This window comes from Geotrypetes seraphini, chromosome 9 (assembly GCF_902459505.1).
Source record: "Geotrypetes seraphini chromosome 9, aGeoSer1.1, whole genome shotgun sequence".
Taxonomy (NCBI): Eukaryota; Metazoa; Chordata; class Amphibia; order Gymnophiona; family Dermophiidae; genus Geotrypetes; species Geotrypetes seraphini.
Genome location: NC_047092.1, coordinates 159,570,256 through 159,642,344, shown reverse-complemented (window position 1 = coordinate 159,642,344; position 72,089 = coordinate 159,570,256).

Here is a 72,089-nt window from a genome sequence, read left to right as displayed (position 1 = left end):
CAATTAATCACTAAGAAAATACAAAGCAGAAAGTGAACCTACTGCAAGCTAAAAAATATGCAGGTACTTCACTACAGAAAATTTAAAATCACAACTCCCAGTTTCCTGTGTCATTGCAGAATACTTAATTCAGGCTGTCTTATGTTCTTATACATCTATACATTAATTTATTTATTAGGCTTTAGTTACCGCCCTTTTAAAGGCATTCACTCAAGGTGGTTTACAGAAAGGATAAGAGACAATTACAGCAGTAAAAATATTCAAATAATGTTACAAGTTATGGCATAGGGAGAGGTGGCATTGGTGAACATTTGAGAGCTAACCTCGAAGCTAAGTAGCAAAGTAATAAGAATAAATTAGAAGAAAAAGACATTAAGTAAGGAAATGAAGGAAACTAAAATGAAATACAATGAAGAAATAGTTATGGAATTATGAAATTAAGAATAAGTATGAATCTAAATGAATTTTAGAGTGTTGAGTAAATAAAAAATAAAGTGGACTGAGGAAGACAAGAGATTGCTGGGCATTATTCATGGTCCAGTTGATATTCGAAGGTCCATACAAATGAAAAAATAAAGAATTTATATGTATATATATATATATATATATATATATATATATACACACATATATTATGAAGTATATGTTAGTACTAGACCAATAATCTCTTCACAGTGTATATGGGGTCGCAATATATAAACAGGCACCATATAGCTTTACAATATTAGAGATTTAAAAAGAGTACAGAGAATAGTTAGTGATTTAGAGAGAAGTGAATGACTACACTAACAATTGGTTAAGATTTATCAAGACATTACAATGGCAACACAAAGGGGTCCTTTTACTAAGGGGTCCTTTTACAAAGGCACGGAATACTGCGCGTTAAACCGCCTGCCATGCTAGTACCTAACGCCTCCATTGATGAGGCGTTAGGATTTTAGGCTGCCGCCGAGGTTAGCGCATGATGAAATGTCCAACGGCTAACCCCTGTAGCGCGCCTTGATAAAAGGAGCCCTAAGGCGCGCTAACCGATTTAGTGCATGCCAATTGATTTAGTGCATGCTAAATGCTAAGGCACCCATAGAATATTATGGATGCCTTAGCATTTAGCGCGCGCTAAATCGGTAAGCACGCCTTAGTAAAAGGACCCGATAGTGTACTAAAACATTTTAATAGACAGCATAGGGTATAAGCAAAGAAGGAGTATATAAATCTTTATTAAATTTTCAAACTACAATTATGCATGCAAATAATTCATGTACATATAATATTACAAGAAAAGCACAATAAACTTACAGATACTAATAAGCAATTATTTTCCCCCACCCTCCCACCTAGTAATCAAGAAAATAAATACCCACAAGAAACTACCTAAAAAAATCCCCGAATCAATTCCAATGCAAACCTCTCCCTCTCTCCCCCCCCCCCCCCCCCGGATGTGTATGTTTAAAGGTCAGTAAAATAAAGTTAGTTATCATTCCTTACAAAATTTAGCCAATGGCTCCCAAACATCCAGAAATTTCCTGTGACTTCCCTGCTGTATAGCCATCAAACGTTCCATTTTAAAAGTATAACAAAGAGATTCCCACCAGAAAGTGTAATTTAACCTAGAAGAGATAGAGTAACAGAGGTTTGAAAATAAGGGACTATAATTTGAAGAAAGTTGCACATGGGGTCAGACTGGTGCTAACGAACAGCCCAGCAACACCTTTTGGTGGTATCATTGTTTTGTCAGATTGCTACTGAGTCAATATGTTTCTCTGGGATTGATATTCAAAGTGATTTAAACTACCAGGAGAGGTTGACTGGCTGTTTAAATTGCTTGTCCGGGGCTAAACACAGATTTAGTAGCTGTTAACCAGTCAGTGCTGCCAGAGTTCTGTGGTAAGCACCTAAGCCCAAACCACTAATTTGTGCCAATTCTGACATAAACATATGTACATGTGAAGGACAATTTTATAATCTAGGTCAGTGCTTCCTCTAAATTGTGAGTCCTCCAGACTCATTCCTGTCAGTGGAAGGTGATGCTTCAATATCGAATTTTCAATCACTGGCGTCCTGCAGAATATGCCTGTCCCTTGTTATTGGAAATGTGATATTTAAACAGGTTGCTAGCCGTTTAAATCGCTTACCTGGGGGCTAAACACAGATATCTAGCAGAAGTTAGTCAGTCAGTGCCACTGGATTTCTGCGGTGAGCACCTAAACCCAAGCCACGAATTTGTGCCAACATCCAGCACTTAACCGCATCCTCATAAGGAAACCGCATAGATAAGACTGCATAAAAATCAGTCTTATCTTTATGTGGTTCACCTTATGCAGTTAAGTGCTGAATATTGCACTTACAGCTAGATTCCATAATCGGCACCTCACTCGGCAGGAGCCTTGAAACGCGGCACCTACCGTGTGTCAATCGAAGTTAGAGGTGCCATTTGTAGAACATAGGTAAGTGCAGGAAGTGTCTGTCACTGAACAAAGCTTGAACTATCTTATTTGTTTATTTATTTTATAATTTATATACCACTTATAGCCTAAGTGGTTTACATTCAGGTACTCAAGCATTTGTCCCTGTCTGTCCTGGTGGGCTCACACTTTACCTAATGTGCCTGGGGCAATGGGGGATTAAGTGACTTGCAACTCCTATAACTTTCCCACTAGGACCGGCAGAGGCAAAAACACATTTACAACACCAATGAACATTCTACCTACAAGCTAAGTAGTTTTGACTTTTTTGACACCATTTTGAAACATTTACTGTGTTTGCTGTAGGTAGGAGGGGGTCAAGAGCCGGTGAAGATCTGTTCCCTTTCTAGTGCAGTAACTGATATTATTACGCACGGGGTTCTGAGGCTCTCCCCTTATTCATTACTATAAAAATTGATGTGCATGAAACTTTCAATGAAATTGTGGCTTAAGTAAATCATTTTTTGAACACAAGTGGGAAAGTTATAGGAGTTGGATTTGATTTTCTTTCTCATTCCTGTATAGAAGATTTTTTGGTGATACAGGATTAAGTGACTTGCCCAGGGTCACAAAGAGTAGCCTGGGATTTTAACCCACAACCGCAGGGTGCTGAGGCTGTAGCTCTAACCACCGTGCCACACACTCCTCATATTCCGGTAACAAGCTCAGAGGCCTTTTGCAAATTATTTAAAACTATTTATCACATTAAAGAAAATATTCCTAGGTACTGCATACTTAATAGTTCATTTCCATTTCCATTCACTGCTTCTTTTGGCATGGAAGACAGGAGTGTCGCGTGTGATCAGAAGCCAGCTGTCACTGGATACCAGCTGATAGCTGTCTGCATGCTGATAGCAGGCTTTCAAAGCCGGCATCCTGCCTCTTCATATCAGTTCTTCTCTTCTAGTGAGCTAAAACAAATGAGTTATGTCTTTGTGTGATTTTATGCAACTCCAGATTAGCTGTATCTAAAGTATAGTTCAGAGGAATCCATAAAGATAATGGTAGGGTTTGGGGGTAGCATAGTATTGATGGCCTGTGAAAACGGCAGCAGTTATTATCAATGTGATCTTTGGTAATTATAATTTCTCTGTGAAATCGGGATCTCATATTACTTCTTTATAAGAGACACTCAATAGAGGTCGGGTTCTCAGAACATTGATGTAAATGTGTTTCTTTTCTTATTTCTTTATTTATACATTTTAAACTTTTGACAATAACATCCATCAAAAATAGGAAACAATACAGTGAACTGAAAATTATATATACAATGAGAGCTAATGTTCTCAACATAATTTTCCAGGAAATTAACTAAATAGTTCAGAGTATAAATGAGTCCACAATTATTGGAGAAGGAACTGAAAAATAAACTGAGTAAAGTCCTTCAAGAAACAATTTTTAAGGAAATAAAGATGAGGCCTGATACCCCCGATCTATTTCCTTTGAGCGGTTCTACTTGGATACCCTTGACCTTTAACCTTGCTTGACCTTTAACAGAAATAAATTTAGATAGCTACTGCGGCTCATAAAAAACATATCTATTTTCTCTATAAATCATTTCACATTTACAGGGATAACGTAGTGTGAAAGTTGCTCCCTACTGTAGGACCTGTGGTCTCATAAGTAGAAATTGTTTTCATCTTTTCTGGATAGATCTAGATACATATGGATATATCTGTACTTTATAAGTCATTAAAGAAACTTCTTTATATCTAAAAAAAACCCCCCAATTTCATCAACTATTCCCTGTCTGAGTCGATAGGAAGGGAGACTAACAATGTTGCGGGAGCCTGAGATTTAGCTTCCGACCTCTCAAGGAAATTGGTCAAGTTCAAACTATCAGCAGAAAGATTCTGCTGGTTCGGACTCAGTGATTTTACTTTAGTGGGTAAGTAATACATTTTTGACATAGGTGGATAGGCTGACTCAGGTACCTTCAAAACCTCATTCATGTACCTTTTAAACATTCTCATTGGTGTAATCGTCAAAACCTTGGCTCTCCTCGAATCCTAACTCCACCAGATCCACTCAAAAATTCAAGCTATCCTTCCCCTCTTTAAAAGGCATATCCCATACAGGAAAACTTGGAACATCCCTCTTCTTCAGGATCACCAAGCTGTGGAACAGCTTTACTGCCCATCTTCGGAGTTCGACCTCCCTCCAATGCTTCAGAAAACATTTGAAAACTTGTCTTTTCTCCAAAATGTAACTACTCCCTCCCTCTCCATTATACTAAGTCCCTCTTTCCTTCCTTTTTACCAAGCCCTTCTTCTTTCCATTGGAGTTCCTTTCTTTATTAATTCCTGTAAACCGTGTCGAGCTCCACTTCTGTGGAGATGATGCGGTATATAAACTTAAGGTTTAGTTTAGTTTAGTTTAGGAAAATTTATAACCCTAAGATTACATTTTCTAGTAGCATTTTCTAAAATTTCACATTTAAAGTGCAAATTCCCACTATCTCTAACCCAGACAGAGGCTTGTGATTCCAAAGCTTTTAGTCTGGTTTCATAGTCCAAAGACTTTTTTTCCAGGCTTGATATTCTATTCTTTATTACCGCTTGTTCTGAAAATACAGCTGTGCACCAGTTAGAAAGTTGCTGCATTTGACTACCCATAAGAACATAAGAACATAAGCAATGCCTCTGCTGGGTCAGACCTGAGGTCCATTTTGCCCAGCAGTCCGCTCACGTGGCAGCCCAACAGGTCCAGGACCTGAGCAGTAATCCTCTATTTATACCCTTCTATTCCCTTTTCCAGCAGGAAAATGTCCAATCCTCTCTTATATCCCAGTACTGTATTCTGCCCTATAACGTCCTCCGGAAGCGCATTCCAAGTGTCCACCACACGTTGGGTAAAGAAGAACTTCCTGGCATTTGTATTGAATCTGTCCCCTTTCAACTTTTCCGAATGCCCTCTTGTTCTTTTATTTTTTGAAAGTTTGAAGAATCTGTCCCTCTCTACTCTCTCTATGCCCCTCATGATCTTATAAGTCTCTATCATATCCCCTCTAAGTCTCCTCTTCTCCAGGGAAAAGAGACCCAGTTTCTCCAATCTCTCAGCGTATGAAAGGTTTTCTATCCCTTTTATCAGACGTGTCGCTCTTCTCTGAACTCTCTCGAGTAACGCCATATCCTTCTTAAGGTATGGTGACCAAAACTGGACGCAGTATTCCAGGTGTGGGCGCACCATCGCTCGATACAGCGGCAGGATAACTTCTTTTGTCCTGGTTGTAATACCCTTCTTGATTATACCTAGCATTCTATGCGCTCAGCGGCCGCTGCGCACTGTGCCGTCGGCTTCATTGACCTGTCCACCATTACCCCCAAGTCCCTCTCTTGGGTACTCTCATTCAATAACATCCCTCCCATCGTATAGTTGTACCTCGGGTTTCTGCTTCCCACATGCAATACTTTACATTTCTCAACGTTGAACTTCATTTGCCATTTTGTCGCCCATTCCCCTAGTTTATTCAAGTCCCTTTGCAATTCCTCACAGTCCTCTTTAGTCCGAGCTCCCCTAAATAGTTTGGTGTCATCTGCAAATTTTATTATCTCACACTTCGTCCCTGTTTCTAGATCATTTATGAATATATTAAATAACAGCGGCCCGAGCACCGAGCCCTGCGGAACACCACTCGTGACCCTCCTCCAGTCAGAGTAGTGGCCCTTCAACCCTACCCTTTGTTTCCTACCTGCCAACCAGTTTCTGATCCATCTATGTACGTCTCCGTCCACCCCATGGTTCTTCAGTTTCCGGAGTAATCGTTCATAAGGCACCTTGTCAAAGGCTTTTTGGAAATCAAGGTATATGATGTCTATGGGGTCACCTCTGTCCATCTGTTTGTTAATTCCTTCGAAGAAGTGTAGTAAGTTGGTTAGGCACGATCTCCCCCTGCAGAAACCATGTTGGCTGGTTATGAGAAGTTTGTTTCTTTCCAAGTGATCATCGATGTTTTCTTTTATCAGTGCTTCCGCCATTTTTCCGGGAACCGAGGTCAGACTCACCGGTCTGTAGTTTCCCGGGTCACCTCTTGATCCCTTTTTGAAGATGGGCGTGATGTTGGCTGTCTTCCAATCCTCCGGGATCACGCTTGTTTTCAGGGATAGGTTGCATATTTGCTGCAGTAGTTCTGCTATCTCCTCCTTTAGTTCCTTCAGAACCCTTGGATGGATTCCGTCCGGACCTGGAGATTTGTCAATTTTTAGTTTATCTATCTGCCTGTGCACATCTTCAAGGCTCACTTCCATGAATGTTAATTTTTCTGCTTGATTTCCATTGAAGAATTGCTCAGGTTCCGGTATGTTGGTTGTGTCTTCGTTCGTAAATACAGACGAAAAGAATAAGGAACTACCCAAAGAAGACTGTAAATTAGATATCGCCTCCCATATGGTCTCCAAATTAAAGGCCTTAGGTCTCTGCAGGGGAGTTAGTTCCATGCTGGGTTCCCCTGTAAAACCAGTCAGTACCTGTAGCTGCTGCTGCAAAGGAAATCTGAATAGAGTCCACCTCCTCCTCTTGATTTGCATTCAGCTCCTCCACCAACAATGCTGACATATCCTCCTGATGTCGCTCAGACTCGGATCCCTGAGGCTGGTGGTGCAACATGGGAACGTCTCAGGCCTACCCAGCCTCCAATGCTGGTTCCATGGCCACAGGACGCAACGGTGGTCTCCGCTCCTCCGGAGACAAGGTGGCGCCCTCACTGGAGTGTTCACACGCCTCAGTCTGCATGCCTCCTCCCGCCGAGGATACATCCGGGTTCTGCATTCAGGTGGAATGCTGCATGAAAGTGTCCAACGGTCCAGTAAACGATGTAGGTTCCTCTGGTAAAAACCTGGGCTTTAGATTTGCGTTTCACCATATATATGGCACAAAAAAAGAAGCAGTTCCCGGTGATAGCATCTCTGTGCCTGGTTCAAGCCACCATCTTAATTTAGCTCCTCCTACACTCGATGTAAATGTGTTTCTATCCAAATGTGTCCTTTCAGTTTTATAATTTACCCATTGGCCATTACTAAACATTAAAGTAAACCAGAGCACTCTCTACTCTGAGCACCGTCATATCTAGGTGAACATATATATTTTTTGAGGAATTCGTGAAGTATCAAGAAATACCAAAAGAGAGAATTGCAGGTTGGGGGAAGGTAATCGTTTATGAAAGCAATGTCATTAAAAATGCACATTCCTTCCACTGTTCCCTCTAACCTGAATGGGATTCTTTCACCTACAATCCTGCCAGTGGGAGGTGCTGTTTCACTATCATATTTTCAATAGTGAAGGACAGGCAAGCTCTACAGGACTCCAGGGAACCAGCCTGTCCTGAGCAATTGGAAACACAGAATTGAAGTCCTCCCCCCCATTGGAACAATGCATTTGGAGGACTCCCACTCAGCTTAAAGGGAACAGTGACTCCTTCCCAATTTTACACATATGCATGAACCATTGTCTTTATAGCAGGGTTTTTCTGCCATAATGTTTTGCGTTTTTTCATAGAAACATATGGCTGCATTAAAAGGACACACATATCTTATAAGTTTTCTGTCTCTGTCTGAGCTGGGGGGGCTCAAACACAGACACAGTTTGTATTTATTCTGCTGATGTTCTGAGACAGGGCCATTTAATCTTGTTAATGAAGTTAGCTGTTTGAGACAATGGAGGTTCGACCCCCCCACTGCCATGTACCGGTTGAGAGAGATAAGGGAAGCTTTAGCACCTTTTGTTTTAGCACATATCCTGTTCACTCACCCACCCCCCTTTTCTTGTGTTGATTACTTCTTTGAAGCCTATGTATCCTGTCACCAGATATGGTTTGTACTTACGTCATCTGCTAATATCACTGACCCATGTTCAAAAAAAGTATAAAAGCTGGATGTAAACTAATAAAAGATTAGGCAATCTCTTTAGGACACTGTCTGCGTATCCTTTCTTTCTGAGGGGAATGCCTCCGGATATCTGTACCCAGGCGACAGGGTGTGGGCAGGGCGGTTTCGGGACCAAGAAACGGACTCCGTTCGCTTCAGTTGGGGGCTCGTCCGGGATGGGCTAGACAGTTACCATTGTACTTTGAGTAAGTATGGCCATTCCTCAAAAGTTTTTATTTCTGATTTAAGCTGAATACAACTTGCTACGTGATTTGTTTCCCTTCAGGTATTTGGAACAGTTAATGACAACGATAGCAGACAGGTCCCTTTTTTTTTTTTTTTGCATATTTTTGTATTTCTTTACATGACAGGTTGTTTATAACTCAGTTGACCTAAATAGACAAATTAACTATTTTGTAGATTCACCATTTTCATCATTTTTCCATCATCATTTTTTATTATTATCCTTTCATTTTTTCCCCCATTTAATGTCACACATTTCACATCAGATGCATGATGGGTGCTTCTATGTTTCTAAAAATTCTTTTATGGTTATAATATGATTTTGGCTATTTCACGCCACACAAGTAACATTTGTTCAGGTCATATTTTCCAATTCGAAATTAGTAAGATTGTATTTTTTATGTAACTGTATGTTCATGTTCATAGGTTCACTGTTATCTGACTGTTTTTCATTGTGTTCAAAGGTCAGTATATGGTTACCATATTTTTTAATGTTTTTATCATTGTCATTTTTTGATATGTACGTTTAATGATTTTATTGGATTGTTTCCAGACATATTCTTAATTTGTCTTTTTTTTTTTGCTTTTCTTCTCTTTTGACTTTTTTGGTTCAGGCTTTCCTATATTTCCTCATGACCTCTGAAGAAGGCCAGAGACTGCCGAAGCACAGCCCGTGTAGGGTTTGTTGACTGCAAACGCAGTAAAATTATTGCCTTTTAAGTGTTGGAATATGCATGGCTTTTAATATATTGTGAAACCATTATATGTTCAAGACATTATTAAACTTTACCAATTTTAACTCTTGGAAGTCCAGGATCTGGTTCCACATCTTCTCTTTTGCATGAACATTTGTGCATACATAAACCCTTGCATATGACCACACTATCAAGGAAGAGTACACTTTCATAAGAGAGCAACCTTTTTGCAGAGTGCACACTATGGACCAGATTCACTAGATGGCACCCAAATTTGGGTGTCAGAAAAAGTTGGTGCCATGAGCTAGTCTATAAAGAGCATCCCAGGTGGAGTTCCCTTCATAGAGTAGCACCTAGCTCCAATTCCTGCACCCACATTTGGGTGCCAGGACTTATGCTTGCTGAAACCAGCTGCAATTCCTGGTGCCCAATTTGGTGTGCATCTGGAGTATTCTGTGACACTGCATGCAAATTTCCAGAATGCTCCTAGTCCTAACCCACCCATGTCCCTCTGATTCTATAAACAGCATCTAATCTATTGTTGACACATGCTTAGTGCTGCATTCCTCAGAGCCTACATTTTAGGCACTGTTTATAGAATCTGACCCTTAATCATTACAAGAGCAATATTACGAGTGCACCCTCTTTGCAAATATGAGGAGTTTCTATATATGGTGCTCAAATTATGTGCCCAAATATGGGCACGGTCCTGAGATGCAACTGGGACATGAGCCAATTAATAGTAAGTGGGCACTACTGGTGTCAATTGGCATGAATTTGGATTTGCTTGTGCATCATGCTACAGGTCATTGGTGAGGCCCCACTTGGAGTATTGTGTTCAGTTTTGGAGACCGTATCTAGCGAAGGATGTAAGAAGACTTGAAGCAGTCCAGAGGAGGGCGATGAAAATGATAGGAGGCTTGCGCCAGAAGACGTATGAGGAGAGACTGGAAGCCCTGAATATGTATACCCTAGAAGAAAGGAGGGACAGGGGAGATATGATTCAGACGTTCAAATACTTGAAGGGTATTAACGTAGAACAAAATCTTTTCCAGAGAAAGGAAAATGGTAAAACCAGAGGACATAATCTGAGGTTGAGGGGTGGTAGATTCAAAGGCAATGTTAGGAAATTCTACTTTACGGAGAGGGTGGTGGATGCCTGGAATGCGCTCCCAAGAGAGGTGGTGGACAGTAAAATTGTGACTGAGTTCAAAGAAGCGTGCGATGAACACAGAGGTTCTAAAATCAGAAAATAATATTAAAAATTGAACTAAGGCCAGTACTGGGCAGACTTGCACGGTCTGTATCTGTATATGGCCGTTTGTTGGAAGATGGGCTGGGGAGGGATTCAATGGCTGGGAGGGTGTAGATGGGTTGGAGTAGGATTTAATGGAGATTTCAGCAGTTGGAACCCAAGCACAGTACCAGGTAGAGCTTTGGATTCTTGCCCAGAAATAGCTAAGAAGAAAAAATTAAAAAATTAAAATTTAATCAGGTTGGGCAGACTGGATGGACATTTCGGGTCTTTATCTGCCGTCATCTACTATGTTACTATGTTACTATGCTACTCTATAAAACTGCATGCCCAAATCACAGGGTGCTCAACCCAAAGGGCCGGTGGAAGGGAAATGAATAGCCTGAAAAACTGACTGACAAGGGGGTACTCAAAGACCAACTTGGGAAACACTGCTCTAGATAGGGCTACAGTCCTTATGTTGTATCTGCCCTGACCTTATTGAATTGCAGTGGGATATAAGTATTAGAGCATAGTGTAACAAGCAAGTGAGTATTTGAAAATGTATCCCATATTTCCCAGATGGGTGCAATTCTGCTAGTAAAGCACCATACACATCTGTTTTGTCTACAGTTCTTAGTGGGTGTTCACAAGCAGTGGTGCATTAAAGTTTCCACTTCATGGATCTTCCTTTTTTACCAAGTAAGCTAAAGATAAAAGCATAAACAACCAGCTTTCTATATAAAGTATTCTATGTTTCATATAATTACCCTGTCAGGATATATTAGGCTATAACTGTGGCTTGCAATAGAAAATAAATGAAACGTACTAGTTATAGCCTGTATCTCTCTACAAGAGCTCACGGAATTAAATTTACCCTTATAAAACACTGCAACAAGCAACAAGAGAATATGTACCAAATGCAGGTATGGTATATAGGGCCTTCCAACAAAGCTGCCATACAGCAAATACATAACATTTATTTAACACATTGACAAAGTAGCATGTCTCTGAACCAGATTTATTAAAGGATTTATCCTGTTTTGTATTTGTTGGGAAAATGCTTAATATATCTGATCTTCTGTTGCCTAGGAAACCTGGCAATCAGAGATGGCTTGATCTTAATTTAATGGTCTGAAAATCACTTGCACTTTCTATACTGCAAACTATCCCCACAAAAGAAAAAAAAATCCAAACAACCAAACACAAAAATAAAAAATACAAGAAATAAACAGGATATTTAACTGTACAGATTTAATAGTTTTAGGTGGCAGAAAGGCATTTAAATGATGGTATGTGCTAGAGAATGACACAGGGAAAAATATGTCCCCGTCTCCACCCCGTCCCATCCCCGTGAGTTCGGTCCCCATCCTGGTCCCGTCCCCGCAAGCCATCTGATCCCATCCACACAAGCCTTGAATAGTTTTATACTGAACTTATTTTATTAAAGTATAAAAAGAAACAATATTCTGTACAATTGTCATTTTATAAATCAAAGTTCTGGCTGCTGAACTAGAGAAAGAGATCTTCAGCAGGTAAGGCTTTGTTTATAAATGTTTATAAACACAACTAATATACTACTTTATCCCCTCAGATCTGGTATCTGTCTCCCCAGTCCAGCATGTGCCTTTTTTTTCTTTATCCCCTCCTTCCATCCAGTTCCCTTCAGTGTCTGTTCCACTCTCTCCTACCCACTTCAGCATCTTCTCCCCACTCTCTCTTCCCCATTTCCCTTCAGCATCTTCTTCCCACTCTCTCTCATTTCCCTTCAGTGTCTGTTCCTCTCACTCCCCCAGCACCCTTCTCATGGTCTAGCAGCCCCCCTAGCTCCCTCCCGCTCACTGCGGTCCAAGCATCTACCTCCTTTCCCCTTACCTTTGCTGGCGATTTTTATTTTTCTCTCAACAAGCAGCTGTAGCCTTTTCTGAAGTCGCGTGCAGCTGCCGGAAGCTTCTCCTGTGATGCAACTTCCTGTTTCTGGTTGTGTCAGAGGAGAAATTTCAGGCAGCTGCATGCGACTTCAGAAAAGGCTCCAGCTGCTTGTTGAGAGAAAAAATAAAAATCACCAGCGAAGGTAAGGGAAAGGAAAGGAAGGAGGGAGATGCCCGGACTGCGGCGATTGGGAGGAAGGAGGGAGGGGGCTGATGGACTGTGCGGAGATCAAGTATTTTGCATGCATTCCCTCAATTAACTGTGGGGACAAAGCCATTCACCACTCCATGGGGCCTTGTCCCTGTACCTGCAGTGACCAGGTTTTTTTCATCCCCGTTTCGGTGGGTTAACAGTCACCATGTCATTCTGTAGTATGCCTTCAAAACTACCTTTGTATTGAGCCATATTCTTTTGTCAATACAAGCCAGACAACCAGCTCAGTTTCTATTTTCAAGACTCCATTTCAAACTGTCACCATAAATCACATATAGAGTCTTATTTAACTTATTTATCTTATTTGGCTTATAGACCTCAGTGGTACTGCCTGTATGCCACTATACTTTTAAGAACATACAGTATTCAGGCACCCATAGTCGTCATCGGCCTCAATAGTGCATACTTTAAATAGTTTATTTTAAATAATTAATTAAATAGAAATACTCCTCTTCATCTACGCGGGTGGGGGTTGGCACTCCGACATAGACCTATATTTTGCCCCAGAGGGCTTTATCAAGGAATTGCCCCTGCAGATACACAAATAGATATAAATCAGGTTGAATAACAACCCTACATATTCAAAACAAATAGTTGAAATATCTATATAACTCTCCCTAACAAATACCTTAAATCAAACGGCTCATGTTCCCCGCGTTTGTAGATTTAACCAGGAAACATGGCCGCGGCGTTCATACATTAAATAGCCAAACCCTTTTAGGACATGATGAGGTCATTCTTAGTGCTAGACACGCCCCCCCCCCCCTCACACTGATACAGCAAACAGAGAAATTCCCTTATATTAACGTCGTCCATTCAATTTCGGCATTTAAACCCATAGGTATAACAGAATTCAGCAAGTATATCCATCTTTGTTCCATATAATTTAGTCTCTCTTTTAGGTTCCCACCCTCCCACCCCACATGAACCTGATCGATGACCCACCATTTTAGATCTGCAATTTTATGTTTTTTTCTCTCTCCAGTGCTGTACCAGGGGAGCTTCCATGTTACCCATGTTGATTCAGGATTTGTGTTCAGTCAGACGACTATGGGTGCCTGAATACTGTATGTTCTAAAAGAATAGTGGCATACCAGCGGTACCACTGAAGTTGATAAGCCAAATAAGATTAATAAGTTAAGTAAGACTCTATATGTGATTTATGGATTCTGTAGTATGTGCATAAATGAATATCAATTGGCAGAAAAGTAAGCACCATGAGTGGATGGTTTGTACTCTGCAGGTGAGCATTCATACGGGCGGAGTTTGGGCAGAGCATACAGGTATTCATGTAAATGATAGAAAAATTATTTCTTTTACATGTGCATGTGTTAACATCTAGGAGTGGGCATTTATAGGAGCCTTAGGGGTGATGTAAGTGATCAGAGCTTAATTTACCCACCTAATTTCCTTTATAGAATAGGCTTTTAATAAACGCTACAAACAGCACCTAAAGTGGGTCTCCTGTTATAGAATTATCCTCGGAGAAACTGATTTACTAAGGCTTGCCCCCCCTCCCCTCCCCATTTTATGTTTATAGGAAAGTCCTTGACATGCTTAATTTGTAGACAGAAAAGAAGTGGAATTGTACAGCCTTGGAAGGGGTGGCAAGTGGGGCAGGGGTACGAACAACAGAAAGCCTAGGATAGGCAAGTGGGATTTCTAAGAGAAAGTAAGAGATAATGGTTACTGTGGATGGGCAGACTGGATGGACCATTTGGCCTTTATCTGCCATCATGTTTCTCGGGCAAATATCTTCCTCCCTGAATCCTGCCTCTCTGACTTTGCAGGGTTGCATTCCATTTGTTAAGGCGACTCAGCACTGAGCGGCAGAGCTCCTTGCATTCTGGGACATGTAGTCCATTCATTCTTGGGCTAGCAGCCCCTGCTGTATGGTGGCAGAATGGTAGCACTAGTGAGGAAGAATCCCTTACTCCTTTATACGGGGGTGAGCTTGCATTAGTGCTTACCGGAGCTTTGTAAAAGGACTCCAATGTGATGTATCACATGCATAATGCATGCAAAAGAGCTATATATTATGCAAAATATATAACACAGCTTGCATTAAATTTTACAACCTGTGTTATTTATAGAAAGCTTATAAATAAATAATTTAAAAAAAATATATATATATAAATAAATAATTTAAAAAAAAAAAAAAGAAAGCTAACACATCCTGAGGTATTAGCTGTCTGATTTTGCTGGGGATGAATGTTACTAACACAATCTGTAGGCGCTGGTGCTTAGTTATTTAAAACTGCCCAGGTACAGAAAATAGACTAGAAGGGGGGCGGGGGAGATCAAAGGAAGCAAGGACACAGAATGCAAGCGGAAAGTATGAGATTTATTGATATCACACACATGGCTTATTACAGCCTCTGATGCCTCATATTTTTGTATACTGCAGTTTCGACATTGGGAACCCAACAACTCATCCATGTGCATCATATAGAACTACTGAAACAGCGGTTTGACTGCATATGTTCAACTTTATAGTGCAGCAACAGGGACGGTATATGTTAACCTCCCTTGAACACCTCCTATTTCAATATAGTGTATCAAGTGTATTCTCCAGGCCCTCAGAGGTGCCACCAATCAGTTCAATAAACTTTCATAACTGTTGGATTTATGCCCCCAATCGTCATTGGGTCCCTGGTACGATGAAAAGTGCAATGCTTTTTTTATATATATTTTTGTATATTTTCAGTAAATAAGTTAAATAAATAATAAAGTTTACTTAACTTGGGTGGTTAGCCAAGAGGGACAGAGTCGCCAACATGTTTCACCCTGTTAAGGTTTCCTCAGGGCACAATCCCTCAAAACTATATACTCATCACGACGTGGCCACCTGAAATGTGATCTCTATTTAACTTATTTACTGAAAATATACAAAAATATATATAAAAAAAGCATTGCACTTTTCATCGTACCAGGGACCCAAAGACGATTAGGGGCATAAATCCAACAATTATGAAAGTTTATTGAACTGATTGGTGGGACCTCTGAGGGCCTGGAGAATACACTTGATACACTATATTGAAATAGGAGGTGTTCAAGGGAGGGTAACATATACCGTCCCTGTTGCTGCACTACAATACGGATCCTTCTATAGAGATTACATCTGAAGCCTTAATATACTATGTTCAATTTTATAGCAAGTCAATCCCTATGTGGTGTATTTCGAGAAACAGCATCACCCAGGACTAGAGTATACGATACAACCAAACCTATATATGCATCACATATTCAAAAGTATGAAAGGAAAAAAGCCTCAGAGAACTTGTCAGGGTCTTAAAACAACATCCTTAAGCCTGGATTCTACAAGAGCCGTCGAAAGTTAGATGGCAGTAGGTGCCCTACTGCTGCTTAACTTAATTGGTTTAATTGCCTTTAATCGACTTTAAGAAGCAATTCAATAGTCATTAAAAAAAAAAAAAAAGACGGTGCCTCCACAAACTGTGACTTTGGAGGTGCCTACTGGTGCCTAAGGGTAAAAATAGATGTGGATAATGCTGGAAGTACCCTTAGGCGTTGGTAGGTGCCTCCGTAGTCACGATTCTCATCACAGATGGGCACCAGAAATGTAGGCCTTGAAAACCCTGGCCTACATCTGTGACAGGGCTGCGATTCTCTAAATGACACAGTTCTGTGATTGGCATGCGATCGGTGTCGCTTTTCTGGGTGGCTGCTGATCCTGGTGCCACTTATAGAATCCGGGCCTTAGTTCTTATTTGTCAACATCAAAAAGCTTCCTTTCTTTTATTTGTTGTTATTTATTGTGCACTCAGAATCTGTGAAAATGACGCATAGGGGCCTTTTTTATAAAACAGTGGTAAAAAGTGACCTTAGCACACCCTTAAGTGGGTCTTTCCCCATGTTTACTGCCGGGGTAAAATGGCTGAATTTCATGTTTTGCTAAGTTTGCCTTTACTGAATGGCCATTAAAACGGATAAACATGTGAGCTCTTACTGCCACCCATTATGTAGGTGTTAAGAGTTATGATTCCAAAAAAAATGCCAGCTTTGGGGTTTCTCTGCCAGCGTTTACTTTCTTCAAAATGTGAAAGATGTTAGCAACCTACTCCTGCTATATTGAGAAAGTTCAGAAATCTTGTAAGAGAAAGGATTTATTTTTCTGGTTTTCCGTTAGGAACCTGAGCCTCAGTGGGAATTTGCCCACCCACAAATTTTCAGCCAAGTCCAGAGGAAATGTCTAATGTCTATAGGGTAAAGAATATCGAGTTTTAAGTGCTATAAAAACATCTAGAGGACCCTTTACTAACATGTGCTAAGTAAGCAGTTGGTACATGAATTAGCATAACAGCGTCTGCTAAATCACACACTAACACAAGCACTGTTATGGGGCAGGAAATGATGTGTTAGGGGCAGAAAATGGACATAGACTGCATGTTGCAGTTACTGTGCGGTTAACTTTCTGCATGTTTTCATTGGTTAGGAGGCAGTGAATCCATTCATTCCGTACGTAAATTTATCATGCCGCAAAGTAGTTTCCCATGAGGTAACTCTGTAGAAAATGAGAATGCCTCCAACAACTACTGCACACACACACTCACCGTATGGTAATCTAAGGAAATACTTTTTTATAGAAAGGGTGGTAGATGCGTGGAACAGCCTCATGGTAGAGGTGGTAGAGACAGAGACTCCTGGGATAGTCATGTGGGATCTCTTAGACAGAGGAAGAGATAATGGTTACTGTGGGTGGGCAGACTGGATGGGCCATTTGGCCTTTATCTGCCATCATGTTTCTATGATCATATATTTGTTCTATGATCATATGCTAAGCATGCACTAATCAGTTAGCACGTTATCAATTCCTTTCTTTCTTTCTCGCTCTCTCTCTCCCCCTGTCTGTCTTACCTTACTTTTACCTCCCCCCTGTCCAGTAGCACCCCTTCCCTGCTGCCCCTGTCCAGCAGTAGCCCTTCTCCCTTACCTGCTCACTGCCTCGGGGCTTTTGCTAGGTCAGCCCACCTTGCATTATCGAAGTGGGCCTGCCTAGCAAATGCCCCGCGGCTGCTGCCGCTGCTGGTCCGGGGGTGCAAAAGAGAGGCGTCATCAGAAGTCAGCCGGTGTCGGAGATCTGGGCAGGAACGTTGCTGGGGAAACCGCCACATGCGTCGCAAACCGCCGAAGGCTCCTACTGTGGCGACACAGAGCCAAGGATCACGGCCGCACAGAGTTTCAACTGCACATGCATGCTAAGGGTTTTATTATAGCGGATTGCCCATTGCCTTGAATGTATGATTAGGCGATCAATCAAATGTTAAATAAACTTGGAACTTGGAACAGTGGAAGGAGCATGCATCTTTAATGACATCACTCTTGTAAACCTAGAAACATGATGGCAGATAATGACCAAATGGCCCATCCAGTCTGCACATCCGCAGTAACCATTATCTCCTCCTCTCCCTATTGGCTAAGGCTATTAAACATTTGCATCTCCTCTTCCTACAGGCTAAGGCTCTTTACAGCTGCATTGTGATGTCATAGAACTTTATGGTTATAGAAACATAGTAACATGATGGCAGATAAAGGCCAAATGGCCCATCCAGTCTGCACATCCGCAGTAACCATTATCTCCTCCTCTCCCTATTGGCTAAGGCTTTTAAACATTTGCATCTCCTCTTCCTATAGGCTAAGGCTCTTTACAGCTGCATTGTGATGTCATAGAAGTTTATGGTTATAGAAACATAGTAACATGATGGCAGATAAAGGCCAAATGGCCCATCCAGTCTGCACATCCGCAGTAACCATTATCTCCTCCTCTCCCTATTGGCTAAGGCTATTAAACATTTGCATCTCCTCTTCCTACAGGCTAAGGCTCTTTACAGCTGCATTGTGATGTCATAGAACTTTATGGTTATAGAAACATAGTTACAAATCCTTATATATAATACAAGCTGAATATCTTCCAATATATAGCCACACCAAATTGATATTCAAATAGTTATACTGTCGGAAATCAAGTATAGTGCACTTTTTACTTTATGCAAACGGTAAAAGACCTCAGTGTTTCTCAAAACTGAGAAACTAACTATGCCAGTAAAAATACTGTCATAGAGAAATACATCCTTGGTCTTATATTCTACCGTTTATTTTTCTAATTTTACTATACTTTTTACCTATTTATTATCATTTTTTTAAAGATTTTATAGATTTCATAGAAAAGTGAGCACTTATCTTGTTTTTTTCAACAGTGCAAAACCACCGCAGGAGTCATTCAAAAGTTCTAGTGCGGTTTCGTGAATAATTCCGCTTCAAACTGATTCACATAGAAATCCCAACAGGCCCTGTTTCGCCCTACGGCTGCATCAGGGGATTATCTAAAAAGAGGACAAAAAATATCCATTGGTTTACAGGAATATTTCATGCAAACCTAAAATGTAAGCATTACTTACTTTCAATGACGAGCCACTGCTTCAATGATTTTCTCTCAGCGAAATGGCGGCTCGGCGTATTACTGGGGTTATAAAGAGAACACCGGATAGCACCACACCAATCAACAACCAAGAAGCACGGAGACATCAATGTTCTGAGAAAGTGAGCTCTATTGAATGTCTCTTATAAAGAAGGAATTGGAGATCCTGATTTCACAGAGAAATTATAATTACCAAAGATCACATTGATAATTAACTGCTGAAGTTTCACAGGCCATCAATACTATCCTACCCCAAACTCTATCATTTTCCTTATTGATTCCTCTGAGCTATACTTTAGATAACACTATCTTATACAGTGAAACCTTGGTTTGCGAGCATAATTCATTCCAGAAGCATGCTTGTAATCCAAAGCACTCGTATATCAAAGTGAATTTCCCCATAGGAAATAATGGAAACTCAGACGATTCGTTCCATAACCCAAAAACTTTAATACAAAATACAGTACTATACGTACTTGTATTGCAAGATCTCGCTCATTTAGAACAGTCACTACATTCCTGCAGTGTCAGAGAGAGAAGAACCATCAGCTCAGTTGTGATGTGTGTATACTGTATGTACTTGTATTGCAAGACATTGCTTCTATATCAAGTTAAAATTTAATAAAATGTTTTGCTTGTCTTGCAAAACACTTGCATACCAATTACTTGCAATCCAGGGTTTTACTGTATTTCTAATCTGAAGTCACCCAAAATCGCTGAAAGACTTTTTCCTTTTTCTTATTTTTGAGCTTTTGATGCATACATGGTTCCAGTAGGGGATCTCTATTGTCAGTAACATGAAAACATTCAGCGACTCAACGCTGCATGTGTTTCGGTACTCAAGGGTACCTTCCTCAGGAGTCTTGAAATTTGTTGTTCAAAAACCAAACTCAGTAAAGCCCTCTGCAACAGTGAGCCAGAAAATGTCATTGCACTGTTTTATTGAGAGCAAGTCTAAATCTTCTTTATAAGAGAGGCACCATTTATTTTATTTTATTTTTTTCAAAATGTACCTTTAAAACATAATTGTTTGGTCTTTAAACACCAAATTTCAAGACTCCTAAGGAATGTACCCTTGAGTACCGAAACACATGCAGCGTCGAGTCACTGAATGTTTTCATGTTACTGACAATAAAGACCCTCTACTGGAACATCTTGACCCTCCCACTTTGTTTTGTTGATTTCAATGCTTCCGTGGGGATTTCCTGCCACTTCTAGCGGTGCTGAGTATATTGTGGAAGGGAAAACAAAGAAAAAATGCAGACAAGTGTACAAGGATGCAGGCTCTATTTATTATACCAAATAATTGAGTGCAGTTAAAATCACAACCTTCGAACAAACCAGAGGACCCGACACGGTCTGTGTTTCAGTTAACATGCCTTCATCAGGGGTCCCAGGTTCATAAGGTAGCAAATAGAACCGCTAATAAAAAATGAAAAAATAAGACATAAGCCTGTACGAATTGAAGGTGATCACAAAGCGACGGTCTCTGTATAAACTGCTACAGTTATATTACGAGCCCATTGGGACAGAGAGGGAAATGACTTAGGGCTCCTTTTACAAAGGTGCGCTAGGGGATTAACGCATGGAATAGCGTGCGCTAAATTGCCACGTGCGCTAGTCGCTACCGCCTCCTTTTGAGCAGGTGGTAGATTTTCAGCTAGCGCGCACTAATCCGGTGCGTGCGATAAAAAAGCTGGCGCACCTTCGTAGAAGGAGCCCTTAAAGTACCTGATTAGACTTTTAGCCCTTGTATAAGTCAAATTTTATATTGTTTTGAAAACTGCTTCGAAGCCAGTGTGGTGATTTAGTGGTATATAAACACTGCATTAATCCCCCCCCCCCCCTCTTTACAGAACCGTAGCGTGTTTTTTAGCGCCATACGTGGTGATAATAGCTCTGACACTCATAGAATTCCTTTGAGCATCGGCGCTGTTACTGCCGCAGCCGGCACTAAAAACCATGTTACAGTTTTGTAAAAGGGGGATAAATTAAATTAAATGATATTATATTTTTCAAGGTGTTCTGTTTCAAGATTGCAGCCCTGTTTTAAACAGACTAAACATTTCTATGAAATTTTGCTTTCACAAGTAGAATTGGTACAACATAGCACTAGCCTTGAGGCATTTCCTAAAGACGCTGATTAAATATAAATTGGATTTCCATCAATTGAAAGATCCTATTAGAAACTAATGGAGAAGAGGAACACCATCTCAAGGTTTGGCTATACATCTTTTGTTTCCATTATCAGAACGAAGATATGCTTCAAGCAATTTCTTTCTTGTCTTCCTTGCTGGTGATACATTTTCTTTCTATCAACAAAGTGCACACAAACTAACCTGGAGAAAAACACGTAAGAAGAAATGCTGCACAGCCTGGGGGGGAGGGGCATGGAGGGAAAAAGAGAGGCTGCAAGGGTTGGGGGTAGGAAGGGAGGGAAAGAGAGAGGCTGCTGCACAGAAACCTTTGGGATCACCCACTTTGGGCTCAAGTCTGCCCAAAGTTGGCTGTCTGGCTAAGCCACTGGCATGGATTTCCTGGCCCTTATCTTTGAGCACCATTTACTGAATGTGGCCCTATTTGTGTAGAAATAAAACAGGGGAAACAAATCCACAAACTCAAATACATAAAAAAGAGTGGAATTGTCCTAATCAGACTGATGACCACAAACTATTGTAAAAATGTCCTTTTACTCATCCAATGTTCAAATGACTTTATTCATTCATCCAATAACTCAATGATTCGACATGTACATGTTTCGGCCAAACAGACCTGGTTCAGGAGTCATCAGCCAATGTTTAAGGGGCTAGAGGAGTTGCCGTACAGCGAGAGATTAGAGAAACTAGGTCTCTTCTCCATCGAAAAGAGGAGACTGAAAGGGGACATGATAGAAACATTCAAGATACTGAAGGGAATAGACTTAGTAGATAAAGACTGCCCTGCCTTCTGATCTCTGCCCTGCTTCACCCTCTCCAAGGTAGGAAGAACGAGAGGGCCCTCTTTAAAGTTAATAGGGGATAGATTCCATACAATCGTAAGGAAGATCTTCTTCACCTAGAGAGTGGTGGAAAACTGGAACGCTCTTCCGGAAATTGTTATAGGGGAAAACACCTTCCAGGGATTCAAGACAAGGTTGGACAAGTTCCTGAACATACGCAGGTAGGGTTGATCTTAGTTAGGGCTCTGGTAGTTAGGGCTTCATTAGGGCTCTGGTAGGGTTGATCTTAGTTAGGGCAGGAGCGGACTGCTGGGCGCGATGGACCATTGGTCTGACACAGCAGCGGCAATTCTTATGCTCTTATGTTTGATGGTTATGCCACTTTACTGGAAATGTACCCGAGCTCTTGAAACAGTAATCTCTTAAGCCGGCATGCCAAGGGAAGTCAACAGCAGCCAGAGCATGCTGAAATTCATCCTTTTGTTAGCAACTGACAAAGACCAAGTGAAAGAACGAAGTGAGTACATCATTCGGGTACATTTCCAGTAAAGTGGCATAACCATCAAACCCATGGCCGAAGACTCCTGAACCAGGTCTGTTTGGCCGAAACATGTACATGTCGAGCCATTGAGTTAGTGGATGAATGAATAAAGTCATTTGAACATTGGATCAGTAAAAGGACATTTTTACAATAGTTTGTGGTCATCAGTCCGATTAGGACAATTCCACTCTTTTTTATGCCCTATTTGTGCATACATAAATAAGGTTCATAGACAACCCCGCGAAAGACAAAGGCGCGCGCCGACAACTGAGCGCAAGACGGAGGCGCGCACCAAAGAAAATTACAGTTTTTAGGGGATCCGACGGGGGGTTTTGTTGGGGAACCCCCCCAGTTTACTTAATAGAGATCGCGCCGGCGTTATGGGGGGTTTGGGGGGTTGTAACCGTCCACATTTTACTGTAAACTTTACTTTTTCCGTAAAAACAGGGAAAAAGTGAAGTTTTCAGTAAAATGTGGAGGGTTACAACCCCCCAAACCCCCCATACGCCCCCACAACGCAGCGCGATCTCTATTAAGTAAAGTGGGGGGGTTCCCCCCCCACGCCCTCCGTCAGAGCCCTAAAAACAGTAATTTTCTGCGGTGCGCACCTCCATGCTGCGCTCAATTGTCTGGGTGCGCCTTTGTCCCGGCGCGCTTTTGACCTGACACCCATAAATAATACATGCACATTTGCAATATTTTGGAAAGAGTACACATCATTTACAACCCAGGGAAAATATGTTGTTTTGGGCAAAAAACAACATCAAATGACAAAGAAAATGCCATTGAGATTTCTCATGATGTTTAAAACCGATGCACAGTAGTGTACCATTAGTTGAAATGTCATAAAACAAGACACATATTAAAGCATACAAGTTGCATAGCCCTTAGGTACTGTTAGTACTTAAAGCACATAAGTGTACACTTACTCCACAGTATTAATAAATTTTCATTTCAATTATAAAATTGTCTTTTCAGTGCTTTTGTTTTTTTCCTAGTCTTTAATGATCCATAGGGGTCCTTTTACAAAGGTGCGCTAGCGGTTTTATCGCACGCACCGGATTAGCGCACGCTATGGCATGCGCTAGCTGGAAATCTACCGCCTGCTCAAAAGGAGGCGGTAGCGGCTAGCATGTGCGGCAATTTAGCGCACGCTATTCTGCGCGTTAAGGCCCTAGCGCAGCTTTGTAAAAGGAGCCCATAGTGTTGCAAAGGCAAATGAAAGAGAGGGAGTCCAAAGCACAGATAACCCAAGTCAAGTAAAAAAAAAAAAAAAAATCACAATAGGCCTCCAAGAGTGGGTTGGCATCCAACATTTATTAAAGGATTCAACACAGGCCATGTGTCGACAGAATGTCTGAATTAGGGGTCATAAGTGCTACAACCAGGATATTGTCCTCTGTTCCTTCAAAAATGAAAAATATATAAAGATTAAAACATCATGGTCAGTCCACACAACTAAGCCGAGAAGGTCAAGTCATTAGTCTGTCTGAGTAGGCACTGGAAAACTGCCTGTAAGATAGACTAATGGCTTGACATGTCAAAGTCTTGGCAGCAATTTCAGCTTGGTTTGCAGATTGACTGTTTTAATAATAATAATAATAATAACAGATCATATACCGCAATACCGTGAAGTTCTATGCGGTTTACAAAAGATTAAGCAAAGGTACAAATTGACTGACTTCAAGAGGGGAAGAAGAAAGAGAAGTAATTAGACAGGAAATTCATTGTTGAGGAGAAAAGTGATCAAAAGGACAGTAGGTCGCTATTGAGAGGAAAGAGATAAGTGGATCAGTTGTCAAGATGTTTTAGGAACAGGTGTGTTTTTAGACGTTTCCTAAATTCCTCATAAGTAGAGGGCGAAAGTAATTGTTCTAGGTCTTTACCCCATGATGCTGCTTGGTGTGAGAGAAGGAATTCATGGTGTTTTTTCAGTTTGCAACCTCTCACTGGGGGGGAAACGAAGTTGGAATGTGAACTTCTATTGTGTCTGTTGGTTGAGAAGGAGAAAAGGTCAGTAATGTATTTGGGGGCAAGTCCGTGTAATGCTTTAAAGCAGAAACAGGCAAATTTGAACTTTACGCTTGCCTTCATCGGCAGCCAATGTAGCTGCCGGTAGTAGGGTGTCATGTGGTCAAATGTTTTTAGTCCAAAGATTAGTCTGACTGCTGCATTCTGCAACAGTTGTAGGCGTCGCATATTTTTTTGGGAAATTGCCAAATAGGCGATGTTACAGTAGTCAAGCAGGCTTAGTACGAGGGATTGGACTAGGATTCTAAAAACTGATGTAACAAAATAAGCTTTAAGGGATCTGAGTTTCCAGAGAGTGAAAAATCCCTTTCTGATTAAGGAATCTACTTGGTCTTTCATGGTTAGGCATTGATCCAGAGTTACGCCTAGTATCTTTATGGAGGGCTGGATAGGGTAACTAAGGTTATTGATACAGAGGGGTGATTTAATGTCAAGTGGATGTGGTGAAGCAATGAAAAAAGTCATTTTATCTGAATTAAGTTTGAGCCTAAAGTTTGTCATCCATTGTTCCATCATGTTTATAGCTTCTGAAGCTTTGGGAATAGTTTTAATTCTTATATATGTTGATATTGCCCACTGACTTTTGAAGGGACTGAGAACATCCTGATTGTAACACTTATATTGATGATCCCGTGATAAAGGTGCTCTGCTGAAACACGGCTCACGTCAGATCTTTCAATAAACTTTGAATGCCAACCCATTCTTGGAGGTCCATTGGCCCTGATTCTATTAAAGGTGCCTAACCAATCTAGGTGCCCAACTTATTATTTTTTTTTTAATTGATTTAATTGGACTGATTGGGGAGTGTGTGGTGCAGTGGTTAGAGCTACAGCCTCGGCACCCTGAGGTTGCAGGTTCAAAACTCAAACTACTCCTTGTGACCCCTGGCAAGTCACTTAATCCCCCATTGCCCCAAGTATATTAGATAGATTGTAAGCCCAGATAGAGAAAAATGCTTGAGTACCTGAATGTAAACTACTTAGACTATGTACCCCCCCAAAAAAAAATTTGAACGCCTCGGAAAACTGGGATTGTTCACCCTCGAGAAGAGAAGACTGCGAGGAGACATGATAGAGACTTTTAAAATACTAAAAGGATTTGACAAAATAGAGCAAAAAAACATCGTTACTCACATTGTCAAATGACTCACATTCAGTCCATGACCAAGAGGTCATGGACTGAAACTGAGGGGCACCAGGCCCAGGACAAATATTAGGAAGTTCTGTTTCGCACAACGAGTGGTGGACGCTTGGAACGCTCTCCCTGAGGAGGTCGTGATGGAGACCAGCATTCTGGGATTCAAGCGCAAGTTGGATGCACACCTTCTTGCAAATCACATTGGGGGATATGAGTAAACAAGGTTTCTCAGCAGGGAACACCTGGCTTGGCCTCCGCGGGTGCGGGTCGCCGGACTGGATGGACCTAGAGTCTGATCTGGTGAAGCCATTTCTTATGTTCTTATGTTCTTATTAAAATCAATTAAAAATGATAATAAAAAATTAATTAGCCAGTAGGAGCCTAGTAGGCCCCTACAACTTTGTTGTAGGTGCCCACTGGCAAGTAGGGGTGGATTTGGGGCAGAGTTTGGGTGTGCTTTGAATTAAGCGCCTACCTTAGGTGCCAGTATTTTAGGCCAAGAAAACCCTGGCTTAACATAATGGCATCTAAGCCAATTTGGAGGCGCTAAACATGATCCTGCAAACGGTGATTAACTTTGAGTGACATGCGGTAGGAGGCTGTTTTTCTAGTCACCTCCCAAGTTAGGTAACACATACATAATCTAGCTCAATGTGCTTCTATAATCTTTACTGGCAAACAAAAACCCAAAATGAAAACAAGAATACTTTGTTGATGTCTTCATTTTGTTTAATTTGAAAATAAAAATGAAGCAGCCTTTCTCATTTTGTTTTCAAATGAATTCGCATCCCTATCATCCAGTGTGTACTTACATAATACATGGAGACAAGCTCAATGAATCTAACTACTTACATCCACTCTATAGTTTGGATTTTTTTTTTTGCATTTCATCTATAAGCAGAAATCATCAGCAGCATGTGAATCTCATCAGCTCATCAAATGCTCTAATTGAAAAGTACAATTATTTATTTCATCACAATGAACACTAAAACCTAAGTAATAAGTATGAAACTCGTTTTTTTGTTCTGTAAAAATAAAGAACTCTAAATTACTTATGGAAATAAGTCTAATTTTGCTTTATTAGCATATCTGAACATGATTCATTCAAAACAATGTCTTTAATTTTGTCTGCTTAAATTACTATAAATTTGGTCTTGCAACATTTGAAAGGGATTCCATTTTCAAGTTAGAGATGATTACACATTTATGACATACGATAAAAAGGCTTAATTTACATTTGCAACCCATTTAAGGGGTAAAATTTTGATCAGAATTTCCAGGGAGAGACATAATTGCAAATACTTCTCACCAATTTAAATAGATTTAGATATATTTTAAAAGCGTTTGTGTCTTATCTTTGATTTGCAAAGATCAGATGTGATGCTCTGTGTATATACAAAGATCTCAGATACTCTGTAATATTCTAATATTCAAGTCATTCAGTGACAACCACGAACGGTGAAGCCATGCAAAGTAATTGAAGCAGATCTGAGAATGTGTCACCACTCTTGAGACAATTACACTGGCTACTGGTAAAATACAATTTAAAGCATTGTGTTGCTATGGCACTGCACCAGAGTATTTTAAACAGGCTGTACAATTTTATAGGTCTAAAAAAATCACTAAAGGTGAATGATTGGATTGAATTGGATTTATTACATTTAATATACTGCTTGTATGTGAGTATTAAGCAGTTTACAATACTACTATATTAGAAATGAAGGTTACAAAAACTAATACATTGGTGACAGAAGTTACATTTTTTTTTCAATCCATCAGAGGATAGAAGGAAAGACAAAGGGTCAACAGAAAGCATGAAAGTACAAGGGATGAGAAAGAGAGTGGGGGTAATGAACACATGAGAGGATGATGAGAGGAAGGCATTGGGACTTGGGTCACAGCGAGGGGAAGAACTTTGTACATTTCATCATGGCAGATGAAGAAGATGTGTCTGTGAGTGTATGTCAGAGGTGTGTGATTGAATTTTTGTGTTAAACTTAGAAAGAGCAGTAGTGAAACTTTTGAAATGTTACGGCAAACATATGATGGTGAAACAATTATCTGTGCTGCATACTCTCAGACACATCTTCCTCATCTGCCATGATGAAATGTATAAAGTTTTTCCTCTCGCTGTGACCCAACAATGAGGACTATGGCAGGTTCAGAAACATTGATATATAATCTTCACAAGAACCAGCACAGTGTTGCCATGCCTACTTCTTAGAAAGAAAAACAGGCAGTCTCATTAATTTTCAATCAGCCCTTGTACATAGACATTCAATGCTATCAGAATAACTGGCCTCTTTCACAGAAACAGACTCTCACCAATTGTGGGATAAGTATCAACAAACTAAAAATAGAAATATGTAGACAAAAGCTAAACTGAACCACCAAGAAGCCAGACTCTGCATACAATGCAACACCACAGAAACAATGACATATGTCCCTTAATACTGTGCAAAATATAAAGATAGCAGATGAAAATTTGAAAAAACTGATAAATAATCACCACTTTACAAATTAGCAAATAGAAATACAACAAGATATGGAAAATAAGATAATTGCTAATACATTTTTCAATAAAGTTTCAGAGACCAAAACTTCCTTTCTCAGGTCAGTACAGTATACTGCTGTTACAGTACCCTGTCCTGACCTAAGGAAGGGGGCTTTGGTCTCTTAAAGTTAGTAAAAACTGTATTAAAATTAGTCTAACAAAAAGATTACCTTTTCTATTTATAAACATTTACCCCTACATCTACAATACCACTTTATTCTAAAGCAACAAAAAATATCTTCTCTACCTTTTGTCATCTCAGGTTTATGCTTTCCTCATCTTCTCTTCACTCTCTCTGCCCCTTCCATCCACTGTCCATTATCTCTCTCCCTTCAATATAGCATATTCTCTCTTTCTGTGGCCCTTCCATAAACTGTTTACCATCTCCTACCAGAGATGTTAAAATAAAGGCTTGGGGAGTGCTGTCTTATGACCCTAATGCTGCGGTATTTCTGAAGCAGCAGCTCCCTTTCTGATGGCATTACTTTGGAACAGTCTACCGCTACCACGGTAATACTGGGCAAGTTGGTCTAGATCCTCCCATTACAGCAGCAACCACAGAATTCCTGTGTCACTCTCTACAGTGGGACACCTTAGAAGGCACTGCTGTGAACTTCATATAAAAGATGCCAGGTGTACATCGTACTATAACCCCCTTATAATGTATGGTGAACCCTCCAAAACTTCCCCAAAACCTACTAGTCCCACTTGTCTACCATCCCTATAGCCCTTATCGTTGCAGGTGTCCCCTATATGGCAGTAGAGCAGGATTTTGGTGGGTTTTAGTGACCTCATACTTTCTACCATAAATGTAGTGGTTAGAGTGGGATATGGGCCTGAGTCCCCCTTTCTATGGTTCACTATACCACCCATCAGGTTACTCCAGACACCTGCTAGCTGCTCTACTAGGATTTCCCATCTCAGGTGTTGCTATTCTAGAGACAGTTATGTACAGTTTCTTTCAAATTGGGGGGGAGGGATGAGAAGTAGTCAGTGACCACTGGGGGAGTGTGTGTGTGTGTGCGTGTGGGGTGGGTGTCCTGACTTAATCTCTCCAGTGGCCATCTTGTCAATTTGGATACCCTTTTTTGCACTTAGATGCTTTTAAAATAGTTCTAGCTCCAGACGTTTAAATGGCGTCCTAGACATCATGGTAAATGTTTGATTATCACCGTAAGACATCTATGTGCTAAGCACGCCCAGAGCCTACCCATAACATTCCTCTTTGAACTTTAGATGCACTGCAGACAAAAAGACAAGCAAGCCATCTAGAAAGTCAGTTTCGAAAATCAGCACTTGGTCATTTTGGTGATAAAATATCCAAGTGCCGGTTTATGCCATCTTTTGGACATCTTTCATTTTTTTCAAAATGAGCCCCAAAGGCTGCAAATCAGTCAATTTTTAGGATATCCATAATGAAAATACAAAAAAGAGATTTGCATACATTAGAGGTAGTGAGTAAGCAAATTACTCTCATACATATTCAATATAACTATCTTGAACATCCAACTGGTATACAACCATTAGGGACTGGATTTTTAGATCCCAAGTAGAGATACACAAGCCCTGAGTCTAGGAAGCATTTCAGATAGGTAATAAAATGAAAAGACTGAGTATTGCAATATGCTTTACCTTGGATTCTCAAAGTCCATTGTTGGAGTCCTATGGTTATCTCTCAAAATGGTGTAAGGTTTATTTGCATTTGATAAACCACATTTTCCATCGACTGGATCAATGCGGTTTACAATAATAAAAACTATATAAAAGAAAGGAACTCCATTAAAAGATCCTGAAGCCTAGTTACCATATATACTAGAATATAAACTGATCTGAAAATAAACAAAGGTAACCTTTTTCTTCCAATAAAGGAGGAAAAAAGGTTGCCTCGAATATAAACTGGTGGTTTATATTTAAGTACAGGTATAGGGCAGAAGCAACCCCTCCTCCCTTCCCTGGAGTCCTGTCTGCCAGCTCTGCAGCCAAACAGCCAGCCAATCTGCCCCCTTTGTGGAACAGCCCCCCTCCCAGACCCACCACGGGCCTGCAATACTGCCCTGGTGGTCCAGTGGTGCAGACAGCAAGACAGTCAGTCTACCCCACTTCCTGGAACCACCAAAGGCCTCCAGTATTGCCCTGGTGGCCCAGTGGAGCAGGGAACTGGAGCCGTCTTCAATTTCTCCCTCCCATTGACTTTGTGCAACTAGCCCACCCCTCCCCTCCTCCTGAAGTTCTACCTTAGGTCTCCAGTGGTTCAGTGGTGAGGTGGGGCAGGAGTAATCCCTTTATGTTCCTGTCCAACAGTCTCTGTAGTGGAAAAAATGACTGCTGCAAGATCCCGCTAGTTGCATAAAGTCAGTGGGAAGAAGGGGGTTGATGGCAACTCCAGCTCCCTGTACCACTGGACCATCAGCGAGTCCACAGGACACTGTGAGTGCAGGATGGGGTTAGCTCGAATATAAACTGAGACCCCCATTTTTGGGCCTTTTTTTGGCCCCCAAATCTCAGTTTATATTTGAGTATATACGGTAATATTTGGCTTTAACTGTATAGTGATAAGAGTAAATTCCATGCTGAATTATTAATTGCACTGGATTCAGAAATATGACATGCTCTGGATGTCAGAAACAGCTGCTATTGAAATTTGTCAGTTGGAGAACTGAATGCAGAAAAGTAGTCTATACTGTGTCACTCCTCCACTTGATGGCTGAAACCAGCCTGAAGCAAGAAATGTCGGTTGAAGCCATCATCCTGATAACTAGGGTCGAGCAGCATAAGAAATTTCGAGTGGATCCAATCACCTGATAGCAGAAGCCAGCTCTAAGAAAAGATTCAGTGACTGTGTACAATTCCATATCAGCTTCACTGGTCTGCTGATTAAATAGAATCTATGAGGGGTGTTCAATATCTATCTGAGTATAAAAGAAAGTAGCAAACATGTTGAAACAAGTCTGTGCATATTGTGACATGTCTCAAGGTTACTCATGCACAGATGCGGCTCAGTGCAAGTCTAACATTCCAGGAGACAAGATGTCGTGCGAATCAAGTAAGAAACTGCTAGATTTGGAGCACCGTTCAGTGATAAAATTTCTCACCACAAAAAGGGGAAACAGTCAAAGGAGATCCATGAATGCTTGTCTGCAGTTTATGGTGAGTCTGCCCTAGTCATCCTACAAAGTATAATTTTGGAGCAATCAGTTTAAGTGGGGTAGAGAGTCCATTGAAGATGACCCTCATACTGGATGGCCTGTGGAAGCAAATTCCATAGAAATGTGTAAGAAAGTCGAGGATTTAATTTTGTCAGACAGATGAATTAGGGTTTCCTGAATATCTGAACAAATAGGCATCTCAAGAGGTACAGTTTGGAAAATAATTCATGAAAAGTTGGGCCATGTGCAAGGTTTAGTGAAAGATGGGTTCCAAGAATGCTGACGCCATGTCAGAAGGTCATGAGGCCCTAGTGCTGTCAGGAGAACTTGGAGATGCTACATATAGACCAAGTGAATTTTTTTTTTCATCGTTTGGTGACTGGAAATGAGACTTGGGCCTAGCACAGAGATCCTGAGTCCAAAATGGAGTCAATGTGGTGGAAGAACAAGTCATCCCCCACCCCAAAAAAAGCTCAAGACAGAATCATCTGCAGGCAAAGTCATTGTAACTGTCTTCTGGGATGATGAAGGACTTTTGCCTCTGGAGTTCATGCCACGCAAGACAACCATAACCAGGAAGAGTTATACCAACACAATGATCACTTTGCAGGCATCAATCTAGAAGAAAAGACGAGGAAAACTCACAGCAGGCATGGTGCTTCTTCACGACAATGCACCGATGCACATGTCCTGACCTGACTCCCTTGGATTATTTCCTGTTCCAAGTTTTGAGGAAATCTCTCCATGGATAGCGGTTTTCAAGTGATGAAGACATCAAGAAAGCTGTGACATGCTGGTTTGAATATCTAAACTAAACTAAACTAAACCTTAGGTTTGTATACCGTGCTATCTCTGCAAGCGTAGAGCTCGGCACGGTTTACAGAGTTAGGATAGAAAGGAACTCCAATGAAGGGTTAAAGGAAAGGAACTAAGAGGGTAGAGAGGGGCCAGGGTACCAGAGAGTGGGAGGTATTAGATTTTTGAGAAGAGCCAAGTTTTCAGGTGTTTGCTGAAAAGTTGGAAGGAGCTGGAATTTCTGAGTGGGGATGTGAAGTTATTCCAGAGTTCTGTGGTTCTAAAGGGTATGGATCTTCCTAGTTTTCCTGCGCGGGATATACCTTTTGTAGAAGGGAAAGATAGTTCAATTTTTGGGAGGATCTGGCGGAATTAGGGTTTGAGGAATTCCAAAAGAGTGGAATAACGGGAGGGAGGATGCCGTGAAGGATCTTGAAGGCTAAGCAGGCACATTTGAAGAGGACCCTGGAGGGTACTGGAAGCCAGTGAAGCTTGGACAGGAGTGGAGAGACATTTGCCTTTTGCAAAAATAAGCTTACCCGCGGCATTCTGAATTAGCTGAAGACTATGTAGGTTTTTCTTAGTTAGGCTTATAAAGATGGAGTTGCAATAATCCAGTCTAGAGAGGATGGTGGATTGAACAAGGATGGCGAAGTGAGATTGATGAAAGCAGGATCTCACTTTCCTCAGCATATGGAGGCTAAAGAAACATTTTTTTTTACCAAGGAGTTGATGTGGTCATTGAAGGGAAGAGAAGAGTCTATGATGATGCCCAGGACTTTGCTTGAAAACTCAAGCTGAAGAGTGGGGCCGGAAGATAGTGGGATGGAGGTGGGTAAATTATCTAATATTGGGCCGAGCCAAAGTAATTTTGTTTTGGACTCATTTAGTTTCATTTGTACAGATTGGGCCCAGGATTAGAGGTTCATTATACGTGCGGATATGTTCTCAGCGAGGTTAGAGAGGTTCGAGTTGGTTTCGAGGAGGATAAGGATGTCGTCAGCATAGGTGTAGAAAGTTTCTAGGGGGGATAGATGGAAGAGTTTCAGAGAGGACATGTAGATGTTGAAAAGGATAGGAGAGAGGGGTGAGCCTTGCGGGACTCCACATATCGGCTTCCGGGGGGAGGATGAGGTACCGTTTATGTTAACAGTGTAGGAGCTGGAGCGTAGGAATTTCGAGAACCAATCTAGGACAGTGGAACTTATGCCTATTTCGGAGAGTTGGAAAATTAGGATGTCATGATGGACGACGTCGAAAGCTGCGGAAAGGTCGAATTGTAGAAGAACAGCGAATTTTTTTGCGAGAATGGAGTTGTTGCACCTTAGAGATTAGTGAGGCCAGTAGGGATTCGGTGCTGAAGTTGGGTCTGAAGCCGAATTGGTGGGGTAGGAGAATAGAGAATCTTTCTAGATAGGATAAGAGTGGAGTGGATATGATAGATTCTAACATCTTGGTTAGGAGAGGGATGTTTGCTATTGGACGGTAATTGGATGGTATGGAGGGGTCAAGGTCGGTCTTTTTCAGTAGAGGGGTCAGAGCAATGTGTCCCATTTCGGAGGAGAAAAGGTCTGATGTTAGGGCAAAGTTTATAAGTTTGGTGAGGGAGGTGATGGCCTGTATAGAGATATTCTCAAATAGGTAGGAGGGGAAAGGATCCAAGGTACACTTGCAAGTTTTTAGTTTGAGGCAAAGTTTGGAGATTTGCGATTCGGAAACAAGCTCAAAGACAGTCCAAGATCTGTCAGCTGGAATGGGATTGGAGACAGGTAGGGTAGGGTTGGGGCCAGTAGAAGCCAGGGAGTTGTAGGAGACTGTAAGCGGGAAGGAGCAGCTTAGGGTGGAAACCTTTTCATTGAAGAATTTTGCTAGGGCATCGGCTGACAGAGACGGGGTTAAAGTCTTTGCAGGAAAAGTGCATGAAGTGTATGGAGCTATCAGTGCACTATATTGAAAATAGAACAAAAATTGTTTGAAAACTCTTTTCTTGCCTACTGAGGTAGATAAATTATTGAACACCCCCCATAGAACTTCTGGTTAAATGAAATACAAAATATTCTATTAGTTGCATTAACTGAATATATAACTTGAAACCATTCAGACTCATATAGCAATTTATAAAGACTCATTCCTTCTCTCTTGCTCATTCTAGCTCTAACCTAGAAAGAAAGCAAGATGTGCCCTCTATCTCCCATTCTTTTTGATGAGATTCTCCAGCCAAGATGTCCATCTCCAAGCAAGACAGAGTAAAAAACTGACCAGCAAATGACAGAAAAAGAAGGCATCCCAAACTTGGACACATCTTCTGGAGCATGTGAGTTAACTGATCCAGTATAGAATAAATTTAGGATTAAAATAATCTTTTTTTCTGGATATGTACTTTTCTTGCAAAAGATCCCTAAACAAAATGTACTGTGTGTATATAGTTGAGTGTTGAACTAACTGTAATGAGCAACCTACTGTAACCAGAAGTTAAAATTAATTCTTACCTCCTTTGGGGGGGGAGGGGCTTCTCGGCTCCTATGAGGTTGCTGTCTGTTATGGGGTTCTTTGGAGCTCCTGGGAAACTGTGAGCAGATGCATGAGTTTGCACATGCTCAGTACGCGAACTGACCTCTGGCAGGCCGCAAATGAAGCCTGGGCCTTGATTTTTGAGGTATACAGTCCAGACTTCCAGAGACATTGCATTTTGTCATTGAAAGTTTGTGAGACGTAGAAGGTCGAGTTAAACGGTTGGGGGGGTTCACCTGAAAAGCCTTATTGGACTTAGTTAAGGTGGTTTTTGAACCATTTAGTTAATCGGATAATTTTAAAATGTACTTTTGTGAGAAAATCGCCCAGCACCCATGTAAATGCACAATTTTAAAATTTGAAAGCACCGGACTATAGGAAAAGATGTGCTTGATCATCTTATCAACTGGGAAGTATTTTCTTTAAGATTTGACCAAATTATCCTTAAAAAGTTTCCCTCCATTATAGTCAGTGGGCAACTTTGATTCACTCATGCTGATTGGATACTAAGTTCAAGCCAATATATTATTATACGGATAAAGAAAATTCCAAGTCAGTTGAGGAGTTAGAAGAAAGACAGATAGGTTTTGTTACAGCTAGTATTGTAAGATATTTCCTTTTGACAGAGAAAAAGAAAAGGGTATTTATAACAGAATTTAGGTAAGGAGTAAGTGCAGACTGAATTAATATATAGCCTGAGTGGATTAAAACTACTGACAGAGATCTGAGCAAGTTGTAAGTGGATTACTTGTGTAAGGAATAGTATAGCTGAAAAACAGTCTGAGAAGTAGGATAGTTTAAACATAGACAGGGGCAGAAGGGCTAAGCCTGAGAGTTGTAATTTATTTAAAGGGAAGCTTGAAGTTGATAATTCTTGGTTACAAAGCTGAGCGTGGTTGATTTAGGTCTGTAAGTTTCCTTTATGCAGCTGAAACTCTGAAGACTAAGAAGACAGACAAAATTCCTGAGAGCCTGAAGAAGGAGGGGGGGGGGGGGGGGGAAAAAAGCCTGCCAATGCAAAGAAAAGAAACTTGAAGATAAGTTTTCATTTTTGTGCACATATATATGGAACATTCAATTTATTTTTTAAATGTAAAGCACCAGTCACTTTAAGATCAACTTACCTGATAGAATCTCTTTTCAGAAGGGAGTATCACTGGCGCTGAAAGAAAGAAAGGAAAAAAAAGAATTTATACACAATTGTTTGGGACAGATATTAAAGTAATTCTTATCAGAACCCCCAAATAATACTTATCTGATTTAAGATTTGTATAATTGGGTTGTGGAAACAATCTTTGGTTCTAAAAAGAAAAGCATTTTTTGGGGGGGATAGCGGCATTTTTTTTGGGGGGGGATAGCGGTTATTATCACAGGGAGGTGCGCTGAATATTCTACGCTGATCCCGACTCTCTTAGGAACTCTATGAGCATTGGGAGCCTTGCGGAGCATTCAGCATGGCTCCCTGCGCTACTAGCTGCCATTGCGGTTTAGTAAAATGAGGGGGGTATGTTAGACAAAATGTTCTAAATGGATTTTAATTAGAATTTATCAATTTTTAACTGTATTTATCCTAGATATGTGAGCTGGTTCCAGTTAGGGCTTTTTTTAAAGATAAAAATACAATTATAAAACCAAACTAATTGAACTGTTATTTATTTATTATTCTGTATGTCATTTATTATTTGTCAAAGTAAGATTTCAACATCTAGCGTATTCTTACTAACTCATGGTTTAAAAACTTACTGAATTTCCCATCTACTTTCCCTATTTATTTGTGCCCAGGCTCCTCCTATTTATTTGTGCCCAGGCTCCTCTTATTTATTTGTGGCCAGGCTCCTCCTATTTATTTGTGTCCAGGCTCCTCAGGCTCCTCCTATTTATTTGTGCCCAGGCTCCTCCTGTTTAGCGACCACAACAATTAAAAGTAAAATAAGACAGGGCTTCCACTCTGAGGGGTGTGGTTACACTACACCCTACCACTGAATTTCATATGGCCCTGAGAATATGGGAAATATGTACAGAAAACATTATTAATCAGAATTGTTGCTGTTTTCTGGGTAGGTAGAACTGACGTTTCAGCCATCATGCTGTGGCTTCCTTCAGGCTACGCTGTGAGGCCTGCAGTTTGTCTTTATATATAATGGGTTGACTGACCTGACTGAGAACAGAGAGGTCTGTTGGTCATGAATTTGAATTTTGGCCAGAAGATTGGTCATAGATTTGAAATATGGCGGGAAATTTGAATTTTGGCAGGAACGTCTGTTAGACCCAGTTTTAAATCCTGGCGGGGAAGTCTGTGGTCACATTTGTTTTTTTTAATCTGACAGGCAAAGGGAGGCGGGGGATAAAAACTTTTAGATGGAAGGAGAAGGTGTTTGTCCTTTTGTGCTGAATTTCTTTAGGATTAGTGGTTGCCATGCTTTGTTTATAAAGAGCCCTTTATTTGCATTGACATAATTATTAATCAGGGTTTTGGTGATTTAAAATACTGTATTTTGCAATTATTTGCAGAATAGCCACTCTGGCAGTTTGTTTCTAGAATTTTTAGTAAATTATTTACTTATTTATTTATCACAGAAGGCCTATGGAGACCTGTGCATTTCTGGTTCTGACATTGTGAGGCTCATATTCAAAAGAGAGAAATGTCCAAAATATGACATAAAACGGCAGTTGGATATTTTGTTTGCTCAAACATCCAATTTGCCATTTTTGAAACACATTTTTTAGATCAGTGGTTCTCAAACCTATTCTGGAGGATCCCCAGCAAGTTGGGCTTTCAGGATATCCTTAATGAATATTCATACCAGAGATTTGCATGCACTGCATGCTAGTAGATATTCCCCATTACATACGAGGGACCGCTGAAAAGTTCTCAGCCCAACCAACAAGGCTGGAGCAGTCTCCATCATGGACTATACACTTACGGCCTCTTTTACAAAGCCGCGCTAGCGGCCCCGCTGCGCTAACGGCCCCGAAGCCCATAGAGATTTAAAGGGCTTCGGGGCTGTTGCTGCGTGGCTTTGTCAAAGAGGCCATTAGTTCAGTGATTTTCCACATTTCCATTCTGTATTGTTCTGACAGAATGAAAAAATTGGAAAATCGCTTGACTAAGGAGCTCATAATTGAAACAAAAATATGTCGAAAAACCCGCCTGAGTCAGCACTTGGATGACCTAAAAGACAGGTCGTCCAAGTGCCGATATTTGAAACAGGGTTTTAGACAAATCTAGAGGCATTTTAGGCCTCTGACTGCCGCTTTGCATCCAGAGCGAAAAGGGGCGTTTTTCAAGGAGTGGTGAGGGTGGAATTTGTGCGGGACATGGGCTGATCTGGACTTTGTCATACTACAGGTATAACCGAAAGTTTTACGAAACTGTCTGGAAGGAACGTATATGTTGTTTCTTAGGCAATCTAAAAACAGGTCTAAGTGCCCGGAAGGTATCCAAAGTGACCCGATAACCACTATAGACTAGAGAGTTGCGCGGGGACAGAAATCAAACCCGTCCCCGGAAGAATCAAACCTGTCCCTATAAACTTCAGAAGTAGTTATTTCATTTTATTATGCTACTGAATTAAAGGCTCTGGTAGAGACCCATTTACATATAAGCAAAGACACTTTATTAATTTGGAAATGTTAATTGGGAAGAATACATACTTTGTAAATGGGTTTCTGCCAGAGTCTCTAATGTAAATATAAAATATAAATACTCAGCTGATGAGGACCTTCAAGCTGTCAGCTGAGGACTTCCTTTGCAGTTGGCTGGGGGTCCCTTTTGCCAAGCTTGGCAGGCAGCAGTAGCATCCCTGAGTCACAGATGCTGGCACCTCAGTGGCTCATGGATGCTGCCAGCGACTGCTGTGCTTGATGGAGGGAAGTTCTGGCCATCTCTAGAGGAGGTCCTCTGCTGGTGGAGCTTGGGGATCCCCAGCCACAGCAAGGGCCAGCAATTACTTCAACACTGTAGAAATAAAAACCAGAAATGAATTTCCTTTTCTTTTGAACACAATACAAAGACATCTGCTATATATATTTCCCAAAGCTAATATATTTTAGTCAATAAATTCCGTTTTTTACCTTTGTTATCTGGAAACTTATTTTTCCATCAAATTTTCCCAGATTTTTTTTCACGCTACCCCATCTTCTGTAAATTCTTAAGTTACTGTCCATTGGTTCCTCATACCATGGTCCAGCATTTATCCCTTTCTCATCTTTCGCCCCTGCCCACCAGCCCCATGCCTGACATTTCTCCTTCTGTTCTATCACCCCTCTCCAGCACCATGCCACATCTCTCCCTCAATTACCTTCACCACTATGTCCAACATTCCTAATCTGTCCCACTGTTCCCTTTCCACCACATTTCTCCCTCTCATCTTTCTCTTCCCTTTCATCTGTACCTCATTCCCTCCCTATGACCAAAACTTCTTCTCTTTCTTCCATTCCTTGTGTACACGACCATCTCTTTCCCTCTCACTGACACACTCACGCCCAATTCTCCCTTTCTATTCCCTCTCCCACCTTAGCATCTTTCTCTCCCTTCTTTTCTCCCAAGTTCATGCCTTCTGTGTCCAAAAATGCACTCCCTCTTCAACCCTTCCCTTCTGTGTCTCGTGCTGGCCTCCCACATTTAAGTCCAGATAACAGCAGGGATTGGAGGCAGCTCGAGCCGAGAGGCTCGTCTTCTTTTCCTACCTGCAGCATGCCACATGTAGCTGACCCGGAAGTCTTCTACCCATCATCTGAGGAGAGGCTTCGCGTCAGTCACGTGCAGTGAAACTTGAGATCACCAAAGATGAAACTTCAAAAACTTTTTCTGGGTCAGACCATATTCTAAAACTGTGCAATTAATGCACAGCACAACTATCAGTAACTTATTTCTTTGGTTCTTGATGTATAGAAATTCTACCCAACCCCATATGGAGTAGCATTGAGTAGGCGGAGTTTCATACTGAAGGAGAGAGCAGAGAGGTAAATTTGAGGAGGCGGAGTGCTCCTTCTCTGTACTAGCACTTTGCTTTCTCCTCAAGCATAAAACTCCGCTCAGTTTCTAAGTTAGGCGGCCCTGGGCAATTAGCCGGGTTCACTGTGTTGTAGCTAGGCCCCTATGTCCAAGCCTTGTGAAATCAGAAAATATTAATTTGAAGGCTCTCTCAATGTCTATGCACCCTTTTCTAGTAACAGCAGCCAACTCCATGAAGGAAGTGATATTAAAAACCTGCACAGCAGAGAGCTTTTCATGAGGTTTCTTTCCCATCGCATTACATGCTACTCAAATCGATGCATTCTATGGGTGGGGGTGGGGGGTTCAGGGTTCTACTCCCAGTCTCTGCCCTTTTTACCTGCTGCCGGAACTTTCAAACTGCTACGTTAAAAGACAAAAGCTGTGCAGGTCGGCAAGTCGCAGAGCTTAGCAGTGTCCACATTCGGCCCTGCATGTGACTGACGCGAAGCCTTTCCTCCAACGTCGAAGGAAGACTTTCGGGTCAGTTAGCGTGCCGCAGGAAGGAAAAAAAGAAGATAAGCCTCTCGGCTCGAGCTGCCTCCAACCCCACGGGATCCCCGAGACAACGAGGGGCTTTCCCACAGGATCCCCACGACCCAAAGGGGGAACCCACGGGATCCCCGCGGGTCCCGTGGGATTCCTTTCGTCCCCGTTCCCGTGTAGTTCTCTAATATAGACACAAAGTACTGACCTACCACACTCCCCCAGTGATCACTGACCCCCCTATAAAAATCAGAATAAAAATGTACTTACCTGCCTCTAGAATATCAGTACCTGCCATAGGAAAGCCCAGTAGAGCAGCACAGAAGTGGCCTAAGTAGTCATGGGGGGAGGGAGGAAGGGCTAGTGATTAGTGAACCATAGAGAGAAGGACCCAGGCCCATAAGCCACTCTAACCACTGCATTCATGGTGAAAAATGTGAGTCCACCAAAACCCCCTCAAACCCTACTGTACTGCCATATAGATGCCACCTGCAGCCATAAGGGCTATTGGGGTGGTAGACAGGTGGGTATAGTAGGTTTTGGGGGTATTTTAGGGGGCTCACCATGACCTGAAAGGGAGTTGTGGTGAGATGTTTATGTGGCACCCTTTTTGTGAAGTTCATAGCCATGCCCTGTAAGGTGCCCCACTACTCTGTTGCTATATCTGGGTGACCAGTTCATCACTTTGCTGGTCCCTCCCACATCCAAAAGGTCTTGTTCTAGGCTTCTGGGACTTGGACGATTTTTAGACGAGAATGCAGTATAAAGATATACAACCTGGTGGTCTGGATAATCAAATGGCCAGATGTAGAAGTAGATGATTTTCGGGAAATAAATATTTTGGATGTATTTTTTTGAGAATGGACTTTATATGCTGCTGGCTTTGGGCGACTAGGCCCAAAATGGACTTGGACGCATTTTTTGATTAAGCCCCTCTAACCCCCCCTCTTCTACTAAACCGCATTAGCGGTTTCTAGCACGGGGAGCCGCACTAAATGGCCCGCACTGCTCCCGACATTCATAGGAACTCAATGAGCATCAGGAGTAGCACGAGCCTTTCAGCGTGGCTCTGCACTAAAAACCGCTAGCGCGGTTTTGTAGAAGAGGGAATAAGTGATGGAAACTGTCCCAATTTTGTTGGTTGGGCTGAGAGCTTTTCAGCGGCTGTTCAGTCTTCATCAGAGAAATGATTTTGATTGCTTGGGTCAAGATCTCCTTGATAATATTTCCTCCCATCAATTTAGTTTGTCTGGGAAAACTCTATAACCTGTTTCCCCTGGAAAGTTTGGTGGTTTAGCTGAAATGCAGTTAAGGAGAGTTTCCATTGTTTGTCTCCTGGTATGGAACACTTCTCTTACAGAGCTCTAGCAAATTGATTCCTATCTGTCCTTCTCCCCAAAGATAATCACCTCCTTTACAAAGCAGCGCTAACGTTTTTAGTGCCGACCACCATGGTAAGAGCTCCGATGCTCATAGAATTCCTATGAGTGTCCGAACTGTTACTGCCGCGTCAGGCACTAAAAATGTTAGCGAGGCTTTGTAAAGGAGGGGATAAATAAATGCAAAAACCTTTTCTCTTTTCAGGCATTAGAGTCCACCCTTTCTTAAATGACTCTTTGATATCTATTTTATTTTAAAGCTGTTGCCTTTGCTGCTTAAGTTTGTTTTCCAAATTGTAATTCTGTTTTTAACTTTGTGAGTTGCAAAGATCAAGACTTAAGGGTTTAAGGGGGAGATGCTTCCTGCCTACTTAAACCATGTTGAGTGGGCTGGTCCTCCATTGTTTCGTGACACAACCACGCATTGCTGCTAAAAATCCATTGTGACTGCCACAGCACTGTCCACTTAGTGCCAGGGCAGTCCAGTGGCCAGTCTGGTGTCTGCATACTTAACTGGCCAGATGGAACTGCATAAAAAGCAGCCTTACGTTTGCCCAGATAGGTTTGTGGGAGCCAGTACTGAATATTGACTGGCATCTGTATAACTTGTGGACATGACCCAGCATTGAATATCTGCAACTTTAAAACTGCTAATTACCTTGAGCTGAATATTGCCCATTCAGTCTAATCAAAAGAAATGCACATGACAAATGAGTTGATGGAGAAGTGATTAAAAATTAAAAGCAGCTTCAAAAGGTTTAAGTACATGATGCACTAACTAAATAAGTTGGTTCTAGGCATATAGAGAAGCAAAGTGAAGAGCTGAGAGAATTAATATGAAAAATTTGAATTTATGGCCTGCTGATCTGAAAAAAAATATCAGTGGGCCATAAATTAATAAATGGAACAGAATGAATTCAATCTCCTGGTGCTACTTTCCCCTTAGAAGAAAATCTAGGTCATATAATATTTTACTTTCAGGTTTTTGTGATTAATGCTGCATAACTGTTCTTATAAAATCAGTGGCGTAGTGGCGTTGTCCCGGTGGGGGCACCGGCACCTCTCCACCCCATGTACCATGCTTGTGCCCTCCCTTCTCCGCCCCTGCACCTCTTTAAAATCTCCGCCAGCACGAGCGACTACTCTAGCCTGCTGCTAGCGCAGACCTGGCTCCCTCTGAAATCACTTCCGAGTCGCGGCACCAGGAAGTGACATCCGAGGGAATACCAACGTGAGCTGCAGCAGGCCGAAGAAGCTGTTTGCGCTGGTGAAGATTTAAAGAAGTATGGGAGGGGTAAGAAGGGAGGGCACGAGAATGGCATGAGGGCGTGGAAAGAGCAGGGAGCAGAGAGGAGGGCACAGGGGGCGCCACCGTTCTGGGTGACTCCTACCCTCGCTACACCGCTGTATAAAATGATATATTTCTTGCTTGTTTTCAAAGCTATTTGGCTATAAAACAGGGATCTCAAAGTCCCTCCTTGAAGGCCGCAATCCAGTTGGGTTTTCAGGATTTCCCCAACGAATATGCATTGAAAGCAGTGCATGCACATAGATCTCATGCATATTCATTGGGGAAATCCTGAAAACCCGACTGGATTGCGGCCCTCAAGGAGGGACTTTGAGACCCCTGCTATAAAAGGATCTTCCAATATTTGTAGCTAGTGCTAATGTTTTAGAAGATGCTATAATCTTTACTTCAAAAGAGCAGCCAGTGCTGGATTTTAATGTGGTTAAAAAAGCCTACCCAGATGATTATATCATGAATACAAAAAGGACTAGATTCACGAACCTGCCTGATTGGGCCTGATTTGGGCCCGATCCGGGCAGGTCTTATGAATTCTTCAAAGTAGAATATGCAGTTGGGGGCGATCGGAGGAATGCCCCCATCTGCCTGCCATCTGTAGATGGTCTGCACATGTGCTAGACCTCCGGGCCTGGGGGAGTGGGTTTTTTTTTTCGTTTTTAAGCAGGCAGCTGAGCAGGGAGAGCAGCCAGCAATCTTCCACCTCCATGGCGCCATGTCACAACTGCAGGAAGGAAGACACGCTAACTGCCATATGCAATCCTCGCCTATTCTCCACCATGTTCTCACCCCCTATAACCAGTGACAGGACACTGCATTAATAGCAGGTGCATTTGTGCATGGTAGTTATTGCATGCTAATTTATGCATTAATAGCTTTACACACTTACCCCCAAATTCTGTATATGGTGCCTTAAGTTGTGTGTGCAAATTGGTGTACATGGCCCATTTGTTTGCACAACTTACCATATATACTCAAATATAAGTCAATCCGAATATAAGTCGAGATCCCCATTTTCCCCCCCAAAAGGAGGAAAAATAGTTGACTCAAATATAAGTAAAATATAGTATAATATTCAAGTGCCATGCCCTGCCAGGATCTGCACCCAGTGTCTCCTCCCTCACACCCTCCCCTGCCAGGTTCTGCACTCAGCCCCCTTCCCTGCCACATTCTGCACCCAGCCCCCTTTCCCTCCCTACCCTCCAAGGCTCTGCACTCAGTCCCTTCCCTACCAGGCTCTGCACCCAGCCCCCTTCCCTCCCTGCCCTACCAGGCTCTGAACTCAGCCCCCTTCCCTGCCAGGCTATGAATCTAGCCCCCTTCTCTGCCAGGATCTGAACCCAGCCCCCTCACTTACAGCCAGGCTCTGCACTCTGTCCCCCCTCCCTACCAGACTCTGCACCCTGTCTCACCGTCCTTCTCTATATCCTATTCCCACCAGTAAGAGCCAACCTCATCAGTGATGTCACAATGCCTTGATTGTCCTGTACTCACCTCTGCCCTCCAACCCAGCCAGCAGATTAGCTGTTCTCCTTAACTGTATCCATGATATCCTGTACTTACTGGCTAATTCCGCTGCTCCAGATCTGAGGCTGGCCTCTGCTGCAGAGACATTTCAAGGGTAGATGAGCACACAGATTGTAAAGTTGTTTCAGAGGGGAAATATAACTGCCAATGCATGTGCCTGGACTTCAATAAATGTACATACATTAAGACCATAGTTCCAGAGAATGGCAGATGATTAAACTTTATTTTTATTGAAACCACCAAGTGGTAGGCCGGGACAGGAGGGATCACTCCTGTTTCCCATCCTGGCCGATACTAAACATTAACCCGCTGCTCCTCTCTCCTTCCGTCGCATACCTTTTCCCTGGTGGTCCAGCAGGGTATCCTGTGCTGAACCCCTCCTGCTGATCTTGTGGCCTGCAGCCAGCAGCGCACCCGGGCTGGCATGCAACTTTTCAAGCTCCTGCCCGGCCCTGCCTCACTCACTGAATGGCTGTTGCAAGAACCGCGAATCCCGTGAGAACTGGTGGCAGCCTTTCAGGAAGCAGCACAGGGCTGGGCGGGAGCTCGAACAGCTCACTCCTGCATGCCGGCCAAGATGTGCCACTGGCTACGAGATCGGCAGGAGAGGTTCAGTGTGGGATACACCGCTGGGCTACCATGGAAAAAGGTACGCAACGGAGGGAGGGGAGGTAATTGTTAGTATCGGCCAGGACAGGAGTTGGCAGGGATCCATCCTGTCCCGGCCTAACGGCAGGCCTGCAAGAAGTCCAGGAGGGTGTCGGGTGGTCACTGGGTCATGACCCGAATATAGGACAAGACTCCCATTTTTGGGTTGAAAAATCTCATCCTATATTCGAGTATATACGGTAATTGTTTAACAAGCTTAATTAGTGCCCATAATTGCCAATTAACACCTTATAATTGATGCTAATTGGCACTAATTAAAACTTGGTAGGCAAATTCTATAAAGTGCTGCGTGTCAGTTGTAGTGCGCAAATCTGGAAAGGGGTGTTGCCAGGTAAAGAGCATGAGCAGATCGAGAGTGTTCCTAAAATTTATGTGCACTGTTATGGAATATCCCCAATCTGTGGACAAGTTAGGTGCAGGTCTGGTTTTCCTTGGACTAAATGGGGTTTCCTAAAAGTTATGATGTGAATTGCTGCTTAGTGCAATTTTATAAGAAACACACTAAGCACCATTCTAATCGGTGCCAAGTTTTTGATGCCATATATAGAATATATATATATATTAGATCATGATTGTGCAATAGAACATTTCAGAGTTAACACTGTACCTGAGACTACAGACACCTGTCAAGTAATTCCCCAAAGCACTTTTTTCTTTTACTGAATTTTCATAGAAGCTCTATCCACAACAATTATAAACATCCCAGTTCAAAATATTCCGATAAACCTTTCCATGAAGATAAGATACCATAATGGTGAGCATAGCAAATAGCCAAAGCAAAGGGTTTATCGACCCAATAAGTATAACATGAGTTTATATTCATATAAGCTTTGTCAAAGATAGTTCAGATGAAGAATTTGTAGAATTAATATAAAATACGCACACACAAAAAAACTTCACTTTGTGCTCATGAACAAAAGGGCATGTAGAAAGCTTGGCAAACAATTGAACCCGCAATTGACCTGTGGTTCCGTCTTTTTTTTTCCTCTTTGTTCTCTCTCTGAGGTCTTTTATAAATAGTTTTTGCTTGATATCCTTGGGAGCATTATCAAAGAACAGTTTTTAACTCTCCATTCTTGCTTGAAAACATAATTGCAATGACCATTTTTCTGGAACACAGTCAACAAAATGAACAAAAAAATCTTGGGGTCCTTTTACTAAGCTTGCAATAACAACATCTGTACAACAAATGCTTGTTAGATACCATCAACTCGGGTTCAGGTCCTAGCAACTTGATGAACATCATCAAGTTTTCGTGGCAGAATATAAAAGTAGATTGCCGGACCTTTCTTCTGCACAATATAAATTTGATGTTGTCGCCGTTGTCGCATCAAACGCGATCCTCCGCCTCCAACACTGCCCATCTTCTGCTGCCCAGATGGGTGGTACAACATTAGTCTGACATCTCCGCTGAAACCTGTCCACCTTGGGAGGTCCTGCTCTTAGTGAAACTATTGATGGCATAGCTTTCAGCTTCTCAGATGTGTGCAAGCCCCAGTGGCACAACATGCCTATGTACCATGACTGGAGTAGTGCTTGCTTACTGTACCTTAAAAGGACTTACCCCAGAATGACATTTATAGAAGTGGGGCCTTACTGCCTACAAAATAGGAGTTGGTTGAGTGCTCATGGCAACAGGAGCACATGGCCATGAATTCAAATAATAGAAAATCGTCCATTTTCCAATAGAAATGGATTTTGCAGATGGGAAAAACCCGCATAAGGGCACATTAAGGCCACTTTCTACTACAGCTTATTCAAAGTACCCCTTAGCGCACAATCGTCAGTTCTGTTGTAGTCTTTTGAAAACCTTTAAACATTTTTCAATTCTAATTGTCAAAGCTGTAGCTGCAAGCTCCTCCCAAATTTCCCAGTTAAGTCAATAAGTGGATGTGGCAGTGTGCCTAAATTCCTTCTCTCCTTTCCAGTCTACACCCTTCCCCAGTCCCCAAGACCTCACCCATCTTTTGAAGTTCTCAGGGGTAGGGCTGCTGTTCTTCTAGGTGGGCTGGGCATGTTTCTACTATAGTCTCCATGGATGCTTTCCCTGAGCTCTGAGGACCGCTGTCCTCCCAAGAGCTCTCCTTCTCTGCTGACCACTTCTAGGGAGCCCTCTCCTTTGTTGGCCTACCCCAGTAGTCTTGTCTCACTGTTGGGTTTCTAGTGCCAATTGCACCCTGGCAGCCTTGAATTTTCAAGACAAACCCCTTGGGTAGTTCCCTGTTAGGGTTCAGAATACCAGTCCTCAACAGGGCTCTCAACCACCAGTATTGGGCTCCCTCTAGAGAGCTGCCTTTGCTCTTTCCAACCGTAGGCACCAATAGTGTCTTCACAGAACTTTTCTTCTGTGCTGAGCTGCTCCTAAAGCAGTTATGCAATATTAATCATAATTTATTTATTTATTTATTTATTTAGATTTTTATCCCGTCCTCCCAGTAGCTCAGAACGGTCTACAAGTGAACATACACAATGGAGAGTAATTTGACATATAAGAAGTACAGCAGGTTTAAATGTTTGGACTATAAGAATGTGATGTAATTTAAATAAAAGGAGAATAAGCAAATTAAGAGTAGACTTTACATATAAGTAGTTTAGTTTAAGAACAGTTCTATGAGTTTAGATACAGTTTGTCAGTGTAAGGACTAGGAGAGGACTATATTGAAATTTAGGGAGAAGATAGGCAGGGGAGAGAGGAGAGAGGGGGTTTAAGGGGGGGAGAAGACAGAGGGTGATCTTTAGTTGAAGAGGAGGGTCTTTATCAATTTGCGGAATGTTAATAATGAGTTCTGTTGTCTGAGTTGAGGGGGGAGTTGGTTCCAGAGGTGTGGAATGAAGTGGCTGTAGGACCGTTTGCGGGCAGTTTCTGTGAGGAGGGACCTTCCGGGGGGGGTGCATAGGCGTATCTCCGATTTTGAGCGGAGGGTGCGAGTGGGGGTGTAGATGGGAAGCTTGGATTTTATGTAGGAGGGGGTGGAGGAATAAATTGTCTTGTGGGCAATTGTCAGGTTTTTGTGATTACCGGTATAATCTTTATAGAATAGCTCTGAGTGTGGATTTTTCTTTGTGTCTATTTTTCAGTGTCATTTACTTAATCTGGCCCTATGGCCCTGATTCTATGAAAAATGCATACCATTAGGTGCCTAGCTTAATTTTTTAAATTGGTTCAATTTGTGCAGTTAATTGAAAAGTGCCATTAAAATAATTTTTAAAAATTAATTTGCTGGTAGGCGCATAACTTGGTAGGTGCGATGTAGGTGTCTACATCAAGGCGCCTACAGGGAACATAGGCGTGGTTAGGGGGCGGAGTTTGGGTGTGGATTGAGTTAGGCACCAGTATTTTAGGCCAAGAAAACCCAAGTCTAATATACCGGTGCCCTAAGTTGTAGATGCCTACCGGCGCCTAACTTTGAATGACATTAAGTAAGTGTCATTTTCCTAGGTGCCTACTGAGTTAGGCACCATGGCGTCCCAATTGTAGGTAGCAGTGAGCATCCTACCACTGTCTAAACAGCCCCAATCGGGACACACGTTTTCTTTAAAAAACAAAACTCAGAGGCAGGCCACCTATACTGTAGGTATTTGTCTCAGTTGAGGGAGATGCATTGGGACACTTAAGCTCAGCCTTGGGTGAGCTTAAGTGGCTCTAGGCATATTCGTAGGGCTGTGACAGATGTCTGAAATGTAGGCCAGCAAAATGCTGGCCTACATTTCAAATAGACGTGGTCACAGAGCTGATCGTGGCAAGTGAATTCCCCTGCTGCGATCAGCTGAGCATCTGTAGCAGTGACCCCCCCCCCTGCGAAGTCCCCAGGCAGAAGGGACGCCCACTCATTCCTGCTGTAACCTCCAAACCCTCCTGAGAATTCCTCTGGCAGGCCCACCATGCCAAAATGGTGGGCCTTCCCCTTCCTAGTGCATTCTGGGATGTATTGGGAGTGGCCTAAGACTCCAATTGGCCATATATCTAAGGCCCCTCCTATGGGGTGTGTCACGAGTTGGTGAGGGTTTGGAGGAGGGGTGTCACCGGTTGGGGGGTTTGGAAGTTCCAGGGGGGTCCGGTAAGAGGGCATGAGCAGGGGGAGGGTACAGGGGTTCCAGCAGGAGGGAGTGGGAAACCCTCCAGCTGGGGAACTCCATGGGGAGGGGGGGTCCCTGTCATAGCTGCTCTCCTGATTGTGGCGGGCGGATTTCCTTGCCACGATCAGTTGATGGCAATGTGATTCTCTAACCGGCGTTTGTGACATGGGCGCCAGTTAGAGAATTGGGGTGGTTAGGCGGGGTTAGGTGCCTGTCCCTTAGGGCAGACATGATTCTGTATAGGACACCAGTATGTGATTCTCAGCCACTTCTTAGGCGACTGCTGAGACCAGCTCGTTTGTGTATAACTGCTACATCCCAGTTATAGAATTGCACTGATAGAATGATTTAAACTTTCGTACTCTTGGTTTGATAAATGCAAGCTACATTTTTTATAACATTTTATCAAAAATAGAAAATCTAAAGGAAGACGCGACCTCTATGAGCAGAAAACAGAACCCCACTGTTTCACTGGACACGTGTTCAAGAACATGCTAATAGGTAATTGATTTCCCTTGCCGGGGTTATTTCCCCATATGTATTTTAATGCTCTATTAATTACAGTGCAGATGTTAGATATATTATTTGTTGAACTGCTTTAGCAGCTGTGCTGCTTTTCTGTTTCTTTATAGAAAATAGAAGTAGAAAAATGCTTTAATTGACCAGTTGATCATCTGTAGATTTAGTGCAGCAATAGTCTGTATGAAAACAATGAAGAAATGGTCTTATTGATTCTCACAGCTCTTGCTGTGTGATTACATTTAAGTGCAATTGCAGTACAGAGAATGTGGTTTATAAAAGATTCTCTCATAGGCATACAAAATGAAGACAAATCTTTTAGAAATCAATCCCTGTGAGCTTTCTGAGAAGCTGTACTAACTGGTGCAAGGCAGCAGAAACAGTGCATGAATTACTGTTTAATGCATTCAGAATTAAAAAAGGCCAACTCTGATACCATGGAACAGAGAATTCCTGTTCAAAGCCAACATATCCTCTTCTTAGATCCATGACATAAAGGAAAGGGATGCGACAGGTGTTTGTGGCCTAGTCATAGGGAGTGTCCATCTTTCTCCCCCATGTTAGGCTACAGAAGAGGATCAGGGTAATGTGAGTAACACCCAGCACTGGTAGGAAAAGCCTGAATCATAGGACCAGAAGAATAAGTCCTGCTTTAGGACCCATGGTACTACCAACGATCACCCCAGAGGATGAGGAGGAGCTGGGGAAGTCAGAGAGGGTGGAGGGAGGCTTAAAATAGCCATACGAAGGCAACATTTTGGGTTAAGGGAGCCTATTAATTTCTACTTATCAGATTTGGGGGTGGGGTTGGTGGATTTGAGGGGTATGCCATGGCAGGGATTGAAATAGGTAGACAGGGGTTTGGGGTTGGGGTTGGCCTTTGTGATTAGGAATGTCCCAGGGTGGGAATATGGGTATTGGTAGGGGATCAGATGGGGATTGGGGAGGTTCAGCATAGGAGCATCAGATGTATGAGGAGATGTGGGGAACACTGCCATAGCAACTGTCTGTTATATTATTTACAAGCATTTTTGCTAGGGCCTCAATGTCAGATAGTGCAGGCTAGTTTGCATTGTTGTAACAGTGCATTTTTTCTGCTGTTTTTTTTTTTGTAGCCTACTAAGTGTAATTCTTAGAATATCTAGAATTCTTTCTATAATTATCTATGTTTATCTAGTATTTTTGAATACTAGCAGGTTGCTTTTATTCAGATCCTTATTTCGAGAGTTTAAAATCATCTACACGATATGTTCACAAGTTATTCGATTTTACAGGCAAGGACCATGCAGGTGTTTATATTAGTGTTATTTTACTGCACAAGAGGTTTTTAGCGCCAGCCAGCACGCTGAATGCTCTGCGCTGCTACTATGCTCATGAGCAACTTCTCCAGCCTGCTACTCGTGCGGGTGTTGGCTTTCCTTCTGACATCACTTCCTGGCCTTCAACCAGGAAGTGATTTCAGAGGGGAGCCAGGCTGGCACGAACAGCAGGCCAGAGAATTTGCTCATGCTCGTGAAAATTTAAAGAGGTACGGGTGGGGCAGGAAGGAGGGGCATGTGCATGGTGTGTGGGTGGGGGTGGGTGGAGAGGTACCAGTGCCCCCACTAAGATGGCGCCTGGGGCGGTTTGCCCCACCTCACCCTCCCCTACTATGCCATTGAATGTTGGTACTTTGTTTATAGATTTGTCCTTATAGGAAAGATTTATAAACTATAAAGAGTTTTACCTCATGCAAAATTGTCATTTTTTTAATAAGACATTAACTATTTTTATCTAAGGCACTCCAAGTACCTACAAATCCAAAATGTGGCCCTGCTGAAAGGTCACTTGGATACACAAAGTCAGAGGCGTGAAGAAAATACAAGAGTTTTTTATTCACAGCATGCCGGGACTCTAGTGCAGTTAATAGCCTGCCTACTAGAGTGTCAGAAACAGGAAATACACGGACTTTTATGCCCTTTTCGCAAACTAATATATGCAAAAACTACAATTTTCATTTGTTACTTCTATAACTTTCTACAATTATTATTGGTCCTAAGCCAGCACTTATGATAGGCTCAGGGATACAACTTATAGTCCTATAGGAAACTAGCTCATTTCTCTGCTTATCTAAATCTTACAGGTCTAAAGGCTACATGTACAGAAGGGCAGGGTACATCATGGCTCAAACTCTTATCTATTCAGCTTACAATGTGGTAGGGCAAGGACATACATTTCAGGCAGATGCAGTCAATAGATTATACACTGTTTTTAGCTATGTAGGCCAGAGCAATATTTTAAACAACAGTTAACTATTTCATGACCCTACATTTTGACCCTACATTCCCCCCTTTCAGGCTGGCGTACCTAAGGAGCCAAGCCTGACAAAATAAAGTTAGGGGTCAGGAAAGTCGGGGTCCCCAGTGGGTAAGGGACGATACTGGGAGAGGGCCAATGCAGCAGTGGAACGTTTGACAGCAGAGTCCATAGTTCAGTGGAGCAGCTTTATGGCTATGGGGACCATACAGGGCAGGCAGCAAAGGAGCAGAGAAGACAGGGCAGCAACCAGCAAGATGATCTTCAATGCTGAACCAGAGGGCAACCAGGAGCTGAAGGTACCAGAGATCCAGTCTGCAGTAAGGTCACGCCAGGTCTGGTCAGGAACATGAGCCAGTTTGGTGATACGATCCACATCGTTTTCAATCACTTTACTCAAGTTCAAGGCAGCAGTTGGAGAGGTTGAATTTATCACAGGCACAGCAGCTAGTAAATAGTCCAAAGCTAGACGATTCTGATAAATAGCAGTGCGCATTTTAGCATTCGCTCTGCCAATGGTACTCAAAGCTCGGGAGGTCTCATTGGTTATCAGTTCAAGTACAGCTTATAGACAAATAATGCAGTTCAGCATATAGATTGGGGTCCGATAGCCCCAGGTGTCATCCTCGGCCCATGTGGCAGGTCCATAAGCAGCAATGATCCGTTCTGCAGGCCAGTCATCACCCCATTCACCTATTTTAAGGGAATTGGTGGAAGTAGACCACTTTTGGCGACCTCTGGTGTTGAATACAGGGGCTCCCAGGTGTTCACCATCGGCCAGCGGTAACAGGAAGAAGCTGGGACGGATCATGCAAAGCACACATGTACCAGTCTAGTTAGCAGGCAACCAAGAGTAGGCAAACGGATCACAGAGCCAATATCAACTATCAGGAGCTGACCATAATTCATAGGAAGTTCCATTAAGCAGTGTCTGAAGGGCTGAAGACAGTGGGAAGCAACAATGGAGGTTCACAAGGCCCATCGTGAAGGTCGTGGACCTGACGTAAAAGTGAGGGTCTGTGAAGTCAGGTTTAACATGTCCAGCTGCTTTGCCTCCCATAGCCACTGTTCTCCCATACCAGTCCCTCCTCATACAAAATAATTGCTAACATTAAGAGTCTGACCTATAGTTTCAGCAAACTATATAAACAGATTTCTAGTGATTAAAGGATATCAGCATCTATTTTCATAAAACTGGGGAAACACCACAGAGTGATGGACAGAAGCACATGAGTGGGATACAATTCGGACATATACATCAGTACCTGAGTCTCACCTTTTACCATCAATATACAATGCCATGCAGTCTCTGGCCTTCTGGACTTGGACATTGGCATTCCAGTTATATGGGTCAGTGATAGTGAAAACCATGGGATTACAGTAGCCTGTAGTACACAAGGGGCCGGAGCTAGGACCTATAGTAAGGGAGGCAGACGGGGTATTCTTTCTCATAAAGGACAGGCTCCACCATTAGTGAAGGTTTCCTCATAGGGGCAGTTCTTAAAGGCATCAGGTTATACAGACCTATATACTTAGCACATTTGGTATAATAACGCTGTCAATCTAGGGAGCCACACAAAACTGAATTAGGGGTAGTACCATGACCTTGAGAAACATCAAATAGCACACATGTATCACAATACAAAGACACCAGGCGAGTGGGGTCTACAATAAGAGTCTAGTTGATAAGTGGACCCTCAACATTATAAATGCAGATTTCCGCCCACTTTTAAACTTCATCACCAGTAGGTTGAAAACAGAAAATACCCTCAAACGTTTGACACTTTCTGTACTTAACTCCTTCTTGCAAACAAACATCAGGCAAAAGGGGCTGCACTTGTTAAGTACAATAGGAAAGAAATACAGAAGAAAGAAGCATAAGTAAGGGCAACACAAATATCAGATATATATATACTAACATAGGAAACTCATTTTTCTTTCAGGCACAACTTAGAAAACTTCAAACAGTTATACTCAAGACACTTGCTAAAGGCAGTGTGAACCACAGGCAGTCAATTAAACTCAAACACTTATAAAGAATTATATTCAGAACACCTGCTAAGTACAGTGGTAAATATTCAGAACTTTTGAGGTCTTAGAAAGCTTCAGCTGAAGATCCGTGTTGTAGTGGAACCAAGTTTCATGTCCGGACACCTTGACAACTGTAAGAGAAGAAATTAGGACAGTAAAAGGACCTATCCACCTAAGTTTCAGGGGGTCTGACTTCCAAGTTTTAGCCATACTGTATTTACAGGGACATACCCATGGACTTGTGTAGCTATCGATAGTGGGGCCCTTTCCAGGACCCATTTGTGGAACTCTTAAAGGGCTTTAGCTAAAGACTGGACCTGACTCTGGAGGATATCTGATCCCAGAGTAGCAAAGGAACCAGGATCTGGGTTTACAATGGGTGGTGGCCGGCCGGACAAGAGCTCAAATGGGGCTTAGATGGGATGCATCTAATCTGAAAAAGAACAGAAGGCAGCAGGACAGGCCAGGACAGATTAGTTTCTTCAATTCATTTTGTGAGAAGGGTCTTAAGAGTTCTGTTTATTCTTTCGACCTGACCAGAGCTCTCAGGATCTATTCAATTTGGAGGGCCTGAGCAATTTGTTGGACAACATCGGCAATGAAAGCAGGGCCATTGTCACTGCTTATAGAAACAGGGAGACCAAAGCACGGAAATATTCAGGAGGTGTTTGGTTACGTCTCTGGCGCGTTCAGTGCAAGTAAGGAAGGCTTTGACCCATCTAGTCAGGGTGTCTGTGAAGACTAGGAAGTGACTGAGGGAACGGGAAATGGGCATGTGGGTAAAATCTACAGACAGAACCTGCATCGGATAAGTTCCAATAGGTTGGTATCCAAGAGGTGGCAGTCATCTGATTGGGAATTTTATTCTAGAACCGACAACACACTGTCGGACCATATTCCGGACTAGCTGATCAAGGTGATTGATAAAGAAATGTCTCTTGAGAGTCAATTTTCATAGCGGGTTCTCCAGAGTGTGCCAGATCATGGCATCTTTTGACAATCGTGAGGGCCAGGTGTTGAGGAATAACTATGAGGGTGCTGTGCTTGCGTTTGAAGTATCAGTGTGTGTGTCTGGATTGGCACTTGAATTGGTGCATTTTGTATCCACCCCCCTTTCAGGACAGACTGGCCCAAAATAATGCATGCCCAAGTCTGTTCCTGAGAAGCGTACTGGGGTGTAAGGGAATCCAGAAAAGGAATGATTGTATACAGAGGAGCCGAAAGAGGGGGCAGAGACTGGCAGCTCGGGCTGTGTGGTCGGCAAGGGCATTGCCACGAGAGACAAGGTCCATCACGCGTCTGTAAGCATGGCAGTGCATAACAGAAACACATGAGGGTAGTTGTACGGCCTCAAGAAGGTCAAGAATGAGGGGAGCATGATGGATCAGGCGGCCGGAGGCTATAAAGAAACCTCGATGTTTCCAGATGGCCCTATGGGAATGCAAGTTAAGGAAAGCATATTTGGAGTCAGTATATATATATTGCAAGACTGAGAGGCATAGTGGTGCAGGGCAGAAGTGAGGGCATAAAGCTCAGCTTCTTGGGCAGAAGGGCCAGAAGGCAGGGGCCTGAGTCAGAAGTTTTTGGAGGCAGCGAAAAGACCGCTCCTGAAGTTGGGTCCAGACAAAAGGGGCTGAGTCAGCGCCTTTGGTGGAATCATACAGAGGACGAGCAATAGTAGAGAAATCAGGGATCCAGATGGGACAGTATCCTGCAATACTGAGAAAGGTGCTCAGAGCCTTGCAGTTATCAGGGACAGGGAGACTACAGACAGCCTAGACCTCGGTGTAGGAAGGGACCTGGATTTGAAAGCCAAGGTAGGTGACATGAGGAAGGCATACTTGAAATCAATGTAAATATGGCCACAGGAAAATTTAAAAGGCAGACCCACTATCTGAAAGACTCAGATAAATAATAATAATAATAACAGTTTATATACCGCAATACCGTGAAGAGCTATGTGGTTTACAAAAGATTAGAGAAGGTACAAAATAATTGAACTTAAGATGTGTACTAACACATAAGAATTGTTCTCAATCCCTATTCTATATCAGGTTCCTACCCCAAAGAGCTGACTTGTAAAAATTAAGCTAAATGCAGTTCTGGATCCACCCACTAAGCAGGGTAGTCTGACACAAGCGCTCTCTAAAGCAGCAGTCCCTTCACTATCAGCTGACTGGCAAAAATATTTACTTCAATACAAAAGTATTCCTAAAAATTACATTGTTATACCTAAACTTACATTTTTATATACAGAAATACAAAACAAAGATTGGAATATACAGTAAAACTTTGGATTGCAAATAACTTGGTTTGCAAGTGTTCTATAAGACAAGCAATGATTAAATTTTAACTTGCTATACCAGCAACGTCTTGCAATACACATACATACAGTATAGAAACATCACATTTTCACAACTGAGCCAATGGTTCCTCTCTATATGACGCTGCAGGAATGCAGTGACTGTTCCAAACGAGCAAGGGCTTGCAATACAAGTATGTATATTTTTGTACACTAGTGCCCTGGAATACAAGCATACTTCTGGAACAAATTATGCTCCCAAACCAAAGTTTTACTGTACTCACAAGTTTAAACATTGTTCATTTTTATTTTTTTTTACAATCAACATGGGTCTCAGTAGAGACTTACTCCCCCTTCCTACAGAATTTCACAAAGGAGAGAGAGTTGCTTAAAGATCAAAGAGATCAAATTACAGATGTAGTCCTTTTCAGAACTTTTAAATTTAGACAAATAACTACTAAATTTGGACAAAGAACTTCTTTTTAGCATGGAATATAAGTTCCAGAAATCATATTTTTCGTTTATATGCATTTCTGAATATGCATATACATTTTATAACATAGCCAAAAACTTCAAATGCAAAACCACTTATCTGTTTCAGGAGAAACCACATTGGAAGTGCTACACACTTCATGGCCCTTATCAGCACAAAAGGAAAAGTACTCTCCTCTCATGCTGTGAACAACTGACAGTTTAAACTTCACTGATACATTTGAACAGACAGAAGTCATAAAAAAACCCGGGATACTGCAGGACTTGGGAATCAGATGAAGGGAAGAATTTGGCAAGGTCTGAAGCAAGGGCAGTGCTGAATAGAGAGGGGCTAATTTTAAAGCCCTGGGGTAGACGGGTCCAGGTTACTTAGGAGGTTTGTCCAGTGGAAGGGTTTTCCCATTGGAATGCAAAATTGGCTGACTGGAAGAGGAACTGACAGCAAACGAATGCATAAAAACCTGACGAGTTATGTCCTCTTCCAGGGAGCCAGAGGGGGCCAGCCCACACCAAATATCGGCCATTCTAACTGGCACAGACAAATAAGGGTTGATTTGTTAAGTATAATCAAAGACAAATTCCTTTTTTAAAATTAGCTAACATATCAAGGGATCCCCACAGGTAGACAGACATCCCCCCATTGTGCAATGGAGGACAAAAACACTTCCCTGAATTCCTGGCCCCGCCCGTCTCCGGGCTAGGGAAACGCAGTACTAACAGGTCCACACTCGCTTCGTCCTCAAGGACGTCTCAGACACTCTCAAACACACAAAACACAACAGATTTCAGTTCAGTTACTCAACCAGAAAATAACAGTTCCTAGAATCCCTTTCCCACAACTTTTCAGCGACAGATCACGTGGCTTACTAGGCAGGAGACGAGAGACAGGATAGGGATGATCAATCCCCACTTACCAGATAGTGGCCACTCCAGGTACAGATACAGATACAGATACAGATTCTTGTACTTTAAACTGAGACTAGATAAGTCAGTTGAAGCGGTCCAACGTCCTGAGGTCTGCCAACCCCCCAAAAGGAAGGCAGCCGGCTAAGCAGACATATCAGCCGTAGGACCAGAAACAAGTGACCAATCGAGTAACCAGTGGTCAAGAGACCTTCAAGTCCCTGTTCGGGCGCCAAATGAAAGGTCACTTGGATACACAAAGTCAGAGGCGTGAAGAAAATACAAGAGTTTTTTATTCACAGCATGCCGGGACTCTAGTGCAGTTAATAGCCTGCCTACTAGAGTGTCAGAAACAGGAAATACACGGACTTTTATGCCCTTTTCGCAAACTAATATATGCAAAAACTACAATTTTCATTTGTTACTTCTATAACTTTCTACAATTATTATTGGTCCTAAGCCAGCACTTATGATAGGCTCAGGGATACAACTTATAGTCCTATAGGAAACTAGCTCATTTCTCTGCTTATCTAAATCTTACAGGTCTAAAGGCTACATGTACAGAAGGGCAGGGTACATCATGGCTCAAACTCTTATCTATTCAGCTTACAATGTGGTAGGGCAAGGACATACATTTCAGGCAGATGCAGTCAATAGATTATACACTGTTTTTAGCTATGTAGGCCAGAGCAATATTTTAAACAACAGTTAACTATTTCATGACCCTACATTTTGACCCTACACTGCAAAGGGTTTGAGTTTGAGATCACTGCTCTAATAAAAAAGCCTGGCCAAAATAAGCATTTTATGCAAATTGTACATGTATCTGAGCTAGTGCAAAACTGATATGAAAACTGTAAAAAAGAAATAACAAACAAAAAATAAATATCCAAATGTATTTATTCCCTTTGTGAAAAGGGAAATGCGTTTGGAAAGTCTGGAACTGTGTGAACCATGCATCCTTAACAACTGTTCATCCTGCCCATTTCCATTTGAAAATAGTTTTCTAAAACTGGCATTTGCATGTGAATGTCACATCCACATGAAACTAGTGCAGAAAGCTTTTAAAATGACCTCCGAGATCTTCCAAACTGAGCACGCTTAGCTGGGCTGTGAGACAGAATTCGCAAAGCCGGTTCAAGTCAGGGGATGAGAACACAGTAATATATGCACATAACGCTTTCACGAGCACATGCGCCATTCCGTGCCTCTGAGCTACCTGCACAAGAAAAGTGAGTGCAGAAAGTGCATGGTCACTCGCAGCACACTTGCATTACACTTATTTTCAATGAAAAATCACCAATGTTGATTCTTTTTAAAAATGTAAGCGCTACTTTTTCCTGCCACTTATGTACACAAGAGGGCGCCGAAATGCGTTTGTCCAGTTCTAGAACTGCCCTTAGTAGATGCTACAAGTGACTTCCTACTTTACGATACTTTGGGTTATTTGGAAATTACGCCCACAATTGTACTTACTTTCTTCTCTCATCCCTTTGCCCCTTTTTACCGCAGGAAAGACAGCTTTACTCTTCTATGCTTTGGCACAGGTGGTGCCTGCAATCAGTTGAAAAGCAACCTGGGACAATGTTAAGTTCTTGGAACATTCCATGATTAACATGATCACAGACAGTACAATGCAAGAACACAAAGTACAAAATGCCATCTTTATTGTGATATACCCCCTAATTATAAGACTATGGTTGCGTGAGTGTTGAATAGAATCAAAGCTGTCTCAACCATTTAGAATCTGCATGTCAGGATTCAGAGGTGCTTGATAACAGATGAATGTTCATTTACCCTGCTTCTGGTATTGCTGCGTTAAAAATACAGTTAAATGAGCTATAATGACAGCTCTCGAGAGGAAGAGGTAACAATATTATTACCATTCAATTAGAATTAAGTAAACTGAGCTACATGCTCAAAATTACATTATTGCAAGTCAATAATGGATCTAACATTAGAAGACAGGTACCTCCTACCTTCATGCTTTCACCATCTGGATCCATGTTATACTGTTTCAAAGTTCCCTTTGTTTAAGCAAACATATTTTCCCTTATTCAAGAATGGAAATCTCTAATCTGTGCTCACTCATTGTTTCTCAATAGTGATATTCATGTCCTGTCTTACCCAGAGCTTAAAGACAGTGTTGCTCAAACTTTTTTCTGCCCTGAACAATAAACCTGTCCCTGCATCTGAAGGGTCTCCGCGCATGCGTTGGCGCCAATGGGTACAGGATGTGTCTCTCGCAGCATACCCAGAATCCCGCCAGAATCTTGCACAGATCTTTTAGGCATGGGTCCCAAAAGAGGGCATGAAAATGGGAGGGTCATAGATAAACTGGGGGTGTTCCTAGAATTTACGCCCGTAGTTATAGAATAACGGAGATCTGCACCTAATTTAGGTGTGAGGATATACACCACATTTCAATTGGTATAAATGGTTGTGCCTAAAATTAGATCTTCAAAAAGTTAACCAATTCGGAGAAAAATTTAATTTAATTACATGAAGGAAAGAATCTCAGAATTGCCACTCCATGGATCATAATAATATTATCCAATTTAGGAATTGTGGCAGGAGTATCTTTCATAGATCCAAAACCTTCATATTATCAATGTGTGTAAATACAACACTTAATCAAAAATATTTATATACTTTACTACGTAAAATTTTTTAGAGTGGACACAACAGAGGGGGCTTCAGCGACTGTTTGATTTATGTCGCTAGACATGGACATAAGCCTAAAAAGATAAGTGCTTTTGTTCTTATAAAGCTCTAAACATGCTATAAAGTTCTAAGAATGCTTTTTGCACAAAGATTTTTGCACTGGTAAAGAGACTATAAATAGAGATTTGTTTACAGCTATATGCACAACTAAGTTCTCATATTTATTGAAAAATATAATAAAAACAAAATATTTTTACATAGTAAAGTATATAAATATTTTTGATTAAGTGTTGTATTTACACACATTGATAATATGAAAGTTTTGGATCTATGAAAGATACTCCTGCCACAATTCCTAAATTGGATAATATTATTATGATCCATGTTGTGGCAATTCTGAGATTCTTTCCTTCATGTAATTAAATTAAATTTTTCTCTGGATTGGTTAACTTTTTGAGGATCTTGTTAGTGGTGGTTAACCATTTTCTTTATTGATATTATTTTGATTGTGCCTAAAATTACTCATCTAAAAGTGCTATTTTTGGTCCAAATTTTTAGGTACTATTTATAGAACCTAATCCTTAGTATTCAGCAATGCTATCAGTTAATGTAGTGGCTTATTACACAGCATATGTTAATTCCTGCATTATCTGCATTGTGCTGAATGGGTAGAGCAGTGTATTGCAAACTGTGTGCAGTGGCAGATTCCAGGTGTGTCGCAAGATGCCGGTGAAGAGGCGAGGCACCAGCGCTGGCTGACTGCTTACAGGACGTGCCTCTCCTTGTGAGAGGCACACCCTGTAGTCCAGGGCTGCCCAAGTCCGGTCCTCGGGATCTACTGGCATGCCAGGTTTTCAGGATGTCCACAATGAACATGCATGAGAGAGATTTGCATACCAAGAAGGCAGTGCAGGCAAATCTCTCTCATGCATATTCATTGTGGATATCCTGAAAACCTGGCCTGCCAGTTGATCTCAAAGACTGGACTTGGGCAACCCTGCTGTAGTCAGTCAATCGGCACCTCTGCTCCTTCTCCTCACCTCTCCTTCTGCAGCAGCTCCCAATGACGGTAATAGGAGGCTCAGGGCCGCGACTGGAGGACATCCGCACAAGAGCAGATGTTGACATGATGATATCACACATGTGCATGACGTCATCACGTCGACGTCCAAGCATTTTCGGGTACCCTCCAGCCGCAGCCTTGGAATTAGTGTGCTGCGGCTTTAAAAGTCTGTGACACACTGGGATAGAGAATAGCAGTTACGGCATAGCAAATTAGCCTGCATTAATGCAGCAGATTAACAAGGATCACTTAATGCCACATCAGGTGGTGATGTTAAGTGCATCTGTTAAATGTATTTGTCTGAGTTAACTGCATGGGCAGATGATGGGAATGCTATTCATGAGAATTCACGGGAGCCAATCAAAGAAGCCTCTGAACGCCAAGCAGGCAACACCAAAGTGCGCTCCTGCTGGATGCTGCTCAGTGGCAGAAGAAATCAGCTGCCACCGACTGGGTTAACAGCGGGCAGGAGTGTGGATAGCTCGCTCCTGCCCGCTGCTCCCCTGGACCACCAGGAATCAAATTTTTAGGGAGGCCAAGGCCCCTGGGGCCCCCCTGTTCCGGCACCTATGCCTGGTTGTGTCTTTGTCTAAACGTGATAGAGCACATCCACAAAATATTCCTTGTTAAAGAAAACATAGTTTAATTTTACTAAAATTAAATTCCATCTCAAAAGAGATCGGTGTTCTAAAAGTGATAAAAATGTTTATTCTGAAATTTTGATTGGAATAACTTACACGCAACAAGGTCAGGGTCAGGAAATGACTGCCACTGTGGAATTTCTGTTTCCTTGGGAAGTGACCCCTCTCTAATGATATTTTCACCTTTCTGCTTTCTCAGTGTTCTGTAGCCCAATGGTTCCCAACCCTGTCCTGGAGGACCACCAGGCCAATCGGGTTTTCTGGCTAGCCCTCATGAATATGAATGAGAGAGATTTGCATATAATGGAAGTGACAGGCATGCAAATCTGCATATTCATGAGGGCTAGCCTGAAAACCCGATTGGCCTGGTGGTCCTCCAGGACAGGGTTGGGAACCACTGCTGTAGCCTCCTTAGGGAGCAGAAACAAGAAATGACAGTGGGGATTGTTTACTGAGCCAACCATCTAAGATATTTTCCAAATCTCCTTTAGAAACTCTATTTGAATATATTTATCTCATTTTAACTTCCTTTTTTTTTTGTCACCTTACAATCCTTCCCAAGCTGCTAAAAGACGTTGCAATCGTAGAAGGCTGAGATAGTTTTATCAACAGTTAATCTTCTGGATAAAGGAAACCCGTTTTTAACCACCTCGTTGGTTTGCATTTTAATGAACAAAATTCCAGCCACTATGGGTCTCTTTTCCTAAACTAACGCATGCTTAACACAGGAAAAAAGGCTTACCACAAAACATATTAAAGTATTTTATGTTAATTTGCCAGTCAGCACATGCTAGTCATGTGCTATTTATAGTTTTTGTCATTTTCTTGGGAGGAGGCGTGCCATGGGCGGGAAATGGAAGCATTATCCAGCTAGTGTGCTCCTGCTGCCAGGATACTCGTTAGAGTAATAGTAATAGTAAGGTTGATAAGTGAAAATTGAGCAGGTAACCTTTCCCCCATCCTTTTGTTTCATCACTTCGCCCTTTTTGATTTGATTTATAAATTGTATTTAATCCTGTTTTCATTTTTCCCTTCTGTGTTTGTCTGGTACACAGGCGTGTTAACTGTCTCGTCTGAGTAATGTGTTTTTTCTTTTTTTTTTTACCCCAATTTTCCTAGTACTTGTAAATCGCATTGAATTAAGATTTTGCGATCAAAATCAAATTTTTATTAAACTTGGAAACTTGAACACTTCAGGAGCACACTGGGGGGTAGGGGGTCAAAGATGGTGAACTGCTCGGCTATTGGCAAGGGGGAAGAGATGCAGACATGTTGGGATTTGACTTGAGGCAGAGGGGTTGGGAGGGAAGAGAGAGAGAAGAGATGTTGGATATGGGGACGGAAGGGGGAACATAAACAAAACCTTTGTACTTTATATATGTATGGGTGAATTAGAAAGGGCTATGGAGATGGGGGTGGGAAAGAGTCAGAACAGCCCATACAAGTTAGTGTGCCCTCACAAAATAGCAGGTCTGGCTGCGCTACTGGTCCAGTCTCTCACAGAGAATACTGACACAGCATTTTGCTTTCTGCACCGGGGCACACTAAACCCAGTGCCATGGCGGAGGCCTGTCCCTTTGCTGGTGGGGGAGAGGAGGAGAGTCACTGACAAGGAAGAGAGTTGGCACCGGCTGATAACCTTTAGCAGTGTTTTTCAACCGCCGGTCCGTGGACCGGTGCCAGTCCGCAGAAATTTTCTGCTGGTCTGCAGGACCGGCACCTCCATCGGGCTCAAGAGATTATTCTGTAGCCGCCGGCCCTCGGTACGATCAATGCAGCGTCTTTGGGCCAGCTCCCTGAGTGCTGCAGTGCGCAAAACCATGAGAAAAGGCTCCTACCAGCGGCCTGCCCCTGACCCAGAAGCCTTCTCTCTGACGTCGCAACATCAGAGGGAAGGCTTCCAGATGAGGTGCGGGACGCGTGCGAGGAGCCGCTTCCCACAGCTTTGTGCAATGCAGCACTCAGGGAGCCAGCCCGAAGACCCTGCGTTGATTGCACCTGGACCGGCCTGAAGCTAACACCGGGGGGGCAGGCCAGAAGGCAAGGCACAAGGAGGGAGAGAGACACCAACAGTAGGGGAAATGCTTTTATTTTTTTTTATTTAATGATTTTACATCTGCCCTAATTGTCTGTCCTAACTGTCTGTTCAGAAAGAAATGCATTTGTTTCTTTTCCTCTGGGGTTGTACTGCTTACAGAGTCTTGCATCTTAGGGTTTGTTTGTGAATATTAGTACTTTTAGTTTTTGGTCCTGCATTTGCATGGGGTTATCTGTTTTCTAGTAGGAATGAATGTTGAAAAGCATACAGTGTGCTTTGTGTATTTTAATTTTGTGGTTAACCATTATGTGTAGTTAATACGATTATATTGGGGGTGTGTATATATGAAAATTGGATGGAAAAAAATGGTGTTACAATTAGCACTATTATGGGGGCGGGGTCTGGGACAGAGATGGGCATGACTTAGCCCAGTGTTCTTCAACTGCCGGTCTGTGGACCAGTGCCGGTCCACAAAATAATTATTTTATTTCCGCCGGTCCATAGGTGTCAAAAGGTTGAAGAACACTGTAAGGCTTATAGGATGTGCCTCTCGCCACAGTCTCGTAATCAGTCAGTCAGTGCCTTTCCTCCTCCTCTCACGGCACACAGTTTGCGATACACTGCTCTGGAGAATACGATTGTAATCACTAAACTTGTACCTTGCTTGACCTCTTACATGGAGCTATGCATTTCCAGCGAAGTTCTGCTCTCAGACTGCAGCAAAATATTGCCAAGAATCATATGTAGTTCCCAATCATGTCTCTTAACAGTGGTACATTTCAATTTTCTTTCAACCCCCCTCTTTCCTTTGTTGGCTTTTTTTTGCTAGTATGAAAAAAAACATGAGCAGCACCTGACTTTACTGCCTCAACCGCGAAGAAATCCTAGCCGTTGATAAAGCCAGAAAGTTCACTCCACATCTAAGAAAGTCAACTGCAATTGAGCTGGAATTTTTCATCATCTCATCATCCACTCCACCTTCCCTTAAAATGGTTCAAGTCGGTTGAGAAAGCTAGATCACATTGTTTGCTGAGAGGCAGAGAGGGCACATGTCAAAATGAAGGGAAAAGAGAAGAGAAGATAATGAGGAGGAGATGAGACAAATCACATCTTTCATGTGTTCCTTGCATTTCAAAGCACTTTAGAGGCAGGGAAAGAAAAAGGGATGTCGAGGCTGGAAATGAAATTGCAATTCAGCTGGGCTATGCAGCAGCACACTGCACAATCTTGGAAGTTCACAAAAGGCATTAAGGACAGCGTCCAGATAAGACTAAACATAAAAAAATATGTATTCATTTATTTTTTATATTTAACTGATGCTCTTATCTAGAGTGCCTTAGAAAAAGTACCTCATCTTCAAGAGAAAACTAAACGCAAGGAGAGCTTTGTTAGTTTAGTTAAAAGAAATTTTAGTTCACCTTATTTATTCAATTTTCTAGACTGTTCTCCCAGGGGAGCTCAGAACGGTTTACATGAATTTATTCAGGTACTCAAGCATAATTCCCTGACTGTCCTGGTGGGCTCGCAGTCTATCTAATGTACCTGGGGCAATGGGGGAACAGATGACCCGCTCAGGGTCACAAGGAGCAGCGTGGACCTGCACGCACAACCTCAGGGTGCCTAGGCCAGGGGTAGGCAATTTCGGTCCTCGAGAGCCACAGGCAGGCCAGGTTTTCAAGATATCCACAATGAATATGCATGAGATAGATTTTCATCTCAAAGAGGCAGTGCATGCAAATCCATCTCATGTGTATTCATTGTGGATATCCTGAAAACCTGACCTGCCTGTGGCTCTCGAGGACCGGAATTGCCTACCCCTGGCCTAGGCTATAACTTCAACCCCAGTGCTTCATTCTCAGACATAGTATGGGAAACTTAGACAAGATGTCAAAACATAGCTAACAGCATAATTAAACATGGAAAAAGGACATTACATTTGCAGCACAAATTTTTTTGGACAATTTTCCACTACAAAAAGTGACAACGACAAAAATATTGGGAATATTATTGGACCATGAACTATCATATCATGATCAGATCAGTTCTGTAGTTAAAAGTTGTTTCTATAAACTACGCCTCATCAAGATCCTTAGCCAAGGTCTTAGAACCAAAAGCTCTTAATGTCCTAATTCACTCTTTGATAATTTCTAAGCTAGATTATTGCAATACATTATACCAAGGCATAACACAGAAAGAAATACGAAGACTTCAAATTATACAAAACACAGCAATAAAAATTATTACTAACTCTTTTGCAAGAAGCACACTAGCTACCTATTTCACATAGAATAACATATAAAATTGCATTGTTAACATTCAAAATTCAGAAAACTAATACTCCAATGTTCTTATATCGATATTTAATACTCTACTCCCCAGTTAGATCTCTTAGATCAACAGATCAGTATTTGTTGACCATTCCATCACTGAAAGTAATTGGCACCAGAAGAACCACAACCTTTTCTATTTTCGGACCTCAGCTTTGGAACAAACTTCCATTCTATTTGCGCACTGAAACCTCCTTAGAAAAATTTAAAAGTAATCTAAAAAGCTATCTTTATAAAGATGCTTATGAATCTTAAATCAGACAATCCTTTTGATTCTCCTATTTACTTTTAGATCAGATCTTACCTAAACAATTACCCGTTCCAGCGGGGCACCCGACATTGTCTTCGCTCCTCCTCCATTCCAGCAGGGGAGAGCCGACGGAGGAGGGCTGCAGTCCGGCCATCGGACCAACGGTCGGCTTGGGGGCCCGTTCCAGCGGGGCACCCGACATTGTCTTCGCTCCTCCCCCATTCCAGCAGGGGAGAGCCGACGGAGGAGGGCTGCAGTCCGGCCATCGGATCAATGGTTGGCTCGGGGTCCCATTCAAGCTGGACTTCAGTTTTGACTGTTTTGATTTTATTTTCAATTCTTTTTAGTTTATGATATATTTTTTTTTTTTTTTTTTTTTTCATCTTTATTCCTTTTTATTTCTTTCAACAAGTGTACAATATTATTACAAGTAATTCACATCACTCACTTGACATTCTTAAGCAATATTATTACACATGTTTTAATTCCCTCCACCCACCTCCCATCCCCTCCCCTATCAACAAAATATTTTATCCAAACATATACATATTTAGACTCTCTCTCCCCCCCATTTTTACAAATTATCCCCTAAGGAAAAAGAATAACCCTTAATCATTACAATATTCAATTAATGGCCTCCACACCTCCTTAAACCTTTTAAAATATCCCCTCTGTACGGCAAGAAATCTTTCCATCTTATATAAATGACAAACTGAGTTCCACCAAAAACTACAATTCAATCTAGAACAGTCTTTCCAATTAGTCGTTATTTGTTGAATTCCCACTCCAGTAAGAATCATCAATAATTTGTTGTTTGCTGCAGATATTTGACTTTTGGCCCTCATACACATTCCAAAAATCACTGTGTCGTAGGATAATGCTACATGATTTTCCATCAATATATTAACTTGATCCCATATTGATATCCAAAATGCCTGAATACATGGACAATAAAATAAAAGATGGTCTAAAGTTCCAATTTCAATTTTACAATGCCAGCATCTATTAGACTTAGAGCAATCTAATTTTTGTAATCTAGTAGGGGTCCAGAATGCTCTATGCAACAAAAAGAACCATGTTTGCCTAATAGATGCCGACATCGTACCTTTAATTCTCCAAGACCAAATACGTGGCCATTGAGATGCATTAATTTGATGCTTAATCTCAATGCTCCAAATATCTCTTAATCCATTTTTTGGTTTCTTATTCAAATAATTAGATATCATTTTATACCACTTTGCGGCCTGGTGTCCCAGAAAATCTGCCTGGAAACATAAGAATTCTAAGCTGTAATGATCATTTAAAGATTTCCATTCAGGGAACCCCACCTGAATAGCCTGCTTCAATTGCAACCACTTATAACTTTGTTTTTTATTCAGACCATATTTATGTTGCAATTGTGAAAAATCAAGCAGCTTACCATTATCAATTACTTCCGTTAAGGATCTTATACCTGCTTTAATCCAATCCTTCCAGACAATCTTAAACCCGCCTATTTGTATCTTGGAGTTTACCCAAATAGTCTGCTGTTTCGATTTTAAAATAGAATCACTAGTTAATTTATCTACAAATCTTAATGTTTTCCAAGTATCCATTAATACTCTATTGTCTTTACGTATTCTAGGCACTTTTATACCAAGCAGAAGATCAAGCCTAAGTGGAAAAATAAGTGATCTCTCCACCCTTAACCACTCTGGTAATTGTTCCAAAAGCTCTGGGAGGACCCAATACATACCTTGGCGCATGATATAGGCCTGATGATACCTATAAAAATTGGGAAAATTTACCCCACCCTCCTCAATTGGTCTTTGCAAAGACACTAGAGCCACTCTTGCAATTTTACCCAGCCAAATAAATTTAACCAGAATACTATTTAATTTTTTATAAAAAGACCCCTGAAAAAACACTGGTATCATTCCCAATTGATAGCAAACTACAGGCAAAATCATCATTTTAACAGTTTGAACTCTTCCCCACCATGACAAATGTAAAGGATTCCATTGCTCACATAACTCTGTTACTTTTTGTAATAAAAATTTTTTGTTTATTCTCATTGTCTCTTCAAGTGTTTTATTCAACCAAATACCTAAGTATTTTATACCATCCTCTTTCCAAATAAAAGGGAAAGAATCAAGTATACCTTTTGTACAATGCACATTTAAAGGTAAAATTTCTGATTTATTCCAATTTATTTTGTATCCTGAGAATTTTCCAAATGTATCTATTATCTCCAGTAGACATGGAATTGTTGTTTCCGGATTCCTCAAATGAAGCAATATATCATCTGCATAAGCGGATACTTTATATTCCACTCCAGCACATGGAATACCCTCTATGTCCTTTGCCTGTTGAATAGCTAACAACAAGGGTTCAAGAACTATATCAAAGAGCAAAGGAGATAATGGACAACCCTGTCTAACTCCCCTCTGCAATTTAAAAGCATCTGAAAAATTATTATTTATGTATAAACGAGCAGTTGGGGAGCTATACAGTGCTTGAATCATTTGTATAAATCCGGATCCAATACCAAACCATTCCATAGCTTGATACATGAAATTCCATTCTACACGATCAAAAGCCTTCTCAGCATCTAGTGATACTGAAAAAGCCGGATCATTAATTTGTCTTGTTAAATAATACATCTGAAATGCCAGTCTAGTATTATTTGAAGAGTGTCTTTGAGCAACAAATCCAGTTTGATTTATTCCTATTATATGCGGAAGAGCTTTAGCCAATCTTAATGCTAAAATCTTAGCTAATATTTTACCATCTACATTTATTAAAGATATAGGCCTGTAATTTGACACCAATGTTGGATCTTTATTTGGCTTTGGCAAAACAATAGTTAAAGATTCTGCCATAGTGCCTGATATACAACCTTTATTCAGTTGGTCCTGATATAGTTTTAATAAATATGGTAAAAGGGAAATTTGAAATTCTTTATAAAACTCCACTGTAAATCCATCTCCACCTGGAGCGGTCCCAACTCTAAGGGATTTCAATGCCATTTGTAACTCTTTTAGTGATATAGGTTTATCTAAACTTCCTTTTATATGATCAGGAACCTTAGGTCCTTTAACTAAACTCAAAAAATCCAACCCATCTTTCTCTTTATCTAAATAAGACTCAGAAGAATACAGTGACTTATAATATTTTAAAAATTGTTTTAATATATTTCCAATTTGAGAATGAGAATGTCCTAATTCATCCTTAATTATGCTTATTTTCTCCTTTCTTTTCTTTGCTTTTAAATAATTTGCCAATAATCTTCCAGCCTTATTTGCACTACCATAATACATCGTTTGCTGAGCAAAAATATCTTTCCTTACTAATCCAGAGGAAATTTCATTATATTCACATTTTTTTTTTAACAATAATTGAAATGTCTCTTGTTCCCATTTATTAACCAATTTTAATTCCAAATTTTTAATTTCTTTTTCCAAATTTGCAAATTGCTTTCTTATCTGTTTCTTTTTATACGCAGAATATGATATAATTTGTCCTCTCATAGTTGCTTTGAAAGCATCCCATAATATTCCAATCGACATTTCCTCTAGGTCATTAAGTCTGAAATATTCATTCATTTTTATCTGAAATTCAGTGCAAAATTTAGAATCAGCAAGCAAAGTATTATCAAACCTCCATACAGGTTTGGAATTATCTTGATCTAATAAGTTAACTTCTATCCACACACCACCATGATCAGATATTACTATTGGTTCTATGTCAGCTTTTACAACTTGCTGTACAATCTGATCTGAAACAAATATATAATCAATTCTTGAAAACGATTGATGAACATGTGAACAAAATGTAAATTCCCGATCATTAAAATGAAGAATACGCCATATATCTTTCAAATTACATGCTTGTATCAAATTTTCTAATCCCATTGATTTCATAATTCTACTAGGCTTTTTATCCATTATTGGATCTATAACAGCATTGAAATCCCCAGCCACCACTAAATTAGTAGTAGCCAGTGGTAAAACTAATTGTTGTAGAGATTTAAAGAATTCACTTTGATTCGAATTAGGTGCATATATATTTAGTAACGCCATTGTATTACTGCCCATGCTCATGTCAACAAGTACCCACCTTCCTTGAGGATCTGCCTTTACCATATTAAATGTTGCTGAACATTTTTTATTAATCAATATTGCTACTCCTGCCTTCTTTTTTACCGCTGGTGCAAATAAACATTGTTTTATCCACTTATCTGTCAGCTTCATAGACTCTGTTCCAGACAAATGTGTCTCTTGCAAGAAACATATATCTATATTTTGTTGTTTAATATATTCCAATACCTTTTTCCTTTTTATAGGGTGATTAAGGCCATTTACATTCAAAGAAAAAATTTTAAAACCCATTTTACAAATAAAATATAAAATACATATATAATCCACTCAAACATAAAATATACATTTTTTCTTTTTCCTTAAACCAATATATGAGTCTCCCTCCCTCCCCTCTTTCCCCATCCCCCCTATTCCCATCCCCCACCCTCCCCTCCCCTAACACAAATGCAAACTTCGAAACGCACATATTACTGAGCAAAAATAAACTCCCCACAGGCAATAACATACTCATTTTTCTTTCTCTAATCTTTCAAACAACCAACACTAAATTATCCTGCAGTCAATCCATTCTTCAATACCCTAAATACCTATATTTACTATAATTCTTTATTATATATTTCCCCTCTCATTCAAATTTCCAAACATTCTTCCATCCTATACCTCTAATATATTTATAAAAGTATATACCCAATATTTCGGAAACCATTTCTTACAATATATACCCCCCCAAGATTAATATTATTATTTTATTATTATTTTTTTTTTTTTTTAACCTAAGTTTCTCACAACTTCAATGGAACATACATCACTCCATCCTATAATATTCATTTTTTTTTTTTTTTTAACCTTACATCAAAAGAAGGATCAAACATTTCAACCAAGCAGACCTCATATTTTTTAAAACTCTCATTAATTTTCATTGCATCTTCAATCTATTACAGTCTATTCTCCATTCTGCACAACTGTAACACTTGTACATCTTCATCCTGCTGTTTCAGTCTCTTATTCCATCTTCTTGCAGATTGCTATTTCATCTTTCTCCAATAAAGTATTTTTGCAACATCATCCTTATATCTCAGTCAATTTCAGATGCAAATTGTAAATCTAAATAATGCTCAAGTCATTTCCATCAGTCCATCTTCACATCTTCTTCTCTTTACATCAATAGTCTTTTGTATTTTTCATCTTATTATATTCTAAGTTCCCACATTTCTCCAATGCAGCATTTATGTGTCCTCATATTATCTCAGTCACGCTCAAATGCAAATTATAAATTCACATTAAGAAACCATCCAAATCTTATAATTGTTCCTCAT